We start from the raw sequence: 63,131 nt of genomic DNA on the forward strand, positions 1-63,131 counted from the left end.
ACAACCGCAGGCAGCAGTGGGCCCTCAGCAAACCCACTGAGAGGGAAATTGGGGGAGAGCAGCTCTGTGTCTACTTGCAGGCTAATGAGGCTCTCAGTAAGTGGGGAAGGAGTTCTGTGGTGGTCTGTGCTGGTGATGGGAAGGCCAGGGAAGAGGAGGCAGGAATACAAACAGCAGCAGGCAAGCTGACACCACACATGAAAAACCAACAGTTCTGCCTGGTGGTGTTCCCTGACTTTGGCAATAAAACAAGGCCTCTGAGACCATCGGACACACCATTCTGGCCCAGGATTGACTGCACATTAACTCAAGCATGGTCCTTTTGCAAATGAACAACATTGCAGTCATGGATTCCTGGATTTGGCGAATTGGGGGTGACTATATAAACCCTTAAAGAACTATCCACCATGATCTATAGTGTCTGCACCCATTCCACCCCCCTTCAATGGGATATTTAGGAAGCAACAGCTTCAGTAGAGAAGTAGCATTAGGACACACCTGAAGGGGACTCTAGGGGAAACATCACAGTGAAAGGAAGAAATGGATGTGGGATGGAACAGATAGCAGGTGACCAGAAGAAACTGGGGAGAATAGAGCAGGTGTCAGGAGCAAGGGTAGGCCAATCCCTGCTTGGATACACATGGATGACAGAATCAGAACACTTCTGGAGCCCAGGGACTTTATTCGTGATAAGCAGTAGGATCTTTGATAGCCATAAGCCTATGGAATCCATCCACCAACTCAGGAAGCACAAGCATCTCGTACCCTTCAGTGAACATGACAGGCAGGGTTCAAGCCACTGCCTACATACACCACTAACTCTGTGAACATCCATCCTTCTGTTTAAACAGCTTAGCCCCTGAGTTGCTGTGCAGGCTTTCCCTGATGGTCTAGCCTTTCCATTTTATCCATGAATTTTCCACTTCTCGCTTAAAGAAGACATAGTCTTATTTAAAAAGTTCAGTGCAAAAGCAGACATCACATGGCTTTTAAAGAATAAATGCCCATGTTACCCAACTCAATTCTGTTATCAAGGATCTGAAACTTTTCAGCACCTTACCCCCAATTTCATTATGGAGTCAGTCACCCACCACCAAAACCTCTATTAAGCTCTCTCGCTCTCGCTCTCTTGCTCTCTCTCTCTGACACAGGCACTGCTGATATTAAGCAGAGCACCCTGAGTCCTAAGAACCAACCCAGCAAATGCAGAGAGTCATTGTGCAAAGAGCAGCAGAGGCCGTGACAATTGCCTGCCGTGAACCAACAGTTGATAGGGAGCAATATGAGGAAGTACTCAGGATGGCATCTGAAGATGCTGTAACTTGAGCCAGCAGAGTTCCAGCAAGTGACAACAGAGGTCTAACCAACTCTTGCTCCTGAAGCATCAACAACAGAGTTTTCAAACCATGGAGACTGGACACTCGAAAGTCGTTGAAGAGGTTAGAGCCAAAACTACCTCGACAGAGAGAAAAACCACTGCTGAACAGACAAGATGCTGAAAGGAAAGCTCCATGCCATTCCACATCACATGGAAGAGACCAAGCAAAGTGTCTAAACTAACAAAGCGAATGTTGGCACAAAGGCCCTAAGGCCAAGGTGAATTTAATGCCAGCCCTCAAGCCAGTACACACTCCAGCCCTGTCAAAGCCTCTCAAGTCTGTACAGTCCCCTCTATCCCAGGCACACTGACTTCGGAAGCTGGCCATTTCGCTTTGGCCCATGTCAACCAAACCATGCAACTCATCTCAAAAAAGAGAACAAAGTCTCTCTCCCCTCCTTCAGTCTTCTTCTCTCTTCTCTGACAGCTGTTGAGTGTCCCCCGCATAGATGTTCAAGTGCAGAGACAAAGCCTTCCTTAATCTGCCTTAAGCCTCCATATTTTCAAAGCTACTCCATTCTTTCCAATTCAGACCAGAAAGGGCAGTAAGATTATGACTAAAGAGGGCAGAACTGAAGAGGGCAGCCAAAGTTCCACTAGATTAGACAGAGGCCCTGCTGCCAAGGAGTTGGTTCCCAGTGTACACGAAAGCAAAGGCAAGGAACGACTCAGTGGACACTTTGTCTCCTGCACCAGGCAAGAAGGGGCAACTGGACGCATGACTTCTCTACATCTTTCTGTCTAGACACCATCCCTCTCCTGCAGATATAGAGTTGTGCCAGGCAGAGCTTCTCAACCCAAGTCCACCTCCCCACACCCAACTGAGCTTCACAAAATGCTACCTTGCCCAAATTGCTTCATGTTTCTTGTCCCCCCACACCCCAAATCTGAAGAAATTCCCGTGTCTCCTACATCGTTTTGTTGTCATTTGCAGAACTTTCTAGCAATGTTTGCCTTGAAGCTAACACAGTGGTTTGTTGTCTTTGCTTTCTTGTAGACTGGGAGCTAGCCTCCTTGAGTGCATGACTTACGTCTAATCTAGAAGAGTTTCGGTTTCCCTCTTCAGACTCAGTGTTTTGCTGTTTCTTTTTCATGCAGTTGTACCCAGAGCCTCACATATGCTAGGCAAGCACCCTACTACTGAGCCCTAGCCCTAGCCCTTTAGACTCAGCCTTATGTCCCTTTCAGCTTTCCTATATCCAAGCACCCACTGAAGGACCTTTCTCTAGATATCCCCAGCAGTTGAAAGAGGATCTGCCTCAGCAAACACTTAGAAGCACACAAGTTTAACAGACAGCATGTCTGAGTGGATTTCCCAATCATGGACGGCAGGCTTCTCACTAGACTTCCAACAGGAAGTCTTTTTCACTGGCAAGTCTCTTTCCCATCTGCTGTTCCACATCTTTAGTTAGAGCCAGGTGTATTCAGTCTCTTTTTCTGCCAACCTGTTGGTACCAGTGATGTTACCAGATACACAAATATGAGACAGATTTGAGCTTAAGGTCCTAGCTTCTTTGTGTGAGGCTAACAGATGTGAAGCCACAGCTTAACTCCTACAGGTTGCTTTCTAAAGAAACAACTTTAGTTCTTTAAGGGAAGATGGAAGTTCTTCGCAATCTTTTCTTGAAAACACCTTGACGTGTAAGGTGCACACAAAGACAGGACAGCACAGTAAGGTATAATTGAGTCCTCAAAACTGATGACATCCTTACACTTTCAAAGGGAATCTCAGTGGTGTCTGGCCCAAAGTAAGGCAGAAATCACCTTTACTGGAAGGAGAAAGCTTTGGAAGCACCCTCAAGAGCTAGCAAGAGCACCCATTGCCCTGTCTACACACTGGTCAGTGGCATGCACTGTCTGCACCAGGCACTGTTAAGTCGTATGCTTCAGGTCAATGCCAATGGCACTGATTTGAATATTTGTTTTGTGTGTTGTTTCCTATCAAGCCAGACTCAGATGCAAATTCTGAAGATTACTTAATCTTCTGCTTTTCTGCAGCCCAACTTAGGCTGTGATGTGGTAAATATGAGCATCACCATAAACAGGAGGTCAAAGTCCAAGGAAGCTGTTTAACTTTAGCATACTCTAGTCCATGAGTGTGAGTTTGACATAGCTGGTCTCTTCATTAGTATAATGTGAGCTATCACCAACAGAGAAGTGGATGTGATGATCCTTCTAACACTTCACTAGTGAGAAGAACCGGGATGGGTCATTACTGCAAGATTTGAAAGAAGACGACAGTGAGACCTCTTCCAGGACACTCTTTGCGCCTTCGTTTACAACACATGTAGTGTTCACTTGTTAATATTAATGAGTCAATCAAACCATCTAAGGATCACTTAACTGTGTAAAACACACATACCAGATGCCAGAAATAGCATGAATGTGTGAAGGTCGGTGTGTGTGCTTTCTTGGAGCCCATACTTCTGTCAAGGAAAAGAAACAGTCATCAAGAAGTGTTCTCCGTGATGCATGTTATTAAGACTGCCCGACCTGGGTGGCCTGCAACAGAGCTGTGTTTGTTTGCCTTTATGAAGAGGCAACATTTGAACCAAGGTCTCAATGTAGAAAAACATTCTGCCCAAAGGTCAGAGGAGAGAACATTCCCAACAGAAGAAAATAGCTAGGCAAAGTTAATTCCCTAGGAGACAATGATTGTGGTGTTTTGGGAGGCTGGAGGCAGGAAAGCAGGCACACAGTGGAGGCAGAGAGATAGGCTGGGTGTGTGAACCAGTCTTGAGGCTGTGACAAAGAACCTGGATTTTACTCCAAGCCCAGAGGATTACCAAAAAAAAAAAAATAATAAACAAAAAAATAAATAAATAAAAAACTCTTGGAAGGCAAAAACCGAAATGAATTGGATTTATATTTTAAAAGATGGCTCTGGAATAAAATGGACAGCCTTGCTCCATAACAGGGCAGATTTTGAGAAACAGAAAAATACCAGATGGCTGAGTTTTTTCTCTGTTCTACTTCTTGGGACTTTGCTGACTAAATTATAACGCCTAGGTAGTGAATGATTTAACTCTAGATACTGTCAAAGACATTGATGACTTATTGCAAGTCTGAAGAAGGGCAAGCAGTGTTAGAAGTCAAACACACCCAGTGGGGACAGTGAGGTGGTTATCAGAGGGTCCAAGGAGAGTTCCAGTCACTACAGGAGCTGCTGGCTTGCTTTGTGTATTTATATGTTATACAGAGAGGAGATTTTATCGAGGTAACTGAAGACTGTACTAGAACTCAAAGAGCCTAGTTATAAGGAAGCTAGGTTTTAGTTCAGTAAAAGACAACATGACACCAAGAACTCTCAATGACAAATGTCCTGCTTTTGATGGTCTGCTCCCTGCCAGAAGGTAGTATAAAAGTCCCAGTAGGCAGCGAGCTTGGACACCAGCCAGCCAGACTATCCAGTGCAGCTGGACCAAGTCAGCTCTGCTGGGGCTTCCGCTGGGGCACAGGAAACATGGGTCCCAGCCTGTGGGCCCTGGGCATTGTTTCCAACAGTCATTTCCATAACAACCAGTTTCGATAGGTGAAGTTGTGCTCTTTAGTCTGCCCCCTATTTGTAGAACCAGAGTCTCACTCTGCACCCCACTGTCTGCAAGCAGGCCTTCAGGGCCAACCTCCAAGAGTAAGGATCCCCAACCCACAGGTATCAAACAAATGCCAGCCTGGATCGACATCAAAGGGATGCCAAACTGGATCACTGCTAGACTTGTCCACTAATTTTAAAACAATTTGACAAAACACCCTGTCATCAACTCTTGATGAGTTAAGTTTTAAGTCATGTCCTACATATCACTGAGGACACGCACACAATGTAAAAGAGAAACCCTGACCACCAAAGAGCTTTCAGTTAGGCAGAAGTCCTCATGTCAGTACAGCACCTGGAGTGTGCGGATGAGAAATCAGAATACAAAGTGCTGCAGGGGCACAGAGGAGACAGGTCTCAGCCCAACTTTCTGCCTTCTGGGGAACATGAGGCTAAGGCACTTGAGCTGGGTTTTGAAGGATGAGTAGAATTTGGTCACTTGTAAAATGAGAGGGAGAGAGAGTCATGGAAAGCATATATTTTATATTATATTATATTATACTATATTATATTATAAATCAGTAATAGGCACTTGACTCTAGCACATGGATGGGAAACTGGGATGAACTGTTACAATTTGAATACAGGTGGCCACTTGCTGGCATCTCTCCCACCCACTAGGTGACATGGTAGGGCCCACTGCTGCTGTCAAAGCAAAGGCAAGGCAGTAGGCCCCAAATGAATTCTAAGTGTTGTATGTTCTGAGATTACACCCTTGGAAGTTGAATTCTATGCCTGCTTCTCCAGGCCAGTCTCAATAGTCTGGCTCACAAGAATCACGTTTGAGGTTATATCGTTTCTATTTGTGCAGAGTCCAATTTTTTATCTTTTGTAAAATGATAATAACTGAACATCACATTTAGACATGCATGGAATGTTCTAGTCTAAAAGAAGAAGAAAAAAGTAACCCTCCCAAAATTTGAAAACAGACTTTTCACTGTTTGTGAACCCAATATGCCAGGAAAGCAGACCTTTGAAGGACCTCCAACACTTAGTTCCAAAGAATGAGGACCCTCATTGTAGACTGTTCTTCGGAGATCAAATCAAGAACCTAGTGGCTGGCTCCCCTTCTCCAGCCACTGTGGTTGGTGGCCGTGTCACAACAATGCACTACTCGTTCTAGTGGATGCACAGTGACTGCAAATGGTGACTTCCTGACACATTTGGGGGCCTCCTAATAACATCAGCATGTGACGTATCTGCGCTCAGCAAAACGGTCAATCAGGAAGAGATTCTACAAGTTGAATCCCACTGGAACTCCCAAGAGCCTGCTGGCTTTTATTTGGGGTGGAACACTTCCACAGGTGCACTGTTCTGATGTCCTCCTCACCAGAGGCTGCCCTCCTTGAGGCCTCCTGTTCCAGCACCACCTGGGAGGGTCATCCTCTCCTTCGTTCTCCTGTGTCCTAGCAATGGTGATCTCAGATCATGCTGTGTTCTGGTGCAGCCTCTCCTCCTTGCCAGATCTACCACCCACAGGAAAGACTTAAGAACTTTCTGAGGAAGAAGTATGCATGGGTTCTAAAGTGGCAGAGCCATCGCCTTAGGCTGCCACAGTCTTGTAGTACCCTTTACCTGTCCCATTTTCCGCCTCATTTTTCCCCAGTCCCTTTCCCACATCCATCCCATCCCCACTCTGAAGAGTGCTCACTCTGCTGCTCTCTGTGGGTCATCTCCTGCTCAACCTTCTACAGTTATGGTCCTTTTTTTCCTCTATTGAAGCCAACTTTGTGTATTTACCCACATGGAAATTCAACAAATAATTTCGTTCCATACAATGAATCCCTATTTATTGAGTTCTTACTGTGTGCTAGCTGGAAGAGTCTGCTCCATGTACTCAGGAAATAAACCACCTTCCACCTAGCGGTGACTCAAAGGTTCTCTCCATCTTCCGGCCCTCCCTGCCCACACAAGCCTGAGCTCCACAGGTGAGGAGCCTGGTGAGCAAGGCTCTTTGCCAAAAGGGCCCAGGAACCTGGCTAAAAGGCTGCTCTGCATAACTTCCTCTTCTATGGTTACTCTGAACTGTTGAAAGGCTTTCAGGCCCTGGAGAGGCAACTTTGTATTGGAAGCTCTTTGGAGGGGTTGCTGGTCTGGGAGGGACTGGAACCACTCAGCCCCAGGCTGGGCCTTTCCATGATTGGTTCGATTTCTCTGTCTCCTTCAGCTCGTCCCATTTTGTCCCCCTCGGGAAGAAAAAGATTATTGAAAAGTGTGAAGAAAGAAAGCAGGCAGGGGAGGAAGGACACCGTGCAACACCTTGGCCATCAGACCCTTTCATCTCCAGTCCCTGCTTCTCGACCTCGCTGCAAAAGAGGCCATCCCCAGGCCTAAAAATCCTGCATAGGTAACTGCAGTAGAATGACTCCACCCCATCCCTGCCATCCAGTCTTCCGCAGTGCCCTTGTTCAGGAGACCTCCCTTAACTAGTCTAAGGGCCTGGCATACCCTAGAAAGCAACCTTCCATTCTGCCTGTCGGAGAAAGATTAGCCACTCTTCCTCCAGCCGTCCTCCAACACAGTTGCTGTTTTCTACCAGCGGAATTTAGGTAAACGGGAGCAGGATCAGAAAAGTCATACCCTAAAAAAGCTCTTTACTGCCAAGGGAAAGCCCCCCTTTGTGTCCCTGCACTCCCCCCACTTTTCGCTACCACTCTGCCTTTGTTTTGCCAAACTCCCCAGTTCTGACATCAGTCATCTGAAGATCTAGCTACAAAGAGAAAAGCAGGCTGGATGGCACAGAGCTTCAAAAGGAGGCATGGTCACCGCAACCTTTCAAAGAGGAGCAAACCAGAACATACTGTATTCTGCACACTGGTTGCCTCAGCCCCTTAGGGTTAGGGTATCTGTTTCAGCAGCGAAGGCATGAGTCCCGACAGGTCCTATCTAGATCTAGATCCGGGGGCCCCGTGAAGATGCCACATACAAAGGATGGGCTTTAAGTGACAAAGTGTCGCTTGCCTTCCTGCCCTAGTCCACACTTGCCTCCTCTGGTATCTGAGTAGATCAGACTGTTTCCTGTCATCCTATTCTTTTTCAGCCCCTGCCCTCACGCCTCCTCTCACCCCAGCCCCCTGTCTTGTGTGGCCCTCTCTCCTGGATCACCCAGGGGAAAACTGTTCCTCTGTTATGTGGCACACCATGAAGAGGAAAAGAAGGTATCTGGCAGGAACTCTTCACACCCACTGAGCCTCCACATTCCCTGAGTGGATCAGAAACCAGATTTAAGGTACCTGCCTGAGCTCATACCTGCTTCTGTGCAGGTGAGGACTCTCTCCAAGCTCGGGAGGGTCATCTGACATGCACAGCACCAATAGGAGGTTTTCCCTAGAACACCGAGTACTGGGGCTTACCCAAATTGTGTCTAACGACACACCAGAGCAAAAGGTCACCTTTTATGTCTGCCTCTGTTCCTCTCTCTACAAACCTATCTCTCACACTTGCTGTCTCTTCCCTCAGACAGACGTGTCTCCACACCTCCCCACCCTCAGGGAATCTTGGAGAATCCAGAAAAGGAAAATGACACTGGGATTCTGAAGAGCCATATCGACCCCTTAGCCCAAGTGGCCTTGGCAGACCCTACAAACGGTCCGTCAACAAGGCAATCCCTAGTACTTCCTACCACTGCATTGATCCACCCACTGGGTGCTTCCCTACCCATTGGCCATAGGGAGACCACATATACCACTCAGAGCCATGCCAGAAAATGCCCTGACTGGCCTTTGTACACGAATCCTTCAACCGCTCTCCTGACCAGCTCAAAAGACCTGCTGGATCCTGAGCCAGCAGCAAAGCACCTGTATTTTAGGCTCCAGCCGCTCTGCTCTAGCAAGGCTTCCATCTGCTCTCCCAGACTCAACATTTTCTTCTAGTCCTTCTCCTGAAAGCAAGCTTGGCCTCACCATCATCCCTTCACCTAATTGTCAGAGAAACTGGGATAGGAAGGGAAAGCTGGGCACTCTGGAAAACCAGGAATGAGATACAGGAGGCACCTCCTTTCTCTGGCCTTCCAAGGAATCAGGCAGTGGGTTTTCTCATTTGCGCCAAGTTACGAGTATGAGGAACTCGATGCATTACTTTAGAAAAAGAATCCAACCCTCCACTCTGACTCCCATCCCCTGACTCTCATGGACTCCAGGAGAGACCTTCTTGGCCTGCCACCTCACCTGTACTCCAACAGTGGCCCTGCTATGATCCCAGAACTCCAACCCCAGGATTCCTGCCACCAGCTTGGCACAAACAAGCCACTTCCAAAGACAGGTACATCCTCCTCCAGCCTTCCTCCTCTTTGCTCTTTTTGAAACACACTCCCAGCTGAGGCAGGCCCTCAGTGTCTCTGAAGCCTCCCTCAACTGACTGACACTCGGTCCCCATGCAGCTTGCCCTGGAGTGCCACAGAGCATGTGCTCTCCACATTCTTCACCTACTGTGGTATAAACACATCCTTGAGCCAAGACGCCAGGATCCCCAGAGACACCCTGCCCGCCAGACCACTGAGCCCTGAGCTTGCTGAGAGCACTTCACCCAGGCCCACCTGGCTGTCACTCCAGCACAGGCCTAAACAGCAGCTGTTTTTAAGTTGCTGGTTGAGAGTTCAAGGTCTAAGCTTTCGGTTCTGTAAAGAGATAATCTTTTCCTTGGGAAAAAGGTTCATTTCACAGTATTCAACATTAATTTTGGAAAACGGTGACGACAGTATTCTGTAACCATGAAGACAGGGATGAAGGGGGCGGTTTTAGAAGTCTTCAAAAAGGGCACCCAACAAGCCTTGGGCAGGACTCTTTCCTTTCCTAACAGTGACCTTGCTGTTCTGCCATCCATGATTGCAGCTTATAATGCCTCTCTATAGTCCTCAGCGGCTTGCATCCAAGTGAGAGCTAGCAAGCCACATGGCTCCCATTGCCTCAGTCAACCCAGTGAAGAGGCCTACAGGAGCACGCATGTGGCCAGGAGGTGAGAAGGACAGAGAGGAGGAACTTAACAACAGATTGCAGTAGACTCCCTGTTCCCTCACCAGGAGGACATGTCCCAGGAGGAATCCAATTTAGCACAAGACCAGGATGGCCCCAGCACGCTGATGAGGCAGAAACTGCCAATGAGATAGTGAGATAAAAACTTGTATTCGCCTATCTTGCACATATTCTTAAAAACAAGCTTGCTTTCAATAAAGGTGCTGTTTGAGTGGCTCTCGCCTGGCCACGAGCGCTGTGGTTAAAGGGGGTGCACTATACATTATCAACCAATGACAGCAGTGAATACTGGCACACAACTGTGCAGCGCCCCAAGTGGGGCTTCTCGGCTTCTCCTAAGAGGGTTTGCAAGAGGAGCACTGAGCTGGGAAGAGCAAGGATCAGTGCCATCTAAGAAGGAGGCGGTCTGTTTTCTTTGAGTCTTATGACAATGTCATTTTTTTCCTCTTTGAGAATCAAACAATTCACCTGAAACATCACTATTCTATGTAACAACAGTTCAATAGAACTGAAGTGCAGATAATTCCCGGAGTAGGAAAATATGCCCAAGGGTACTCAGACGGAGACCAGAAATCTCGACTCTTCCACAGAGCTCCTGGAGGACCCAAGCCACGGGCAGCTCCCCAACTTTGCCTTATGTCAAAGGGCAGGAGACTCTCGTCACCTCCTCTCTCTCAACCAGACCATTTCAGACCTAAGTGACTCACTCCTTCCCGCCTCCATAGAGGCCAGGCCACTGTCTTTTCCACCTTTGTGTTTAACTTGGCCATCATGGACCCCTAGTAGCCCATGTGGAAAGGAAGTGAACAACTGTTGGGCTTGTCTCCCAAGAGTGCCCTGCCTTGTTTAGGAACGAGTGCACTGTCTGTCACTTCAGCTCAGCCTCGGCTGAGGAACCTGGCTTTAGCAAGTAGGGCCACCAGTGTAAGTTGAGCAAAATCAGCTCAGCAAGTCAGGTGACTGGACTAGAGGGCTCTAAATCCTTTATGGAACCGGTAAATGGTCCTGAGGGCGAGCGGAACCAGAGATTATGACAAGATGCAGAAGACAGAGTTAGGTAGGGTCACCTCTGCAGAGGTCCTGTCTTTGCATCTTTGTATTTGACCTTGCCTTGGCTCAAGCATCCCCCACACCCCTGGTTCTCCTGCCTTTACCTCCCCTCCTCACTCTGCTAATAAGACAGATGCTACTAACCACAGAGAACTAAGAAAGGCAAGATCAAGTCTCACAGGACACGGCCTAGGAGAGACAGAAGGATTTGTGTGCCACTTGGTCCTCTACCACAGGCAGGGCATCTCCCTTCAGAGTAAGTTCCCTTTGCCTCCCTTGCTCGCTTACTCTTGGCTCCTCAAAACCTCATGGCTATTGGATGCTATCACTACTTCCCACTGTGAGATGGAAGAAATTGGCTTAGCAGGTTATCCAACGAATTCTGAAAAAGAGTCGTCTGGGCTGGCTTCAAGAATCGGCTTGCTGACCATCTTGCTCACCTCTCCCCCCAGTCCATTTCCTCTTCTCCAGCTCTGGCCCTGCCCAAGCATTTATCTGGCCTGTTCAATCTCCCTCTCGGTGAGATGCAAATCCGCTCTTTCTAGTAACATTTGGCTTCCGGGCCCTGTTCAGTAGCTGTGTCCCTCTTAGCCAGCCCTCCTCCCCTTGCCTTTCGTTTCCTGGGGAAAATGTTTAGTCACCAACTTTGAGTAAAATCAGCAGTTCAGCATCATTCTAAACCAGGCTTCATGGAGGGCCACTCTTCAGCTCGCCCCCCCCCCACTTTCTTGACCACCACACTCACCACTGTGAGGCCAACATCCTCAAATATAGCACTTCCCATTGACCAGAAGAAACGAGTAGGTGGGTTCCTGCCCACACCGCAGCAACTACAACAGCTAGTTCTGTATAGGTTGACGTGGCTCTGCCTGCACCAGCCCATGTCCCACCCCATTCCCCAGTTCTGCAAGGAAACTTCCTCCTCTTCTTTCACCTCACTGCTAACAGGCCCTGTTCGGAAGGGCAGTCATCAGCCCCCATTTGTGCTGCTCGGCCATGAGCTTCTAACCCCAACATACGCCAGTGTCTTCCCCCTCATTCCCAGTGGGGATATCCTCTTCAATTCTAACAAGCCCAGGGAGAGACAAAAAGGCAACTGTAATGGCCTGTTTTCCTGACTCCTCTTTTAACGTCTCCACTCAGTTCCTATTTTTCATCTGAACTACTAGATATGAGTAGACCCTCTGCCACCCCTCCAAGAGGGGTAATAATAGCTAACAGTTACTGAGTGACAGCTAGGTGCCAAGCATGTGTTTGTCCAGGGCTTCTGGAAAGCCCAGCTCTGAACTCCTATTGTAGCCAGCCCTTCCTAACTTTCCATGGCTTCCCTCTCCGTCTCCTCTCTTCATCTCTAGTTCCAGCTTCTAAAATAAATGTGTACTGGTCCTCTGCTATTCTTCCGAAGGCCACATCTTCCATAGCTAGACCATTCGAAGACTGGGGACACTCCACCTCTGTCCACCCATGTCGTGTGCCATGTCTCCTCTTTTCTCCCTAAGCCTGCTCTTCCAAGATTCCCTTGTAATGAGGCCACGGGCAGGGACACCCCACCACTATCCTGCTCAGTATCAATTCAGCGCTTGATCACCATGGTGCTCAAAGTCCCAGCAGTGAGGTCATCAGGTTTTTCCCTCCAGCTCAAGACCTCTCAGACCCCAAGAATTACTGTCTTCAAAGGCTGTGGTGAGCACCTTCGACTCCAGCCTGGTGAATGCCACTCATGGTCACCAAACACTTTACATCCTCATTCGGCCTTCTAGTATCTTAGCACAGCAGCACCCTCTTTGTGGAGTGGCTCATTCGATCTAGCATCCTATATTCTTTTGGAAAGTTCATTTGTACTTTTAAGCTACCAAGGATTCCCTTTGCGGGAGACTAAAGTACCTTCCACTCTTTACTAAAGATAACTGGGTTTTGACTTTTGAAAACCTCGTGGTAAGAACATCAGCCGGTAACTGCCACGGGGCGGGAGCCGGTGCTTCTAAGAGTCATCATTCATTGGGCTATTCACCTGTCAATCACTTCCTCTGGGCCAATGAGGACAACAGAACCCTCACTAGCACTAGAAGATGGGACTACCAGACCAGTGGTTTGGAGCGGTTATTTTTACAGTTGGAACTTGTGAGGTGGCCTGGGCAAGAGGATGAAGGGAGGTACAATCAGCTAGATTCTCGTGCAGCTAAGGGACTCGGTGAGGGGATGGAGGAGAAATCGTCATATGCCATAATAACGTTATAAAGGATGACCGGGCTAGATTCCATTCACACCCTTCACAGTGGTCCCCTGCTGTGGGACCCTCCTGGAGCCTTTTTCTCAACCTGGAGCTCAGTTGATTTTTCCAACAAACAGGGTTCCTTCCCCACAACTTCTCAAATCTCTCTGTTATTTTGTAAGACATGGCTCAAACTGGCACTCCACTTAACCACATACTAGTTAACTGCCGGCACAAACAGGCCTCGTGGAGAAACTGCCCTGGGATACAGGGTCAAGACGACGTTCACAGGCAGCAAAGAAGGGAGGTCTTCTGCCTTGCGGACAGTTGTGTCAGGGAGTGGGAATCCTCACCAGAAGGATTCAAAAACAGCCAGAGGAAGCATTTGGGCCCAGGTTCTACCACCTGCATTAAGGAACTAAAAATGAATGTATAAATCTTGAGTCTCTAACCTCAGTTATAAGCTGTATTGTCACTGTCTATCAAATTGAGAGTTTTTAAATTTATTCTTCAGATCAGATCTTATTTCGTAGCCCTGGCTAGCCTCCCTCAAACTTAGAGCTCCACCTGCCTCTGACTCCTGAGTGTATCAGCATCAGCGGCTGTGTGTAGAGTCTGCCCTGACACTATTTAAGTGCCTACCCAGACGTATCAAGGTCTCAAATCATAGTCTGCCCTTGCTGCCCCCATCTACTGTCTGTTTCACTCCCTGTCTCCTGTGTCTTTCTCTGCATAGCTTTATCTTTTTCCTTTGTATGTGTGTATACAGGTGTGTACTCATGCATGTAGACTAGTGGCTAGTGTTAGGTGTCTTCAATCGTCTCACTGCCTTGTTGTTTGATTTCGGTTTGGTTTATTTGTTGTTGGTTTTGCTTTTAGTTTTGTTTTTGACTTGAGACACAGTCTCTCACTGAAGCTGGAGCTCACAGATTAGCTGAGAATGGCTGGCCATCAAACCTCGGAATCTTTCTTCTTTGCCAGTAGTAAGATTACTCCTGTTTGGTTTTGTTTTTTAATAGTGGTATTTATTCTTTGCAGATTTTATGCATGTATATGAAGTATTTTGGATACTCCCTCTTAGCCCTTCCCCCAGGACCTTGAACACATTTTATTCCCAATTCCATGGTTTCTATTTACAATTACTAAATCGCTGATTTCAACTGGTCCTGTGCTTGAGTCACATGCTAAGGTATGGGTTACCTACCAGCAGCCACACCCCTGAAGAAAGGGACTCATTTAGCTACTTTTTCCTCCCAGTAACTAGATAGAAATTAGACAATTAAAAAAACAACTTCAAGTTTTACAGAATGTTGGTCATTCTGTAAATAAAATTATAGGCAAAAAAGATTTTAAAATAAGAAATGATAACAAAATAACTAAAGCTTTCAATCCAAAACAAAAGACAAATACCTTTAGCCACTTGCAGAAGATGAAGTCAACAAGATCAACAAACAGTCTAGCAGGCACTAACTACACAGAAGGGTACAAGACATGCAAGAACACATACATAGAGACATGGAAGGCAGGAGGGGACCCCCAGAGGAGTGGAGAGTGAGAAGAAGATGGGGTGGGTGTGATCAAGGCACACTGTATATGTGTATGAAATTGTTAAAGTACAAAAAGGAATTGAAACAACCAAAAACCCCTTCGATTATGTTCAAGGTCATGTTTCTCTGACTTCTCTGGCTCCATTTTTAATTTTTATTTTTGTACAGTATGTTCTGGTCCCAGTTTCCCTTATCTCCTCTGAAGATCATCCCCACCTCCCCACTCATCCTACCCTATGCCGCCTTTTTTTCTCTCTTTAGAAAAAAACAGGTCAATAAAAAAAAACAATAAAACAAAGCATATAGAGAAAAAGGTACAAGCAACACAGATACACACATGCACACAGAGTCCTTAAAACACAAAATTAGAAACCATAATAAAAGAGAAGATTTTTTTAAAAAGATCCCAAATAAAGCATTAATACAAAGTATCTTCAAAAACAGCATTGAGTTCATTTTGTGTTGGCCATCTACTGCTGAGAATGGGTCCTACCACTTAGCATTCTTTGTATGCCATGTGACTCCATTGGAGAAAATCCATTTTTTCTTTGCAAGTGGTTTTCTCTGGGAGACAGTTTGAGTTAGGGATAGTGGCTCATCTCCTCACCCCCCTCAGTGCTTGGATTCCTTCTGGCTTGAGCTGTGTAAGCCAGGTGCGCGGTATCACAGTGGCAGTCCTATTGTCGAGACGGCCATGCTTCCATGGTGCCCTCCATCCCCTCTGGCTCTGAAACTTTTTCTACCTCCTCTTCCTCATATCTCCCTTAACCCTCAGGGAAGGAATTTGATGATGACATTCATTTAGGACTGAGTGTTTCAAGATGTCTCCCTTTCTGCACTTTGTCCTGATACAGAGCTGTGGGTCTCTGTATTAATTCCCATCTCCTGATGTAGGAAAGAAGCTTCTCTGAAGCTGGCTGAGCAAGACACTGATCTATGGGTCTTTATTTCTTTTCTTTTTCTCTCGAGACAGGGTTTCTCAGTAGCTTTGGAGCCTGTCCTGGAACTAGCTCTTGTAGACCAGGCTGGCCTCAAACTCAGAGATCCGCCTGTCTCTGCCTCCCGAGTGCTGGGATTAAAGGTGTGTGCCACCACCACCCGGCTAAGGTCTATATCTCTTGAGCAGAATAGTAGTACTGGGTTTCCCCTAGGTCCATGGGCTGTCTGTTTCAGGTTCTTGGCCACCAACCAGTGTCAGGCATGAGTTCCATCTCATAGAGTAGCCTTAAATCCAATCAGCTGGTGGTTGGTCCCACAACTTTTGTGCCATGACTTCATTCAGAAGGTCACCTTCGTAGGTTGAAGGGTTTGTACCTGAGTCATGTTTAGCTCTTTCCTCTGTTAGTACGCAGAGTAATTTCCAGTACAATGAACACTCACTCGTGAGTACGGCTGAAGGCTCTAGTTAGACACTCGACTTCTCTGCGTTCAGTGAGATATGTAGGTGTCTTCAGAATTAGAGCCTTGCAATCAGTTCGCGGAACACAATCAATAGCCTTGACAATAGCCTGAGTTGTTTGGGCATTTCTTTGAAGACCTTTGGCCCACAGCTCAATTAGATGTAACCCATTCCTGGCACTGGAGATTTAACTTGGTGTCTGTAGTTCGGTCTTTGTCTCCCCTGTTATTTGGTGATTCCAATTATATTTCTTTCATATATACATATGTTTTAAGACACTTCTACTATAGTAGGTTTCTGTATGACCCCTCAAAGGGCTTTTAGTGTTAACTGTCCATCCCTGATTCCTCCCTTAACCCTTCTCCTTTTTCTCATCTTTGTTTATGCTTAATTCTCCCATTCCAGCTTCATCTCCCAAATTCTCTATAACTGTTACCTTAAGAGTTTGTTCCTTCCCACCTAGTATATTACTCTAAACCTAACCTCTGATTATACAGATAGTAGCTTTCCTAACAAGGGCTTCAAAACTGACATCACATATAAGAGAATACAGACCATAGTTGGGTCTGGGTTACCTCAGTTGAGTTAAATTTTTAACTCCAAATATCTTCAAATTCCATAGTTTTTTAACATCTGAATAATATTCCATTATATAGATATACAAAATTTTCATTATCTATCTGTTAATGGATAGCTAGACTGTTTTCAAGTTTTGGTTAGAATAGTTTGAATAGAGTCATGGTGAATTGTGGGACAATTCTATATTCTGTCAATTATGTTTTAAATAAACACTGATTGGCCAGTAGCCAGGCAGGAAGTATAGGCGGGACAACCAGACAGGAAGTATAGGCGGGGCAATGAGAACAGGAGTATTCTGCAAGAAGGAAGCTCTTTCCGCAGTCCTGCCCAGACACCGAAGGAAGTTGTGACCTGCCCCACTGAAAAAGGTACTGAGCCATGTGGCTAACATAGATAAGAATAATGGGTTAATATAAGTTATAAGAGTTAATAAGAAGCCTGAGCTAATGGGCCAATAGTTTATAACTTACGGAGACCTCTGTGTGATTTTCTTTGGGGCTTAACGGCTGTGGGAACTGGGCAGGACAGAAACCCCAACAAGCAGGTCCTCATGTTACAGTGAACATGATTAAATAGGTGTCTCTATAAGACATGGAGTTCTTTGGTATATGCCTAAGAGTGGTATAGCTAGATCTTGAGGTAGATCAATTTCTATCTTCCTAAGGAAATGCCCCACTGATTTACATGGTGACTATATTTCCACCAGCAATGGATAAGTGTTCCCCTTACTCCACATTCTGTCAGCATGAGCTAGAATTTGTTTTATTGATATTAACTATTCAGTTACTGATATAACATGAAATCTCAAGCTGATTTGATTTGCATTTCCCTGATAACTAAAAATGTTGAGCATTTGTTTTCTCGGTCACTTTTTATCTTTTGAGAACTCTCCAACTTCATAATCCACTTTTAATTGGGCTATGTGTTTTCTTGATATACATTTTTTATATATTTCAAGTATTAGTCCTCTTTCAAATTTGTAGTTGAGATCTTTTCCCATTCTGTAGGCTGTCAATTTGTCCAAATAAAGTTATCCTTTGCCATACAGAAGCTTTGCAGTTCTGTGAACACTTAATAATCGCTAGCAGCTGTGCTACCAATGCTCTCTGCTCAGAAAGTTTTTTTCTTGCGACAATTCAAGGCTATCACTCATTTTTTTCTGTCAAACTCAGACTGACTGGCCTTATGTTATTTGGAGTTGATTTTTGTTCAAAGCGATAAATATGGAGCTATCAGGATTCCTCCACATGCAGCCTTCCAGTTTGACTAGCACCATTTGTTGAAGATGCTGTCTTTTTCCATTGCCTTTTTCTTTATCAAAAGCAAGGGTTCATAGATATGTGGAATTATGTTTGAGTCTTGAACTCAATTCCATCGACTAATGTATCTGTTTTTATGCCAACACCATGACGTCTTCATTACTACAGCGCTTTAGTATACATTTTGAGTTTGAGGATGGTGATATCTCCAGTAGCTCCTTTGTGATTGTATTCTTTTCCGCAATTTTGTTTGTGTGTATATATCCATATAAACTGAAAATTGCATATAATCTGTAGATTGCTTTTGGTGAGATGGCCATTTTCACTATATTCTACTGATCTACAACCAAGGGAGATCTTTCTAGCCTCTGATGTCATCTTCAATTTCCTCAGTGTCTTAGTTTTAGTATATAAATATTTCACTTGCTTGGTTAGAATTACCACAAAATATTTTGAGACTATTTCAAAAGGCATTGCTTTTCTAATTTTTTAAATCTATAATTTGTATATAGGAGCCCTACTGATTTTTGTGTGTTAATTTTGTATCCTGCAAAAAAACAAAAAAACAAAAAAACAAAAAAAAAAAAATCTTGTATCCTGCAACTTTACTGAACGTGTTTATCAGCTGTAGAAGTTCTCTGGTGAAATTTTTAGGATTATTTTTGTAAAAAATATCTGCAAATAAAGATACTTTGACTCTGTGTCCCTTTGATCTCCTTGACTTGTTTTATTGCCTCCAGCTAAGACATCAAGTACTGTACAGTATGGGAATAGAGATTGGACACCCAATCCTGTTCCTGATTTGAATGGAAATACTTCTCTGTTTAGGCTGATGTTGGCTGTGGGCTTGCTGTAAATCACCCTTGCTATGTAGAGGTGTGTCCTTTGTACCCCCACTTTTCCCAGGACTTTTATCATGAAGGGGTGTTGGATTTTGTCAAAGGTCTTTTCTGTATCTAATCAGATGATCATGTGGGTTTTGTCTTTTAGTTTATTTACATGGTGGATCACATTTGTTGAGTTAGTATGTTGACCCATCCCTGCATCTCTGGGATGAGGTGTCTTGGTCATAATGGATGACCTTTTTAATGTGTTCTTGGATTCAGTTTGCAGGTATTTTACAGATGTTTGCATCTGTGTTCATAAAGGATGCTGGGCTGTAATTCTCTTCCTTTGTTGGATCTCTATGTGATTAGAATATCAGGGTAACTGAGGTATCATAAAAGGTTAGGCAATGTCCCATCTGTTTCTATTTTGTGGTATAATTTGAGGAGTATTGTCATTCTTTGAAGGTCTGTTAAAATTCTTCACTGAATCTATCTGGCCTAGAAGAACTTATTTTTGTTCTTTTAATTACAACCTCTATTTCAACCCTAAGTGTTGTGGGTCTGTTTAAATTACTTATCTAATCTTAATTTAACTTTGATAGGTCATGTAGGTCAAGAAATTCATTCCTTCATTTCTTTTTGATTTTCCAGTTTAGTGAAGTACAAAGTTTTAAAAGCACATCTCTATGATTCTCTAGGTCCCTCTGTCTGCCATGACTCCCACCTCTGCATCTCTATTTTACTATAAATCTTCCTCTGGATCTTTTAATTTGGCCAAGAGTTTGCCAATCTTACTGATTTTCTCAAAAAAAAAAAAAACAAAAAAAAAAAAAACAAGTCCTCATTTCACTAATTCTTTGAATTTTGTGTGAGAGTCAATGTGATTTTAGTCAAAGTGGTCACTGGGTTCCCAGGTAGAAAGAGTTACTAGGTCTAAAAGGCTGAGTGGGAGATGGGCGAGGGGGAAAGATAGGCTCAAAGCGAGGCTTAGTGGTGTCCCTAAGGAGTGGGATTGTACATAGGCTCTGCAGATCAAACTCAGGTCCTCCTGCTTGCACTATGAACACTTTACTATTTAGTGGGGGGTGGGGAGGCTTCACCCCAGCCCCCGGGCTGCTATGAACATAGTTGAGCACATGTCCTTGTGGCACGATTAAGCATCCTTTGGATATATACCCATAAGTGGTATTGCTGGGTCTGTAGGAAGGTTGTTTCCTAATTTTCTGAGAAATCGCCACACTGACATCCAAAGTGGTTGTACCAGCTTGCATTCCCACCAGCAATGCAGGGGTGGTCCCTTTTCCCCACAACCTCTCCAGCATAAATTGTCATCAGTGTCTTTGATTTTGGTCATTCTTACAGGTGTAAGATGGAACCTCAGCATTGTTTTGATTTGCATTTCTCTGATGACTAAGGATGTTGAGCATTTCCGTAAGTGTCTTTCAGCCATTTTAGATGCCTCTGTTGAGAGTTCTTTGTTTAGGTCTGTACTCCATTTTTTATTGGATTATTTGTTCTTTTGATGACCAATTTCATGAGTTCTTTGTATATGGAGATCAGCCCTCTGTCTGATATAGGGTTGGTGAAGATCCTTTCCCATGCTGTAGGCTGTCGTTTTGTCTTGGTGACCGGCAAAGCACGCATCTTTTGCAGAGCATCTGTGACCTCTTCCACAAAAAAAATGGATTCTATAAACTTGGAAAAATGCTCAGCATCTAGGAAGGAAAGGTTCGTAATAATGGTATAGCTCTTTTGCAAAGTACATGAGACCTCTTTCATAAGGATGGCTCCTATTGACTGAAAGCAATGCTCAGGATAAGGGGATTCTGGTGAGGTCTGGCTTTACAATAGCAAAGATCATCAGCTTATTAAATAACATCCACTCCAGCCTCATGGGTAGCTATGTCAACCTCTTCCAATGATGGAAAGAATCCTGTATGGTTAACAATTCTGGTTTCTGTGATCATGAGGACCTCGTTCCTCCCACAGTGACCCGAGAACCTCCCACTCAACTCTTCTCACGTCAGTCACTGAGGCAAAAATCTCCAACACATGGACCCTAGGGGAAGACACTATCCAAGCCACTGCAAAGGTAAAACTGGGCAAAAGGTGGCATTGGCTAATCCTCAGCGTGACACTGAGCTATGTGGTGTGCTCATGAGCAACATTTGGGAACCCAAATGTCACGTCCCCTAGCTAAGAAGCTGGTGTCCCTGGGGACAGAACACACACTGGAGGAAACACTGGAAGCTAGACATAGAAAATTCTGTGTGGTTATGATAATAAAAAGCCTAAAATGTCTGCATTTGGGTGAACCATCATGCAGCTGTTAAAACACACTTGCGAGCTGGGTGTGGTGATGCATGCCTTAAGTCCAAGCACTTGGGAGGCAGAGGCAGGCAGATCTCTGAATTTGCAGCCAGCCTGGTCTGTAGAAAAAGTTCTAGGTCAGCCAGGACTGTTGTACACAGAGAAACCCTGTCTCAAACAAACAAACAAACAAACAAAAACCCTCACATCTGAAAGGCTAGAGAGGTGCCTCAGCCGTCAGGAGTGTTTCTTGCTTTTCTAAAGGACCTAAGTTCAGTTTCCAGCATCCAAATCTGATGGCTCACAACCACCTGTAACTCCAGATCTAGGGGATCTGGCGCCCTCTGCTGGCCTCCGAAGGTGCCTGCACACATATGGCATACAGAGAGAGAGAGAGAGAGAGAGAGAGAGAGAGAGAGAGAGAGAGCGCAACACTTGAGAATTATGTGTATGTATGCATGTGTGTGCATGTCCATGTGTGCACAGTGTCCTTATTGGAGCTGTGCGTGCCCATGTGTTACACAGTCTTCAGGTACCTTCTGTCTTTTTTTTTTTAATTTAAGGCTCTCTCACTTGTCTGGAACTTGCCAAGTCCAAGTTTGCTCCTTAGTACAACAGGGTAGAAGGAGAGAACAGATTACCACAGGGATCTCACACACATACCATGACACATGCATGTGCATGCGTGCATGAGTACACACACACACACAGTTTTAAAATGGTTGTTTCCTCACTAGAGGAGAATGAAGAAGAAAAGGAACCTCATCCGTGGGGAAGCAGCTGTGAGCAGTGCCCTGGGACACTGACATGGTCGCAATGAGTCCGAAGGGCCTCCTGGGAACCGATCTTAGAGTTCAGCCATTTATCAGAAAGAGACAAATTCTAATTTACCTGGGGCTTTGCCTGAGAAGACTAGTCAGTCCAGGCCTCCCTCCCCTCATCCCAACACACCTCCTCCTATCCCTTCCCTAACCCTCACTCTAAAGATGAGGATCTGGGTTCAAATCCTAGCCCAAGGTAGTTGAATGGCCGACTGAGTCCTGGTTCTTTCTGTAACCTGCAGGACGAAGCTAGTGTGAGAAGCTTGCACCTAAAAACCCACTTTCCAAGATGGCAGTCCTGTGGTTGGGTCCTCCTGACCCTTGGGTCACAACTCAAAAGGGTACCTCCTCACCAAGCTCCTCTCTCCTCTCCATGTCCCTCCCCACCTTGTGTTGGCAAAGCACTCTCACCTCATTAAAGCAGCACTGCACCTGCCTGATCCTGCAACCTAGAACCTAGCCTTGGTGAGTTGCAGTGATCTTGTGACTCATGCACCATTGCCAGCTGCTATTAGTGAGTCAGGCATGCTCCCACTGGCACATGCGCGCTGTGCTGTCTGCCCTAAGAAGTCCATATGCTCTGCAAAGGAAGCAAAGGTTGATAGTAGATTAGTAGGACAGTCAGAAAGAAAACTAATTCCAAACCACTCTCCACGTATACACCCTCACTCCTGATGCAGAGGGCAAGGGGGCATGTTTGAGGGGGATGAATAGTGAGGGGCAGGAGGGCAGACCTTAAGGACCAACGTGTAGGGCAAAATACAGAAGAATAATGAGACAAAATTAGGTATGGGAAGGAAAGGGGCCAGGGGAGCAGACGAGTGGTTGCAATTCTAAATCTTGAGACCATTAATTTTAAATAAAATTCTTTGGAGTGTGCAGTGTGCATGCCATGGGTTGACATGTGGGAGTCAGAGGACAGACAACTGAAAGGAGTCCTGTTTTCTCCTCCTACCATGTGGGCTCCAGACCTCCAACTCAGGAGGTGAGACTTAGCAGGCAACCAGCTGAGTCATATCACTGCTCTTGAGGCCATTTTCTTAGCAACGCACTGTCATTTTTATTCATTCCACAAATAGAAGTTGAATACCTCCTGTGGGGTTTGGGTGACTCAGAACAAGCCTGGCTTGGGCAGTGCTGTCTGTCTGGTCAACACCGCGCGCGTGTGTGTGTGTGTGTGCGCGCGCATGTGTGCGTGTGTGTGTGTGTGTGCGTGTGTGCGCGCGCGTGTGTGCGTGTGTGTGTGCGTGTGTGCGCGCGCGTGTGTGTGTGCGTGTGTGTGTGTGCGCGTGCGTGTGTGTGTGTGTGTGTGTGCGTGCGCATGTGTGTGTGTGTGTGTTCTAGGTGGGTCAGGACTCATCCGGCCTGGCAGAGTCTCTGGCATCCTTGTCTCTCTGTGTCTGGATAGCAGGGGTTACCTGCCCAGAGCAAAGACAGATAGGAAATTGCTGTCGTCATTAAGGTTTATTGACCAGCGTGGCTGGAATTTTCCAGAGAGAGGAATTAATCTCGCTGCCAACTGAGAGCAGACATCCTGTTGGGAGTAGTTACATAAATTCTGTTGCTCAAATTAATTAGAATTGTGATTCATTTGTTTAGTGAAGAATCTGATGGCGAGAGGAAAGGCAATCTTGACTTGCCGAGCTCAGCCAATCCCGGGTGACAGTGCGGCATATGGGGTGGGACCAGGCCTGGAGCTGGCAGGTAAAGGCAGTCAATGAATGCGGAGATGGAGGAGAAGCCGGTGGGAGCCGCTGCGGTCCCCAAAAGCTGGTGGCTGAGAGGACTCAGGTCTGGGAGGACTTTCTCAGCTTCGCCCAGAGGCTTCCGGCCTCCTGCTTCCTCTGTACGGAACAACTGCAAACAGCTGAACGCGCCTCATTAGCACTCCCGATCGATCCACCCATTTTCTCCTGCCACCCACAAAAGACAGACTCTTAAGATTCTTGCAACAACACAAAGTAGGAAGAGATAGAGTGCGCCCGCTAATTCCCACATGCTTAAGAAAAGACCCCTCCCCTTTACCCAGAATTCCCACCCTAACTGTGGAAGGGCAGCTCACCCCAAAGTCGCCTCTGGGAGCACCTTCTGTCTGTGAGCCTGGCTCTCAGCAGCAGCTAGAGGTAAGAGACAGGGAGGTGGCCAGAGGAGAGAGCCCTGGATGAGGATGGAGAGAAGCCAGTAGTGCCCAACTCTAGGGGATTATCAGTGACTGACTGATAGTCTGTGTGGGTAACACTCTTTGGGATAAGATAGAAAAGTTGCTTCCTTGCGTCCCTAGAGAAAAGAGATCCCGGTCAAGGTGTTTTGAGTGAGTTCAAAGAATTTGTTGATGGAGTGGATCCTGGGGAAGAAGAAGCAAGAGAATCAGGTAAGTTTGGGGACTTTTATCCATTCATGCCACACCTGCAGGAGATGTTTTCTATGTCCCCGCTTATTAGGACTGACCGGTAAAGCCATGAGTTGGACCAAACTTTTCATGCATTAGGAATATTACAAGGACATGTGACCTGCTGTCTTAGCCCACGCTTCTAGAAGCCTCTTCTGGAACTCAGACCTCATTTAAAAAGAAGCACTGATCGGGAGCCAGAATCTAAGATGGAATGAACTATGATACAAATGCTTGGCCTGCTAGGCCTTAGATTCCCTGGCTTCAGAAGGTGCCTGCTGTCCTGCCTGACTCCTCAGTGGCAGGGGCAATGGTAAGTGTGACTGTTCTTGTCACTGGTATGCTTTATCTCTGAAAGACTTCCCAGCACATACAGAATTTCAAACATCAGCGAAACCATCCAACCTGAGATTGGGGGATCTGACACACCCCCTCTAGTTACACAACAGGCCCCTTGCTGGTTGCCCTCTGCCTACCGTAGTGTTCCTTTCCTCTGTAAAGTGGTCCAGCCCTGTTCTAAAGCCCTGGGCACTGACTACTTGACTTTCCTGTGTAGTGATATTTTGTGTTTTAACAAAGACTGCCTGAAGATCAGAGTGCAGAGCTAAGCCACTTGAGGCCAGGGAATGGTGAGGCACACTTTTACTCCCAGGACTCAGGAGACAGAGGCAGAGGAGTCTCTGTTAGTTCAAGGCCACCCTGGGCTACACAAGATTGAATCTGTCTGAAAGAGAAACAGAGCTCACACAAAGGTGATCCCAACACTTGAGATCACACACCTTTAATTCTAGCACTAGGAAGATAGAGACAGGAATGATATGGCTGAGTGGAGAGAGGAATATAAGGTGAAGGAGACAGGAGCTCAGAGCAGTCTGAGGTTTGGTGGAAACAGATGGGGTCTGGAGATGCCGTCTGAACGCTGGTAGAGGTAGAATTCTCTGGTGTTCTGCTTCTCTGATCTTCAGCATTAAATTCTACATCTGAATCAGGATTTTTATTGTTGAGTCCAACTCAGATCTGTGCTCCATCCCTGTGCTGCAGCTGGAATGTAGATGCACTACAGAGGTCTGACTGCTGGAGACAGTGTTGAACTGGTGGGACCTTTAAGAAATGAGGCCTGTGTGGGTCCTGGGGTTGCCAAGGGATAAGACAGTTGCCATGTAATCCTGAGGTGGTTCTTAGGAGAGGTAGCTAGGAAAAAGCCTGGCTGCTGTGTCATCTGCCTCATACACATTCCGACCACTGAGATGCCGTCTTAGTCTTCACCAGAGCCAGCCTGATGTTGGTGTCCTGCCCTTGAACCTTCAGAACTGTGGGCTACACAAAAAGTTACCCAGCGCCAAGTATTTCATTACAGTGCTATAAAGTGAACCAATGCCACATACAATATTAGTGGCTAGGGGTACAGAGATGAAAGGCAGATACCAACATCAACGTTGGCCAAAGAGTTCACTAAGCAAGGCTTTTGAGCAGAAGTGACAGGTTCAGATCTGAGATGATGAATTTCCATGGAGCACGGAGCTAGAGACAATTAAAGCTGCTAGAACACTCCAGTAGGTGGCGTCTTAGATATAACAAAATATTACCTCAGAAATACAAATTAAGAACTCTGCTTTCAAAATGTCACCTTGTGTCCTTCAGAGAGGACAAACATCCTCACCTGACAAAACACCTCTCTGAAGTGTGTGTGCCTTGTCACCAAACACCGTGGCAGTTATCCCGACACCAGAATAGGAAACAGGCCTCAGGCGTGCCTTGGGGGAGTGTCTTAGCTGAGCTAACTGGAATGAGAAGCCCTGCTCCTCGTAGGTGGGCTGGGCTCTATAGACCTAGACTATCTAAAGGGTGTGAACTGAGTAAAATTCTCACTCCTGCCTGTGTGGCTTCTCCACCACGATAGTTTCAGTGAGCCAAAATGAACCTTTAAGATGCTTTTATTAGGGAACCTGAGCAACAGAAAAGTAGTTAAGACAACTAGAGATCTTAGTTAAAGGCATGAAACTTGAGAGGATGGGGGAACAAACAAGGGGTTGGGGTCCATGCACGGAAACCATCTGTCACAGGATAGCCAGCCTTGGATCCTGAGGAGTGGTCAGCTCCTTGCACCTGCCCCTCCAGAATGTAAATGCTTTTCAGCATTGGAAAGGACCTCCAGTTGCCCAGTCACCAGTATCTCAGCAGGAAGCAGGACTCTGCTCCAATAGGTCAACTGAAGACTAATGAACTATTTACAGAAAGCTGCGCAGGATGAAAGTTGCCATGGAGGATGCTGGGAAAGCTGGAGACTGCAAGCTGCTAAAACAACCAAGGCCTATAGGAGTGTGGCTGGCAATGGCCGGAAGAGCTGTTTACAGGAACTTAAGCTAAATACAGGGCCAAAGAGTATTCCGGTCTCTTCTCCTTCCCTCCAGCCTCCTGCCAGTGCCTTCCATTGGCCAAACCACATGGAGCCAACAAACAGGGACCTCTTGATTATTCTACAAGGTCAGCTTTCTGAGGGACAGGGCGGGAAAGGGAGAGCTCAGCCTGCAGAAGACAGAAAACAGGCTGCAGGATCTCAGTGTCTGGCCTGGCGCTTTTCCTGAGGAAATCTGAGAATAGAGGCAACTTGCCTCTTGTGGGGCAAATAAGAAAAAGGCCCTCTTCCTTGGGTCAAGTTTCCTAGAATCCGGGATGTGGCCTGGAAGCACTGCTGCAGACTAATGCAGGCAGAGGGAGAGAGCAGAGCGAAGACAGTGGAGGCAACACCCAAGAGCATGCATCCGAGGGCTGCATCAAGAAGGTGGTGGGTGTTTCTTCCCTGTCTCTTCAGGATCTCCTTGATACCTGCTTCTGCCCTATTTCCCTAGGCATGGAAACAAGAACGCAATCCTGAGGCTGGCAGGGACAAGAGGAGACTCTGTCTGCCTGGTGGCTAGTCCCCCCCCCCGCCCCCTCATCAATTACCTGGGGCTGCTTACTGATCCAGCACAAGATGGTTTAATTGAAGTCCTTACAATAAATGGTGCAGAAAAGCAACACCCTGAGTCTTCCAGGAGCATCAAAGAAACAGAGGGAGCTGGGAAACCCTGTGAGAGAAAGCGAGTGCAGTCGGATGACAGCTCTAGGAAAGGGGGTTCAGGCAATTCTGCCTTTGTGTGCTGTTGTGTCCTTGTCAAGACCTGGGAAGAGCCTACACGGCTACATCTCCCACCCTACTCCAGAGCGCCACTCTCCGTTTCCGCTGCAGCTGCAGGCGGTACTTCCAGGCCACATGGCAACTCACACTTCATGCATGCTGCTCTCTCTTCACCCCACCCTTCATTGTTCCTAACCCCCTTTGAGCTCCTCTTTCGAGAAGACTTCCCCGGCCCAGCCTCCCTCCCATAAGTGTCCCATTGTGATGGCCACCTGATCCCCTTCTTTCACTCTCCTGCCGGACAGTCTCCCTTTCTCCCTAGCTGAGCGTCTATTGTAGAAACAAGGCAGGAACTGCATCCCCTCCTCACAGGCCTCACTGTGATCTGGTTACTAGAGGAAGCAACAGGTGGAGAGGGGAAACTTGGGCCCAGAGGTGGGCACAGCAGTCACTGATAAGATACCAGCTCCCGTGTGACTTCGCGCTCCCACCCATTGGGATGATGTATCTGTCATGCACGAGCATCTTTAGCGTGGAACTCGGTCTCTGCTCAGACTCATGAACTTGTAGCTGACTCAGTAGCAGAGGACAAAGGGACCGTGCTGTGAAATAAATAGCATGAGAAGGAACCTTGTCCATGCTCCCTCCCGGTCCAAGACATGAGACTCTGTGCAGCTTCTGTATCTTGGCATGTTCATCTCAGAACCCAAGTGTCACATGATGAGAAACTGTGTGTAGGTCCTGGGGGTGATAGCACCAGCTGCCAGCCATCTCATGCAAAGAGAGAGCATCTTGGACAACCAGCCAGTGAAGCCTTCAGAAGCCTCCAGACCCATCCACCTCCTGGCACAACCACGCAAAGACCCTTCTAGCTAAGTTCAGCCAACCCATGAACTGTACAGGGTATTTGACACTGCTAGAAACTCTTGCACAAAGATACCACTTTACAGGTGAGCAGCTGCCTGGAACTGTGGCCTTGAGGCAATTAGAGGCAGAGTCAGGTGCCTGTCACCTTACCCCACCACTGAGAAGTGAGCTCTTCAGAGCAGAACAGAAGAAGGGAAGATGAATTTTGTAGAAAACATCCGAAATTAATCCTACTTAAGAAGAAAGCTGTTCTCTGTGATTTGTTTTCAGTCCTCCAAACAGTGTCTTGGGGTTATAGAGTCAACTGTCCTTATTTCAGCCCTGGCTTGATTCTCCTCTCTCTCCTCCTCTCCTCCCCCTCACACACACCTTGAGATAATTAGCAGCAAACATACCTAGTCACAATTTTTAGGGAGACAATGGCCTTCCTAAAGAGAAGTTCACTATGGGAAGCCCCCAAAGAAGGCCAAGTGACAAACTAAGCCTCCAGAGAAATATATTTTCTGAACTATCCATGAAAATAGCATATAGCTGTGGGGGCAGGGTAAGCTAAAGAGTGACAGAGCCGTCCACTGCACCCAACAGTGCTGAGAAAACCTTGATCAGAATTGAGCCCAGACCCAAGGCAAAAGCAGATGCCCTTTTCCAATTGAATACAGGGAGTTCAGCTGAACCACACACTTAAAGGGAAAGTTCTAGATTTGTCAGGTTTTTCCAGGCCCTTAAACAAAAGTACCATGAATTTTTCAAGGCCTGATCTGCTCAGTAGGCAGCAATGGGGAATTCAGGAAAACAGTGTACATGTTGAGCTGGAGGCCAAGCTGGCCTTGGATTTCACCTTGAGCTGATGCAAAAGGCATCAACTAACATTTTTTTATCTGGTTTTTATCTGGGGCCCAGGTCCCCTCTGTGTCATGGACCACTGAAGAAGTTGATATCTTCTCGACACGCCCCAGGAACTCTACTTGGTTTGGGTTCTTCCAGTGACCCTCAGGGAATTAATAGTTCTTTTTGGATAAAATCCAGAGCCCTGGTTCCCTGGAAGCACTCATGACCCATACATTCGGATTGTCAGCAGAGTGGTTCTACTGATCACAGTTGGGCTCATTGGCCATCTGCTGGTCCAGGCTGGCCTCAGCTCCCCCACATGGCTCCTCCTCCATTAGGCCAGACCAAGTGTATGCTCGTGAAGGGTACACGAGAGAAAGCAAGCACACTGATTTCACGTGTCTTTGTTGTTGCAGTTCAAGCTCTTGCTTACAAAGTCAAAGCCAGAACACGTTGACTGCCAAAGGTGACAATGTGTGACAGGGCCAGGTGGGGTTTGGTGATTGGCCACCTACTTTGCACGTGCAAGGCCTGGATTCAATTCATGTCAATATGCACTGACATGCATATATTGAGACCATTTTTGCCATCTTCTGCTTCACCTAGGCAATTTCAGTCACCTCCCAGAACCACTGCTCCTGTGTCCTCTTATCCATGACTGTATCTACCCTGGAAGGTGGCTGAGCTGATTGCTAAGTGTGCTTTCTGCAAGTGTACTGTACAAGCCCAGGGTGTCTCCACACACTAGCTGAAGAAATGCATGGTGAGCTCGGATCCTAGTTCCAGAGTCCTGAAAATTTCATACAAGCCCTCGGAGGTGAACCAGCCCAGTCACTGACACGATAAACAAATTGTAGGAAGAGAATAACTGAGGGCCGAAAACAATGAGTCCATGACGTAATTAAAGTGACTGTGAAGGAAGCTCTGGAGGGGAGTGAGTCAGCCTCACAGTGAGCCGTGAATCAGGGACTGTTGCCTTGTAGGATTCCTGGCTATTTCCGGAAAGCTTGCTGTCCCAGTTAAAAGAGCACCTTGAGCTTGATGCTCAGCATCTGGAAGGCACCACTCCTGTCATTCCAGTGCCTCTTCCGTGGCTGCCACGGGGAATAGGTAGAAGACAGTCTGCACTGAAATCTCCCAAGGGAGAAAGGGATAGATAAAGCATTGCTCAAAAGTGCTCAAGGGGATTTTAGTTTCAAGGAGTGAATTTGAACTATTATTTCTAAGATACAAGATAACTGAAAATATAACCACCGTAAACATACATAGACCAAAAGACAGATATTCAAGCCACAAGTTCTGTGTGAAATTAGATAAGGGTGTGCATATACACATGCATGTGGAAGAGTGCAGCCTCAGGGTGCTCTTAGGTCATTGCTCAGGTACCATCGAGGTTTTTTGTTAAGATTTATTTTTCATTTGTACTTGTAAATACCTGAATGTATGTATGTGTGTTACATATTCCTGCTGCCTATGAAATCCAGAAGAGGACATCAGATGCCCTGGAACTGGAGTTATAGTTACAAGCTGCCATGTGGGTGCTGGGAACCAAACCTGTGACCTTTGCAAAAGCAGCAAGTGCTCTTAACTACTGAAGCATCGCTACAACCCCATCTACATTTAATTAAGAAAGGAAGGAAGAAAAAAGAAAGCCTGGAGCTCACTAAGATAGGCTGGCTGGATACAGAACCCCCAAGATACCTATGGCATTTACCTGGCACTGGAATCCCAAGGATATGTCATTATACTTGGTTAGTTTTTTGTTTTGTTTTTAGATTCCATGAATTGAACTCAAGTCATAATGCTGGCAATGTAAGGGAGAGATAGCTCCTCGGGGTCAGTACAGTACATACCCAGACACCAAATTCTTAGCACATGAGAGATTTATTACCCTGGAAAGTCAAGTGGAGTGGGGTGGGGGCTGCCTCTGGATGGGGCAGAGGCAGAGCAGCAGTGGGAGCAGGTGGTTCTTGCAGGAGTGAGGAGTTTTCAGGAGACAAAGCGAGTGTGCACCAGGGTGAGCTGCTAAGTCCTAATTGCGCAGGTTAGCCAAATAATGAATTCTGGTTGCTGGACCTTGGTGTTTTGTCTCAGGAATGAATGAGTGACCAAATAAGGGGACTAGTTTTAGGAATGTAATCTAATGGTTCTTAGCAATGGAGAAGAAAGGGTAAAGGGCAAAACCAGTTGGCGCCATGTTTGCTATGCCCAGGCCTGTTGGAGAGCCCTTCAGGCGGGGTTAGCACTGTACGGACTGAGAATTCAGGTAAGTTTATGAACTAAAAGCAAGAATGCCTTGAAATGTAAGCTCATTAGAATAGAATAGATTCCAAGTGAGAGTCACAAACCTAAAAGATGGATGCCTGAAAGATTCAGAGACTTCCTTACAGGCTGGAAGGGAAATTGACCCACCCTGCACAGAGGCAGGGTTTGGTTGGACAACGTACCTGAAGTCATGGGAAAAGAGCATCAGTGGGAGACAAGAACTAATATCAGGAGGTACCAGAGACTCGGACACAGGTCAGGAAGGACCCTCCTCATGCCCAGGTCCTATCCCTGGCTTTATTGAAGTATCATTAATAAGCTATGCAATGAAACTCGTGTACATACTGTACATTTGCCAGACTCAACAGAGTTATAATCCAGCATTAAAGCTGCAAAACAATCCCGCACCAGTTAAGAATTGTGGATAATCAAAAGGGTTATTTATTTGAGGGGAAAACTTACAGATCACCGTCCCAAACAACAGTCCTCTAGTTGCAAACAGGAAACAGAGAGTCTAGCAGCCGGAAAGGGAGCTGGAAGCAAGAGAAAGACCATGCACATGGTTTCCTCTGCTTTTTAAAGTATAAGAGACCACACCCCAGTGGGCTGGTATCTTAAAGGCTATTGGCTGAAGGAGCAGAATGTGCTCCCGCAGCACCTCCCCTTTTTGTTTAAATAAAAGAGATCCAAACCCAATACAAAACAATATACACTAGGAACAGATATCAAATATAATTAGAATTACAGTCAGCATAAACAATGTTAAGCAAGGAACATATGCTAAATGTTTTAATAAACATTCTACCCAATGGAATCGAAGTCTTGTATAGGAAATGGCTTGGCTAGATCATAAGAGGACAGTAACTATGTCTATATAATCTTCAACCCCATCAAAGGCCTGAGAAGGGAGATAATATTACATGAGCAGACAGGAAGTACTATCAAGTAGCTTCCAAAGCAAGCAATATATGACGGAGACAATTAGCTAGCTGAGCAATCACCCAAAGTCTCATTTTGCAATGCTGAAGCAACCAGCTTTGGCTAAGGCCTAATGTAACTGACAAACCATTTTCGGAGGCAGGAAATTTTTCAAAATCAGTTTACCCTATCTTGGCAAGATTTGACGGTACTGCTTATCCATTTTCAGATATCATGTAACTTGTCAGTGGTTGAGGCATTGTCAGTTCCTTGCCCAAAGGCCAGTTTTGCCAAGAAGAAAACAAGCTTCAAGTGGAGTGTCTTCAGTGCTCAGCATTCTCTCGGGAATAGATTGATGCTGTCAGAAGCAATCATGTCTCATGTCAACAGAACCCTGAGTTACATAATGCCATGTTCCACAGATCCTTGAAGTGGTTGAATACCTATCTAGTCAGAATACAATCTTTATGTATCTAAAGCACCTAATTGATCTAACTGTATGTACAACAAACATGAACAACTATTGACCTATAATAATATTAAAATATACCCTAAAAGCTGTATCAACATACAAAATGTCCTAAACCGAGGTAGAAACAAGCATATATACAATCTGGCAAAATAACTTTGTATATATGTACAAATAATGCAAACAAAAGTAAAAAATATAATTTGAACTTGTAGCAATATACAAAAACCATACCAATGTAAATTATCCATGAATAATAGCTCACAAGTATTCACTCTATTACCCACTATTACTATCCCCTTTTTTTTGAGCAAACAAAGTTTTCTCCCCAACCCTCTATCTAGTACAAGTAATAATCAACAACCCCTAAGCAGTGTTCCCAACCCACTGGACAAACTTTTTTGGGATGGGGACTTCTTCTAGAATTGCTTTCCGCTGTAATGGGGGTGATGTCCTCTTAATGGAATCCTGCAAAAATTAAGTGGTGGTAAGTTCCAAAATTACTGTCTAGTATAGTTGCAAACAATTTCCAATCAGTCAATAGGGTTTTTTTTCAAAGTTCTCATTTGGAGTTCTGGCCAGAATATGAAAAGGTATACAATTTCAGCAGCTGGTACCCAAAACGATCTTATAGTAGCGCTGTCTACATCACAATGTCATCTCAACTAGGTGGAGTGGTTGCTGTGGGCCCCATCTTCTTCCTGGAAACTTCAAAGATTACTGCAAGAAAAGGATCTGTAGGAAAATCTATTGTTCATCATGGAAAACTTAAACATCATTCATATGAACATATACAATGAAGAATATGATATAGACAAAATGGGAATGAAGAAAGTAAATTTTTTCCTAAAGTCTTCCTTCTGTCCCATACCAGATGACCCCTGATATGAGACAGAAACTCTGAATGTTCCTTTTAACAACACACTTGGATTTAGAGAAGTACAGAACCATTGTCCAACTCCTAAACTAGCTAAATATATTAATATAGATAGATAGATGGATGGATAGATAGATAAATAGATAGATGTGTGTGCATGTGCTGTGTATAAATTTAAGTGTAACCAGTACCTTTATACATAATCCATATTCTGTTTTCTAGATGATCCTTAGTGAATAGTTATTTTTTGTTCTGTCAGCATTCAAACATCCAGGGTCACTTGAATTTTTGATGACATGTAATTTTCCTGCAAAGATAAGAGCAGAACCCTGCCCCAACCCTATATGGCTTTCCTTACCCAACCTGTATGGTTGCCACCATTGTGGATGAGCTGTCATTTCTCTGTTTCAATATGTTTCTCCTTTTCAAAACGAACCTTTATTAATTTTGATGGTATCCATAATTTTTTTTCTCCTGTGGAAACAAGAGCAAAACCCCTTTCCCAATGTAACACATCTCCTGGTTTCCATTGTGAGGTCAACAAATCCTTGAAATAAACCAGTTGATTTAATTCAGAAGACTTTTCTATTATCCATTGTCTCTCTGCTGCTGTTGTTCCTTTCTCATTAGCATTAAGAAAATTCAAGGTTAATAAAGCATTATGCAATCTATTTCTGGGAATATTTTCCATCCCTTTCTGTTTGTTCAACATCTCCTTTATAGTACAATTTGACCTTTCTATAACTGCCTGACCTGTAGGATTACTTGGTATACCTGTAATGTGCTTTATATTATAATAAGCAAAAAAAAACATTTCATTTTCTTATATACATATGCTGGACCATTGTTTGTCTTTATTTGTGCAGGTATACCCATGATGGCCATAACTTTCAATAAATGTGTGATTACTAAATCAACCTTTTTTGAGCTCAAGGCAGTTACCCATTGAAAACCTAAATAGTGTCTATGGTGTGGTGTACATATTTTAATTTACCAAATTCCATAAAGTGGAACACATCCATCTGCCAGATTTCATTCTTTTGAGTACCCTTAGGGTTACTCCCTGCAGGCAATGGTGTTTGATTATAGAAAAAGCAAGTAGGGAACCTCTTTATAATCTCCTTAGCTTGTTGCCATGTAATAGAAAACTCCTTCTTTAAACCTTTGCTATTGATATGATTTTTTTTGTGAAATTCAGAGGCCTTCAACACACTTCCAATCAATAATTGGTCAATTTCTGTATTACCTTATGCTAAAGGACCTGGCAAACCCGAATGGGTTTCCTGATTGTGTCTTGCACCTGGATGAACAATGAAGTCAAATCCGTATCATCTGATATAAATTCAGCAGTTTCAATATGTAAGACAACTCTTTCTGCATATTGTGACTATACTGTGACGATAGATAGATAGATAGATAGATAGATAGATAGATAGATAGATAGAGCTATATATATATATATACAGCAATATATATACATATATATATACAGCGATATATATACATATATATAGCTATAGCTATATTAAAATCCCTTAGTACCATAAGAATGGCATATAATTCTGCCTTCTAGACAGAATTATAAGGGCTTTGTTCCACCTTACTTAATTCTTCTGATTTGTAACCTGCCTTCCCTGTTTTATTTGCATCAGTATAAAATGTACGGGCTTCTGTTATTGGTACATCACATACAATTCAGGGAAGAATCCAAGAAGTTCTCTATATAATTTTAAGTCTATCGCTTTTGGGATAATTGCTATTAATTTCTCCCAAAAACTTAGCACAAGCTCTTTGCCAGGGTTCATTGTCTTACCATAACTTTTTTATTTCATCAGCAGTAAAAGACACTATAATCTCTGCTGGGTCTATACCTGCTAATTGATAAAGTCTCAATTTACCTTTTATAATTAATTCAGAGACTTTACAGATAAGTTTTTAATTTTTTACTTGGTTTATGTGGTAAAAGATCCATTCTAAGATAATATTGTCCCTCTGCCTTAAAATTCCTGTAGGAGAAATTCTGGAAGGCAATATGACTAGAATACAATTAAGATTTGGATTCACCTTATCCACATGTGTCTCCTGTAATTTCTTCTCAACAACTGCCAATTTCTTTTCTGCTTCAGCTGTTAATTCTCTGGTACTATTCAAGTCTTTATCACCATCTAAGGTTTTATTTAAATGAATTATAAGATCAGGTGTTATCCCAACAACTGGTCATAGACTGGAAATGTCTCCCAATAATCTTTGAAAGTCATTAAGAGTCCGTAACCGGTCTCTCCTAATTTGTGCCTTTTGTGTTCTAATTTTCTGTAAGCCTATTCTGTAGGTAATTAACAGAATCTCCTCTTTAAATCTTTTCAGGAGCAATTTGTAATCCCCATTTAGGCAAGACTTTCTTTACTTCTTCAAACGTTCTTTCGAAAGTATCTGTATTTGAATCAGATAACAAAATGTCATCCATGTAATGGTAGATTACAGACCTAGGAAATTGCTTATATATTATTTCCAATAGCTGGCTGACAAAATATTGGCACAGGGTGGGGCTATTGTGCATTCCCTGTGGGAAGATAGTCCATTGACATCTTCTAGTAGGCTGAGAATTATTATAAGTAAGCACTGTGAAGGCAAACTTTTCTCTTTCCTTTTCTTGTAAAGGTATAGTGAAGAAACAATCCTTTAAATCAATAACTATGAGAGACCATCCCTTTGGTAACAGAGAAGGCAGAGGAATTCCAGACTGTAGAGGGCCCATAGGTTGAATAACCTTGTTGATAGCACTTAGATCTGTCACCATTCTCCATTTTCCAGATTTCAAGGGCTGGTAGATTCTTCTATATGTCGAGCATCTAATTGCTCTTGTACCAGCTATTCTAAAGTCTGCAACTTTTCCTCAGCTAGAGGCCACTGCTTAATCCATATTGGTTTCTGAGTTAACCATTTTAAAGGTAGGACCTCTGAAGATTATCAGTTGCTTTGTGTTCTTGTACAGCCCGAATGTCTGGTGTCCTTTGTCTGTAATATATTCTAATATTTTCCTCAGAAACATAAGTTTTGGGAGCTTCAGGAATGTTAATCTGGGTATTCCGTTGCTGCAATAGGTCACAACCCCACAAAATTCACTACAATATTGGCTATACATGGCCTTATCTTCCTATTTGTCCTTCTGGCCCTATGCATGCAACCCATCTCGTGCTTTGTTTTACCCAAGATAGGGTTCCAATTCCCAAGAACTGACATCTACCTCTTGAAGAGACCAATTCAGATGCCAAGATTCTGGAGTAATGATACTTACATCCACACCTGTGTCTAATAAGCCTTCAATAAAAATGTCATTTATATAAACTCTTAGCTTTGGTCTTTGATCATTTATAGAAATCTGCCAAAATAAACGTTTCCTCTGTCCCACTGGAGTTTTTGACTCATCCTCCACAGTTAACCCATCATTCAGACTCTAAAAAGACTGCTTTTTAGAGCAGGCATTGGATTTTTTAATTTTCCTGGCAAGACACGTTCTCCACAGTAACTGGGAATGACTGAACCACATTTGTCATGGGGGCCTGCGAGAGGCCCCCCCACAGTGTTTCCTGATGGTATCAGGTTGCCTTGTCTATCTGTCGTTGACCTACACTCATTGGTCCAATGTTGACCTTTGCCACACCTCCTTCATACACCTGAAGGCTGAGTCCTATTTCTGCCATTCCCGGAGGAGGCATTAGTCCTAAGAATCTGTTGTCTACAATCCCTTCTCAGATGTCCCATTCTACAGTTAAAACATTTGGTATTCTGATGTCTTCTCTTACCATTGGAAATTGCTTCTTCTACCCACGCTTCACTACCATAGTCAAATGTCTCAACATTCATTGTATGCAAGACCCATTCATCCATGGGTGCTGATCTGATCTTTAAAGGCCCAAGGATCTGTTTGCGCTCAATGTTGGCATTCTCATAAGCCAAAGATTCACTTATTAAATGTCAGGCTTATTCACTTATTAAACTTATTCACTTATTAAATGTCAGTTACCCCTATTTGTACAGCCCTAGTTAGTCTTTGCAAAAAGTCACTGAAAGATTCTCTCTGAACCTGTTTAACCCTAAGATACGATTCAACTCTCTTTCCTAGTTCCTGAATCCTGTCCCAAGCTTTTCAAGCTGCTGTGGTACATAGGGATAAGGTGTGGTCATCATAAAGAGCTTGATCCTGAGGATCAGAGTAAAGTTCTTTGCCTAGAATTTGATCCTGGGAAATCTCAAGTCCTTTTGCTTTTTCTTGTTGCTCTAAAATTCTTGCTTCCTCTTTTAAAAAGCACCTCCAAAGCAATTGTGGTCCACTTTCTAGGACTGCTGAGATTAACTGAGCCCAATCTTGAGCGTGGCTTTGCTACTGAAAGCCCACATTTTGACCATTTCCCTAACAAAAGACGAACGTAGTCCATAAGCTACAATTGCTTGTTTAATTTCTTTTAGATCAGTCATACGCATGGACTCCCATGTATATTCCTTGACAACCTTAGGGTAGTTGGAACCAGATACTTTTTCTGATGTTATTACTGGAAAGGCAGGCAGAACTCTGGGGAAGCCATCCCAGAGATTTTTACATACCAACGAGGTTAAATGTTGCCTTTGTACCTTTTGTTCCTAGTCATCAAATTCAATAATTTCCTTAATCTTTGCAAATCTGTTTACCACTGCCTTTTGTAATGTCTGGATCTCCTGTCCAGTGTTCTGTTCTAATGCCCTTACTGAAAATTCCAAGGTATGAAGTCTGTCCAGTAGAGATAATGTCTCATCTTTGGACATAATCTTTATAGCATGTATATTACCTTCCTGAAGAGATGTTCTATCAATCAGTCTGTCAATCTCCCTTGACAGAGTACAATCAAGACATTCAACAATGTGAATTCTCTCAAATAATGTTTCAACACCATTTATGTGCCAAATTGGCTGTTTCCTTCTCTAGAGTGCTGAATCCTCCTTTAAATAAATAACTATCAGTCTGTACCATTTCCAAAAGTATCTCAGTTGACTGAGTTTTGTTAGTTGAATTGGCTGTATCCTTCTTCAGATTTCCAACCTCTTTCCTGAGAAGTGTGGTTTCAGTCTGAAAAAGCTGTACCATTTCTAAAAATGCCTCATTCCTAGCCCTATCGTCAAACCATTTTTTAAAGAAAAAATAGTGAGTAGAAGACTAATCCCCAGAAACAAAAATAGTGATGTATAAGGGACATCTTATAAGTCTTGTAAAACCTCGCTCATGGTGTAAGTAAAGAGGCTATTGAAACCTTGGATGGTTGGATTGTCTGACATATTGTCCTTTTAAATTATCAATTTATGCTCTATATTTAGAATATTAAATCTTACCTGTGGTTCAATCAGCGGGATTAGGTACAATAACCATAACCTGCCAGTAGGTGTCACAGGCCACCTACAAAACTAATCCAGCGGGGTGGGGCATAGTGGTGTGCGGTGAATTCAATTGTGGCCAGTCTGAAATCTGATTTTAGAGCAGACTGCGAAAAGATAAATCACAGACTGTGTGCTCTGCGGATGTCTAGAGCAATGAAATAGGCAAATGCAAACAAACCGCTAGAACACCACAGAACAGCTGGCTCAGACAGGGGAAAACCGCACTGCATCTCACAGAAATATCTGCAGTGCGCCCTGGTGGGAGACAAATGATAGGGTACATGGGTACTTGAAGCCAACCCAAGGCATGTAAAGAGAAAAGAACTGCAGCTGATCCTTAGAAAAGCCAAAGCCACTGCGCACAGGCTGCAGCCTGTTGAGGGAGGGCTCACGTTGAGCCGGGTGCACTCTGAGCTGGCAGCAGGCAGTAGAGTTGGAGGTTCTAAAATCAAATGTTGAGTGCCAGATGAAGCTGCAAAACAATCTCACACCAGTTAAGAATTATGGATAATAAAAAGGGTTATTTATTTGAGGGGAAAACTTACAGATCACCGTCCCAAACAACAGTCCTCGAGTCACAAACAGGAAACAGAGAGTCTGGCAGCCGGAGTGGGAGCCGGAAACGAGAGAGCAAGCACAGTTCCTGCTTCTTTCTAAAGTATCAGAGACCCAGTGGGCTGGTATCTTAAAGGCTATTGGCTGAAGGAGCAGAATGTGCTCCCGCAGCACAGCACCTCACATTTTCCCATGTTTCCTGTGTGTGTGGTGTGTATAAGAGTGTATATGTTTTCTAACATAAGTGAGCACATATGCATGCAGAAGCCCAAGACTGATATCAGGAACCATCCATATCCATTAAGGTCTCTCAATCAAACTAGAGTGCACTGATAGGACTAGGCTCTGTAGCCAGCCTGCTCTGGGGATCTTGTCTCCACCTTCTGACCTAGAATTACAAGCAGGCCGCCAAGGCCTCTCTGCATTTACTGAGTTTCTGGAATCCCAACTTCACTCCTTACGCCCTCAAAAGAAGTGCTTTAGCTGCTGAGCTGTCTCCCCAACCCATCTCATGCTTTCACTTGTTTTAAAGATTTCATTTTATTTACATACGTACGTACATGTGTGTGTGTGCGTGTGTGTGTGTGCATGCGTGTATGTGTGTGTGTGTGTGAATGCCATGTTGAATGCCATGTTGAATGCCATGAAAGCCAGAAGAGGGTGTCAAATCCCTTAGAGCTAGGGATTACTGGCAATTGCGAACCATTAGATATTGGTGCAGAACCCCTTGGTGCTCGTTTTCAAATCGACAGAGAACCATATTCCTATTATTGGTAAATGCATTAAAATTTTTAAATATGGCCAGCTGGGGGTAGTACCACCAGCTACTATCCCAGCATTTGGTAGGCAGAGGCAGGCAGATCTCTGTCTGGACAGCCTGGTCCACAGAGCTAGTTCCAGGACAGCCAGGGCTGATACCCAGAGAAACCCTGTCTCAAAAAAAAAAAGCCCATAAAAAATGGCACTGGACATTTATTGAGAGGGAATGATAGTTTGAATGTAATTGGCCCCCATAATCTCACAGGGAGTGGCACTATTAGGAAGTATGACTTTGTTGGAGTGGGTTTGGCCTTGTTGGAGGAAGTGTGTCACGGGAGGGGGGGGCAAGCTTTGAGGTTTCCTATGCTCAGGATACTGCCCAGTGTTTCAGTGGACTTCCTCTGGCTTACCAGCACGACCTCTGCCTGCATGCCACCATGCTCCCTGCCACAGTGATAATGAACTGAAGCTCTGAAACTGTAAGCGAGCCACCCAATTAAATGTTTTCCTTTATAAGAGTTGCTGTGGTCATGGTGTCTCTCCACAGCAATAGAAACCCTAAGACAGAGGCTGTATGTTTTAGGTATCTCTTTTACAGCCTTGACCAACAACTCAAAAGAGAACTTCTTATAGCTGGCATTGAGATTTTTGTTAGGTAGCTCTTGGAGGGAGAATCATCAGCCAAGATGAGAAAAGTTCGTTAAAACTGTATGTGTATATATACACAGAATTGTGTGTGGTATAGGTTTTTTTTAGATAAACAGTAGTATTCCTTGTGGCTTTTTCAGATACCCTTATTGTCCTTTTACCTGTCCTTCCTCCTTCTGTATTTACCTCTTCTCCCCCCTTCTTCCATTTTCCTAATCCTGTACCTTGCTAGTAGCCCCCTCTCTATTGCTCCTCCAAATTCCTCAAAAGAATGTTGAAGAACTAGGCTAGGGATGTGGCTCAGTTGACAGAGCACCTGCCTGGCATGTATGAAGCCTTGGGTTTGATTCCCAGAATTGCATAAGCCAGGTTTTAGACCCTTGTAACCAAGAGGTTACACCCTCCTAATTTAAGAAGTAAAAATAGGGAGATTGGTATTTCAGTCTCAGGTCATCAGCTCCATCATGTTCTACACCAACCCGAGATACATGAGGCCTGTCCAAAGGAGGGGTAGGGGCAGGGACTGGAGAGATGGCTCAGTGGCTAAGAGCTTATCTTGCTCTCCCACAGAACTATGGTTTGGTTTGGGCTCCCATGTCAGGCAGCTCCCGGAGAGCTGATACTCTCTTCTGGACTCCACCTGCACCCACAAGGGCACAAATCCACAAGTAGACACATAATTTTACAATGATTTTTTTCTGGCGGGAGAAAGGGAAGAAAATTGTAAGCACCACAGAACATTTAATTCTTGCCCACGCTCAGATTACCAGCTCCCTCCACTTTATAGAGAGGGGAAAATACCTGCTGAGAATCTCATGGACTGCACATGGTGAGTGAGGCTTCACACTCCAGAGTGCATCATGTGCCAAATGCCACTCAGTATTGGGGACGGACTTGCCCCCCCCCCCGTGACCCCGATCTGCCGTTATTCACGGCGTGCTCTGACCGTGTCCCATACTCCACTCTGCCGCCTGCCACCTCTAACTGACACATGCAAGGCTGAGGAGAGAGGATTTGTTGGTTCAGGGAAGTTGAGCTATGACCCTGAGCTGCTGACAGAACGTCTGATATTTATAACAACCGCAGTTGAGTGTCAGGGAAAGTGTGTTTTAGGCTGTTGCCAGTGTCCTCTGGGGAAAGAAAAACATCTCTGTGAAAAATCATGTGAGATGCTGAACTGATGGTGTATCAGATGGGAATGGAGGGAAGCACAATGGTCTTCCTGCCCACCAGGCTCTGCAGATAGCAGTCTTCAGATGCTTTGGCTGTGACGATTTGAGAGGCCCCGCCACTAGATGAATTCAGAAGCCGTTGCCTTACACTCAAACTTCATTTATGCATTTATCTATTGATTTATGTCTGTCTTACTTCACCAAGAATTTGAAGCTGATCCTTTAATTGTGAAGCTGATGGAAGGTTGATTACATTAGTGGCCACATTTTTTTTTATGCCTCCCTGTGTACTTGTCCTTGGGCAGTGTCCTCCAACACTGGCTCTGGGCTGGATACGCTGACTTACTTTGGCCAGTAGGACAGCAATCAACTTGAAGCAAACACAACTTGAAAAAAATCACACAGTAGGGAGGCACATTGCCCTAGCCAAGGCTGATAGAGATCAACCAGACTCTGGTCACCCTGCCAGGGACCACAAGACCCCATTGAAGCAATAGGATCTGATCCAGATCAGCAGGACCACCCATGGACACGTGCGAAATAGTGAATTGTTCTTCAAACATTGTGTTTGTATGTGTGTGTGTGCTCATGCACATGTGTGTTCTTGAGTATATGCCTGGTGGGCACATGTGGGAGTACATGTGTATAAGGGTGCATGTGTGCATATTGACAGATCAACTGTCAGGTATCTTTATCAGTCTCCAACTTATTCTTTTAAGATAGAGTTTCTCACTAAAACTGGAGCTCACTACTAAGCTAATTAATCCAAGGATTCCACCTCCCCAGCACTGAAATGACATGCACCTGCTACTCCCTAGCTATTGCATGAATACTAGGCATCTTAACTAGAATCCTTTTGCTTACACAGGAAGTACTATACCCACTGAGCCATCTCCCTACCCCCAAGAGACTCAAATCCTAGAAACACAGTCAACAGGTGTCTATAGAGTGTGAGTTCTGGGAAGAAAACCACATCTTAACATGTGCCCCCTGCCCACCCACTCAGAGACAGTTACAGATGTTCCCTGACTTACAGTGGGCTTATATAGCCACACACACTCAACATAAGCTGAACATATCCTAAGTCCAATGTGCCTACACTGACAAACACGTCGCTTAGCCTAGTCTCCCGGAACATGCACCCAATACTCAAATGAGTTAGGCAATGCCATCTGATGGAAAGCCAGTTTCACGGTGGTATTGCCTATCACATGTGAGTTATCAAATACTGTACTGCAAGTAAAAACAACGGTTGTGTAGGTGGATTTTCACACCATGGGAAGTTGAAAAACTAAGGTAAATCTCTGGTGATTCATATCTGTGACAGGATAAAGTAAAAATTCTATCAAAGACCTGAGCCACGTGGAAATTATTCCCAGCCTCCTCTGACGCAGAGCTCAAATGCCCTCTTCCTCTCAGTTCCCTCCCTCTCTGCTCTGCCATCCTTCCCCCTCGGAATGCCTGAGACCTGTGTGGAAAGATCTCCCATTGTGCCTTTGGTGTTGTGCTTGGGGTTGTGGCTGAATGGAAGGAAGCCTGTCTCCTCCACTGATGGTGCCACTCCTTGCTCAGCCTTGTGTGGGCCTCCATACCCAGCAGAATGACCTGCACAGTATGAGAAGCGTGTGTCTAAGCATGTGTGAGCTGAACATGAAGAAAGCACAAAAATCTGTGAGAGAGGCCAAGGGAGGGGGAGAGAGAGAGAGAGAGAGAGAGAGAGAGAGAGAGAGAGAGCGCGCATCTCAGAGAATCCAGGTGCTGGGGAGAAGTTTCCGCCGAGACTGAAGCCTTGTATCTTGGATGGAATCTTACTAAGATGTGGAATGTTTACCAGGAGGGGTGAAACAACAAGCGGGGGGGGGGGGTGACATTCCATCCTGCAGAGAAGCCCATTAAGCAAAGAAAATGAACAACTCAAAGACTTCAGGAAGTCTCCGAAACTGATCAAATCCACTAGGCCCTCCCCTCCCTTAGTAGATTTAAACTTAAGAACTATTAAAAGGCACTCTTAGATGTAATACCACATGTACACATACACACACACTCACACACACCATACAAAATCTCTTATGGAGAAGATGGATTTTTTTAGCTCCGGATTTGTATTTATAGTGCACAGTCCCTGGTCCCACTAACTCAGAGCCTATGGGGAGGCAGAGTAGTGTGTAGGTGGGAGCCTGTGAAGAAGGTGCTCACTCATGGCAGACAACGAGGCGAGAGACAGAGAAGAGCCAGGAGCCAGATTCAGTCTCCAAGTATGTTACATGATGTAACAGCTTTGGAGGCCATGAAATCTGGCCCTACCTCCTGTTTCCTAGATGACGTTGGGAAGGTGAATATCAGCCCTCCCACACCTTAGGATTTAAATTGCAGTATTGAAAGGTGGAAAAGAGCCATAGAAATGGTTCAGCGGGTAAAGGATCTGAGTTTAATTCCTAGGTCCAGCTTCGTGGAAGGAAGAACTGTCCTCTAACTCGTCATTTGCTCCACGGCACATGTGCCCACACACACACACACACACACACACACACACACGCACACACACACACACTCACACACACTCACACACACACACACACACACACAACTGCAATTTAAAAAAAAATTTAAGTGGATGTGTTTGGGCTTTGGGGGGACCTTTAAGATAAAGCTACTTTTGCCTGTTCAAGAGAAGAGATTATAAATTCTACCTTTATCCCTGGGTAGAGGCCTGATATGATCTCCTTGCTGGTGTCACATGGCTTTACAGAGTGAGTTCCAGGACAGCCAGGGCTACACAGAGAAACCCTGTCTCAGAAAAGAAAAAGAAAAAAAGAAAACATTAAAAATTAAGTTAATACCACTGTGCCTGTCAATCATATGAGCAGGGATCCTCCCCCAATCCCAGGAAAGCCGGCTCACTGGAAGCCATGCTGCGATGGGAGAAACAATCTCCTTACTGCGACCAACTCTCCTCTCCAGTCTGGGTAGAGACTTCCGCAGCGCACCGCAGAGCCTGCCAGCTTTTCTGAGTTTCCCGGAAGAGTCTTGCTTTCCTTTTTACTTTTGGATGCTGACAAAAACCTGAGTATACTTTCCTGATACTCGGGGCTTTCTCCCTCGTTCTCAGAAGCTCTCACCATCCCCATTTCTGTCATGTGGCTACATGCTGATCCCCGCTCCCACCACGCCCCACAGTTTAACTCAAACAATATGGCTATCTCTCCTCCTCTTCCCCACCTTCTCCTAGCAGTGGCCGAAAATACAAAAATGTTCCCTGCCCAGCTGTTTTTCTCTCAACAAACTGTCATTATTTCTCTAATAAAATTGTCCTTTGGGCTTCCTTGCAAGTCTGTTCTAAATTCTTTTATTAATGAGACTACAATTTCAAAAGGGAACCTCAATTTCCCTGGGAATATGGGCATGCCCTAGTGACTTACCTCCTCCAACTGAGTTTCCAGAACCTCCCAAGACTGACCACCAACTGAGACCAGGAGCCTGTAGGGAGACAATCTAGTTTCAAACAATAACACCATCCGTGATAACTATTAGCTTCAAACCACAGATTACAATATTACATGTACTCTTCTTCCACAGGTCACACTGCAGGTGTCTCAAACGCCACGTCGCCTCTTCTGTGCTTAGAAAGATGAATAGTCTCCCAATACCACAAACATGGCTTTCTGATTTTAATACTTCACAATCCTAAGTATTTTGTGTTATTGTTTTAAAATCTTTTCTGTTTGTTTGTTTTGGGGTTTTGTTTATTTTGTTTTAAGGAGAGTATCTTTCAGCTTCATCAGACCACTGAATACTTTCATGGCTCAAAAATAGTTAAGATCTCTTCCCGCCTTGGAGAACAGTCAGGCTGTTAGGACACGGCTACCACAGACGGGAGAGGAGAGGGGTGCACATGTACCCTGACCTGCCCTTGAGCAGAGTCTTCTCGGTGGAGTTGAGCAAGGCAGTGTGACCCCGTTAGTACATAAGACACCAGGGAGCACAGTGTCCCTGTGTCCTGGACCTGCTCAGAGAACTAGGGTCTCTGTCCTCCAGGTCTCACCCCTCTCCCCACCTCTCCCTGCTGGGTGGATCCAGAACGCTAAATGGAGGGCTGAACCTGAAAACCTTACGAGACAGATGGACGTGTCCTCTAGAGACGCAGCGATGAGACCATCCAGTCTGTTGCAGCTGCACTTTGGAGGCCAAACAAAGTTCTGCTCGGTTTTAGGTTCTCAGGAAGTATCTAACTGGTTTACCCAAAGTCTCTTTGTTGTTATTTTTTGCTTTATTTTTGTTTTTCTAAGGCGGGATCTGATGTAATCCAAACTGACTTCAAACTTACTAAGTAGCTACATCTAACCTGGAACTTCTGACCATCCTGCCTCCAACTCTCTCTGAAATAAGCTTTTGTGGTCAGGTTGTTAAGGGCAACAACCCATTGTTTCAGCCCCTTCTCCAGGTCGTTATGTTCCAGGGACACATGACATTGTGCTTGGAAGTGAACTGCCCAAGCAGGGCTCGCTCTCAGTGATCAGAGTCTCATGACTGCTCTTTGCTCCCAAGTGCCCTGTGCACCGACCTCTGGTTAACGCTAAGATGCTCTTTTAGAAAAATATGACGGTGACAATGGATCCTCCCAAACATTCTAAGAACAACAGGGGAGTGACCACATACCCGGGGACAACGGAGGCCACACTGATGAGATCAGAGGGCGCGGGGTGGTTCTAATAAAACTGAAGTGTGGTGAGGAGATGGCAATGGAGGAGAGAGGCGCAGGGAAGTCCAGCATGTTGGGTTCGCTGTCAAGATGAAGAGTGAGAAGACAGTCCAGAAGACAGGTGGTGAAGGCAAGACAGCTCAGGGAACACAGTCTGTCTCATCCCCTGGAGACTCAAGAGACCTCCAAGAGGATACAGAGATGGGATTTAGAGATGGACACAGAGAGAGAGTAATCCACACAAGTGGTTGGTTATACAGGGCCACAGAAAGCCATTCGAGATCACAGAAGAAGGAGCAGGGAGATGGACAGATGGCTCAGCTGGTAAAGGTGCTTGCTGCCAAGCCCAGGACCTGAATTTGATTTCAAGACTCATGGTAGAAGGAGAGAACTGACGCTTGCAAGCTGCCCTCTGACCTCACGCGCTCCGTATCATTTGTGCACCCATGCTTATACATACATACACAATAGAGATAAATAAATGTACAAAATAGTATTTCAAAACAAAGATAATAAAGTAAAAGAAAAGAAGAGAATAAATGAGATCATGAAGGAAATTTGTTGTTTTGTATATATGTGTGTGTGTGTCTTTATGTGTCTGTGTGTATCTGCGTGAATCCATAGATCTGTAGATATATATGCACACACACAAAGTATTAGCATATGTGTAGAGGCCAAAAGTCAACCACAGTGTCATTTGTTCCTCGGGAGCTGTGCACCTTATTCTTTGAGACGGGGTCTCTCGCTGTCCTGAGCCCTCTCAGTTAGTCTAGGCTGCCTGTCCAGTGAGCCCTAGGGTCTTCCTGTCTCTGCCTCCTCAGCAGTGGGGTCCCAAGTGCACACCACCAAGCCAGCCTTTTTTCTGCGTGAGCTGGGGATCAAACGCTGGTCCTCATGCTTGCAAGATAAGCTCTTCACCCACTAAGCCATCTCCCCGGGAAGCAGTTTTGTTTCGTTTTTTAGGAACAATGAAATGGGGCTCCTTTATGTCCCAAAGCCAAGGCAGAGGACATTGCAAGGAGGCTTAAATCTGGCTTGAAGAAGGAAACACCACCAGGCCCCTAGCTGAGGCCTCTGGGGGCTGGTGAATTCTAAGCAAGCAGTTCCCATAAAGGAGTGTGGACAGAGGCCAGATGACGCCTGCTGGGTAGTGAGTGGGCAGGGAAAGCTGGGGCTGAGGGAGGCAGGAAGAGGCAGATTTGCAAGGCAACAGCATTCAATTCAATGTTTTCTTTCCAAGACCATCCAGTTTTGAATTAAAGAGAGAAGGAAACTGCAAATCTGGAGTATTTAAAGGTCGTGTGAAAATCCTGGAACCCTCAAGTTCAATCTGTTCCCACCTAAATAACGTTCGTGTGGAAACCGGGCAAGGCACTAAGCCCCGCTCCGCGCAGACCTCAAAGTGCAGCTGCTCGCACGGCCCTTGAAAATGTGCGGATGCCGCATTCCTTGGGAATCGCCAGCCAGCTGGGGAAGCAGGTAGCTGACTTCAGGTTTTCCGCTCTCCTTCTCTCCAGATCTACAGCCCCAGCCTCATGCCCAGCAATGTGGCACACGCCCTGCTGCAGCTCTCCCCGACCCCACTACCCCTCCCACCGCCGTCACACGATCTCTCCCTCCAAACTTCCTTCCCCCAACTTATCACTTAACCGCAGCCCCCTGCTTCAGCAGGCATCCCCTCAGAAGCCACAGACCACACAACTAGGGAAGCAGGTAACCTAACTACAGACCTCCACCTCCCTCTCCTCTCCTTGAAATCCAGCGGCACCCCCAGCCTGAAGACCATGTGCTATGGCCTCCCCTTCCTGTCTGCCCCCTTTTCCAATGGGGCACACAGATCCTGCCCTCCAGCCTTCCTTCTCTCTCATCCTGTTATACCAATCTCCAATTCCAGCAGACATTCCCTGGGAAGCTACCAGAAAAGCTACCAGAAAAGCAAGTGGGCCAGCAAAGCACACAGGAGAGCCTGAGGTCTCCACTCTCCTTCCTTCCTCCACATCCAATCCCCAGTCTCATCCCTAGCTCTGTAGCAGACACCTGTTATGGCTCTCCTCACTCTCTGCCCCCATTCCCAAGGGACTGCTCAGCTCTTGGTGGAACACCGTGATTTCTTCCCTTCTGTGGTCCCCCTCAGCAGCACCCCTTAAGTGTCAGTTCCTAAAACCTAGAAATACATTTTACCTGGAACACCCAGTGGCCACAGCTAGCAGAATCCCACAAAAATTCCCAGCCTGGCAACACACAGCCACCACACCCACCTAAGAACCAGAGACAACAGAAACCAAGAAACAAGACACCCACCTAACAAAGACAAGACCAGATACTAGAACTTAGAACTGTAGTCTTCCAAACCCAGATGCCTAGACATCAGACAAAAACACAATCAGAAACAACCATAACAATGTGTCTCCACTAGAGCCCAGCAACCCTGCCACAGTAGGCCATGAGTCCTGCAATGCAGCCGAGCACAGACAGAGGTCTGAGTCCTGCAAAGCAGCCCAGCAACCCTGCCACAGTAGGCCATGAGTCCTGCAATGCAGCCGAGCACAGACAGAGGTCCTAACACAGCCTTCACGGATGTGATAGAGGCCCGTAAGGAGGAAACTAGTAAATCCCTTAGAGAAATACATGAAAACACAAGCAAACCCTGGAAGAAAATTAATAAAAGAGTTTAAGACTTAAAGTAGAAATAGAATTAATAAATAAAACCCAAACTGGGGGAGATCTGGAAATGAGAAACTTAGGAACTCTAACAGGAATCTCAGAGCAAGCCTCACCAACAGAAGAGAAAAATGGAAGGGAGAATCTCAGGCATTGAAGACATGACAGAAGAAAAGGTCAAAGAAAATTTAAATCTTAAAAAACTCCTAGCACGTGATCTTGTCTGTTCCCCCTTCCAGGGGATCTATGTATGTTTTTCCTAGGGTTCACTTTGTTACTTAGTTTCTCTAGGATCATGGACTATAGGCTCAATGTCCTTTGCTTTAAAGCTAGTACCCACTTGTGAGTGAGTATATGCCATGTTCATCTTTCTGGGTCTAGGCTACCCCACTCAGGATAGTGCTTTCTAATTCTATCCATTTGCATGCACATTTTAAGATGTCACCATTTTTTCCTGCTGAGTCGTACTCTACTCAATGTCCCACATTTTCTTTATCCGTTCTTCAGCTGAGGCACATCTAGGATGTTTCCAGGTTCTTCCTGACAAAATTGGGAGCATGGGGGTGGGAGGAGTAGGGAGGGTAGAAGGGAAAGACGAGGCTAGAAGGGAAGGAAGAGGAGAACTTGCGGGAACCGATAGTCGAGATGGAGGAAGGATGGAGATAAGAGCAAGGAAAGAGATATTTGATTGAGGAAGCCATTATGGGGCTAGCAAGAAACCTGGCTCTAGAGAAATTCCCAGGAATCCACAAGAATAACCCTTGCTAAGACCCTAAGCAATGTAGTCAGACTGATGAATATCTTAAATATCACCATAGAACCTTCATCTAGCAACTGATGGAAACAGAGGCAGAGACCCACATCGGAGCACTGAACTGAGCACCCAAAGAACAGTTGAAGAGAGGGAGGAGTGAGAATATGAGCAAAGAGGTCAAGACCATGATGGGTTCACCCACTGAAACAGTTTACCTGAGTTAATGGGAGCTCACCAACTCCAGCTGGACAGGGAAGGAACCAGCATAAGTCCAAACTAGTCCCTCTGAATGTAGGTGACAGTTATATGACTGGGGCAGACTGCAGGGCCACTGACAATGGTATCAGGATTTATCCCTACTGCTTGTACTGGCTTTTTTGGAACCTATTCTCTTTGGATGGATACCTTGCTCAGCCTAGATATAGTAGGGAGGGCCTTGGACCTTCCACAAAGCAATGTGCCTTACCCTCTGTGAGGAGTGGGTGGAATGGGGTGGGGAGGTTACATGGAGGGAAGGGGAGGAGGGGAGTCAGTGGGAACTTGGATTGGTATGTAAAATGAAAAAAGATTGTTTTCTTTTTAAATGAATAAATAAAATCCTAGCACAAAACATCCAGGAAATATGGGGCACTATGAAAAGACCAAATCTATCCTGTACAATAAAAGAAATTCTGGAGGCATCGCAATCCCTGACTTCAAACTCTACTACAGAGCTACAGTACTGAAAACAGCCTGGTATTGGCATAAAAACAGACAGAAGGACCAATAGAACTGAATAGAAGGCCCAGATATCAATTCACACAACTTTGAACACCTGATCTTTGATAAAGAAGCAAAAAATATCAAATGGAAAAAAGAAAGCATATTTAACAAATGGTGCTGGCATAATTGAATATCAACATGTAGAAGAATGAAAATAGACCCATATCCATCACCATGCACAAAACTCAAGTCCAAATGGATCAAAGACCTCAACATAAAGCCAGCCACACTGAACCTTATAGAAGACAAAGTAGGAAGTACACTTGAACACATTGGCACAGGGAACCACTTCCTAAATAGAACCCCAGCAGCACAGACACTGAGAGAAATAATTAATAAATGGGACCTCCTGAAATTGAAAATCTTCTGTAAAGCAACGGACACGGCCAACAAGACAAAACGACAGCCTATAGAATGGGAAAAGATCTTCACTAACCCCACATCAGACAGAGGTCTGATCTCCAAAATATACAAAGAATTCAAGAAATTGGACACCAAAAGATCACATAATCCAATTTAAAAAATGGAGTACAGACCTAAACAGAGAACTCTCAACAGAGGAATCTAAAATGGCTGAAAGACACTTAAGGAAATGTGTCTTAGTCATCAGAGAAATGCAAATCAAAACAAATCTGAGATTCCATGTTACACCTGTAAAAATGGCCAAGATCAAAATCACTGATGACAACTTATGCTGGAGAGGTTGTGGGGAAAAGGGAACACTTCTGCATTGCTGGTGGGAATGCAAGCTGATACAGCCCCTTTTGATGTCAGTGTGGCGATTTCTCAAAAAATTAGGAAACAACCTTTCCTAATACCACTTATGGGTATATATCCAAAGGATGGAATTGTGTCACAAGGACATGTGCTCAGCTTTGTTCATAGCAGCATTGTTTGTCATAGCCAGAACCTGGAAACAACCTAAATGCCCCCATCAAAGAATGGATAAGAAAAAATGTGGTACATTTACATAATGGAGTACTACACTGCAGAAAAAAATAACGACATCTTGAATTTTGCAGGAAAATAGATGGAGCTAGAAAACATTATTTTGAGTGAGGTAACCCAAACAGTGAAAGAAAATTATCACATGTATTCACCCATAGGTGGTTTTTAAACAAAGCAAAAAAAGAGAGCCTACAAACCACAACCCCAGAGAACTTTGACAACAATGAGGACACTAAGAGAGACTTACATAGATCTAATCTACATGGGAAGTAGAAAGTAGAAAAAGACAAAATCTCCTGAGTAAATTGGGAGCATGGGGACCTTGGGGGAATATTAAAGTGGGAAGGGGAGAGGCAGGGAGGGGAGCAGGGAAAAATGTAGAGCTCAACAAATATCAACAAAAAATGTATTAAAAACTCAAAATAAACAAAGAAACAAACAAAAAAGAAGAGACCAAATCTAAACATAATAGGAATACAGGAAGGAGAAGAGACCCCGGTCAAGGCACAGAATATTTTCAGCAAAAGCATAGAAGAAACTTTTTCTAACCTAAAGAAGTAGATGCGTACCAAGGCACAAAGAGCTCACAGAGCACCCCGTAGATGGGAGCAGAAATACGTTCCTTTTGGCATGTAATAACCAAAACACTGAACAACTGTAGAAAAATAAAGAATATTTAAAAGTTTCAAGGGGAAAAGACCAAGAGACATAGAAAAGCAGGCCTAGTAAAAGACCTGACTTCTTGATGGAAAGTCTAAATGTCAGGAGGGCAGAGAGATGTTCTACAGACTCTGAGAGACCTCAAATGCCAGCCAGGACCATGATACACAGAAAAAAATAAGACATTTCATGACAAAAATCAAAGTTAAGCAATATCTACCTACAAATACAGCTCTGCAGGAAGCATTAGAAGGAAAAGTCCAACCCAAAGAGATTAGCCCCATACAAGAAACCACAAGGAATAAAGAATCCCAGAGCAGTAAATCAAGAGAAACACACACACATATGCACACACCACAGCAAAATACAGAAATAAATGAATATTAGTCATTGATATCACTCAACATTAGTAGTCTCAATTCTCCCAATAAATAGACAAACACAACAGAATGGATGTGAAAACAGGATCCATCTTTCTACTGCACCCAAGGAACACACCTTAGCACCAAGGACAGGCATCACCTCAGGGTAAAAGATGGAAAAGATATTCCAAGCAGATGGACCTAAAAAAGCAAGTTGGTATAGCCATTTTAGTATCTGACAAAAATAGACCTCAAAGCAATACTAATGGGAAGAGGATAGGAAAGGACACCACATACTCATCAAAGGAAAGATCCACCAAGAGGACGTTGTAGTTCTTAACATCTATGCCCCAAACACAAAGGCACTGGAGTTCATAAGAGGCAGATTCTCAGTGCTAAGGCCTACATAAAACACTGAAGGTACTTCATGATAGTAACTTTCAGCACATGTGAAATCTCTAGAACAAAAAGAAGAAATCACACTCAAAAGGAGTAGATAACAAGAAAAAATCAAACAGAGCTGAAATCAATAAAATAAAGAATAAGATAAGAAAAAATCAATGAAACAAAGAATTGGTTCTTTGAGAAAATCAAAAAGATTGATAAACCCTTGTCCAAATTATCTAAAAGGCAGAAAGAGAATGTTCAAATTAACAAAGTTAGGAAACCCAGAGAATTACAATGCTATCCTTTAAAAATCTGTACTCCACTAAATTGGACAACACATATCACTTGCCAAAGTTATACCAAGATCAGATAAGCAATTTAAGCAGCCCTATTAGCCCTAGTTAAATAGAAGCAATGATTAAAAGTCTACCAACCAACTGGGCGGTAGCGGTGCATGCCTTTAATCTCAATACTTGGGAGGCAGAGGCAGGCAGATCTCTGTGAGTTCGAGACCAACCTGGTCTACAAGAGCTAGTTCCAGGACAGACACCAAAGTTACACAGAGAAACACTGTCTAAACAAAACAAAACAAAACAAAAAAGGCTACCAACCAAAAAACCCAGGGTTATGTGGTTTTAGTGCAGAATTCCCCAGAATTTCAAAGAATTAATACCAATAATCCTCAAATTCCTCCACAGAATAAAAACAGAAGGAACATTGCTTAATTTGTTTTCCAGGGCCAGGCTCACCCTGATACCCATATCACATAAAGGTCCAACAAAGAAAGAGAATTACATAACAATTGCCTTTGTGAGCATAGTTCAGAAATCATCCACAAAACACTTGCAAAACAAATTCAGTAACACATCAAAAAGATTATCCACCATGATCAAGTAGGCATCATTCTAGAATTGAAAGGATGGGTCAACATACATAAATCAATAAATGTATTCTACCAAAGAAAAAATGAAAGAAAAATGACCATTTCATTTGATGCAAAAAAAAGGCCTATGACAAAATTCAACACCTTTCATGAAAAAGTTCTTAAGAATCTAGGGATACAAGGAACATACCTCTACATTACAAGGGCATTTTACAGCAAACCCATAGCCAACATCAGCTTAAGTGGAGAGAAATCAAATCAGCTCCACTCAAACCAGGAACAAGACAAGGTTGCCCACTCTGCCCACACCTATTCACTATAGTACTCAAAGTCTGAGATAGAGCAATAAGACGACTGAAGATCGGGGATACGAACGAACAGAAGACATCAAAATACCTTTGTTTGCAGATGATGTGATAATATACATAAGTGACCCCAAAAATCCAACCATAAAACTCCTACAGCTGATAAACACCTTCAGCAAAGTGGCAGGATATTGAAATTAACTCACAAAAGTCAGTAACCAGCCTATATACATGGCAGACTGAGAAAGAAATCAGGGAAATTACACCTTTCACAATAGCCTCAAATAAAATAAAATATTTTGGGGTAACTCTAATCAAGCAAGTATAAGACTTGTATGCTTTTTTTTTAAAAAAAAAGTAAGAGATTGATGAAAGAGATTGAAGAAGATAACAGAAGATGGAAAGCCCGCTAATGCTCAGAGTTGGGAGGATCAACACAGCGAGAATGGCCATCCTACAAAAAGCATCTACAGATTCAAAGCAATCCCCATCAAAATTCCTTCACAATTCCTTATAGATTTTGAAATGACAATATTCACCTACATATGGAAGCAAACAAGAGAAAGAAAGAAAAGAAGGAAGGAGGGAGGGAGAGAGGAAGGAAGGGAGGGAGGGAGGGAGGAAGGGAGAGAGGAAAAGAGAGACAAAGAAAACCCAGGACTCCCGAAACAATCCTGAACTATAAAGGACTGCTAGAGGTCTGACCACCCCAGCCTCACGACTGTAGCAATAAAAACAGCATGGCATTGGCACAAGACCAGAAATGTCAATCAATTAAATCAAACTGAAGTCCCAGGTATAAATCCACACACCTTTGGATACCTGATTTTTTATAAAGAAGTCAGAAATACACACTGGAAAAAAAGAAAGCATCTTCTACAAATGGTGCTGGTCAAATTGGACGGCTATGTGTAGAATATTATCTTGTATTTATCACCTTGCACAAAACTCAACTTCAAACGGATCAAAGACCTCAACATAAAAACAGATACACTGGACCTGATAGAAGAGAAAGTGGGTAATAGACCTGAGCTCGCTGGCACAGGAAAAGACTTTTTAAGCAGAACACCATTAGCACAGTCACTAAGATTAAGAAGTAATAAATTGGACCTCATGAAGTTGAAAAGCTTCACACACAAAGGACATCATCATTGGGACAAAGCAACAATCTAGAGAACAGGAAAAGATTTTTACCAACTACACAGCCAAAAAAAAAGGCTAATATCCAAAATACATAAAATCTCAAAAAGTTCTGTATCAAGAAAACAAATAACCCAGTTTAAAGTGAGGTATAAATATAAACAGAAAACCATAGAGGTTGGGTGGAGCAAGGATGGAGCTGGGGGACACAGATGGATCCCCCCCAGGAAAGGGAAATAGACCAGATAGTTACAAATGGTACAGGGACCAGAATGAGAAGATCAAGAGGAGGGAAAGGGGATGTGGGGAAAGACAGGTCAAATTAAGGACCATTTGAGGGGTAGTCTGGAAACCTAATAGAGCAGAAGCTTTGTAAAATATTTTCATGTCTGAAGGTGATCTAAATTAAATCTCCAAATAACACCCCAACTGGCCATCTTTTGTCACCAAATGAAGCTTCCAGTACCATGATTGGGTTACATCTAAGTGAGTTTTTGGCCAAAGAGGTCCTACGGGAGCCTCTTAACAAGCCAGGCTGTTGCCAGGACTATAGGTTGTTCTCCACAAACTGACAGTGAGACCCCATTATTAAAGACAACACCTTCACAGCTCATTGAACATGGAGAAGACAGGCTGGTGCCTACATATAGCTTTCACCCCGTGTGTACAAGAAGGCACTCTGCATGCCACTGAAGGAGAAACCAAACCAGTCAAAAAACTTTGATCTACAATAGTGCCTGCAAGATCTGCTGGTGCAGTGGCGACACAGCGCTTGTGGGAGCAACCAGGCACTGTCTGATTTGACTTAAAGCCCACTCCTCAAGATGGAGCCCAAACTTGAGACTAGATGGCGTAGGGACCCAGGGTGAAACCAAATACAACTGTTCTTTAAAAAAAATATAGCAATGAAATGGCTCCTAATGGCATTCTGCTATCCTCATAGATTAGTGCCTTGCTCAGCCCTCAGCAGAGAAACTCCTCTTGCAGCAGATGGGAATAAACAGACTTACAGGCAGACATCATGCAGTGAGTGAGAGACCCTGAAACACTCAGTCTTAACGGGATGTTCCCTTCAAATCCCTCCCCTCTGAGCTCAGGGAATCCTGCAGAAGAGCTTGAAAGTGTCCTCTGTGTGAATATTATGACTTCCAGTTTAGTGTTTTTATGAATTCCTGAGTGTGAGATCAAGCAGGTCTCTTTATCTGTTTCTTGTATCTTTTCTTGGGCTTAATTCTTTGTTTGTCCTATTCTGCTGTGTTAGTTTTTATTTTATCTTTTAAATTTTATTTTGTTTTATTATTATCCCATAAAAGCCTGTTTGTTTTCTAAAGAGAGACAGGGAGTGGCTCTGGATGGGAGAGGAGGTGGGGAGGAACTTGGAAAAGTAGAGGGAGGGGACATATTATGTGAGGGAAAAAGTATTTTCAAGGAAAAACAAATTACAAGCAGATGCAGCAGACCTCATGCCCACACACACCAAGTGCCCAGAGGCATCTCAGGATGAGACCTTGGCTTCCCAGAAGGTCCTCAGAAGGGAAGCAAAGGATTGGAAGTCAGAAAGTGGAGCAGACGGAAGAGGAGCTCTTCTGAATCTCCTGTGGCCCAATGGAGACCTCCCTGTTCACAAGCACCCGCTGCATGCCCTGCCAAGCCCATGGCTACACACTTGCCATCCTGAGACCAGCATGGGCAGGCAGTGCTTTCTGCCCTCCCTTCCTCACTGCACAGGCAAGTGAGCCATCTCTAAGTTCCACCCTGTCCCCACAGCCAGTGACCTCAAGCAAACCCACCAACCTTCAACTCCAAAATGTTACTACTGCCTTCCACAGCCTGTGAAGGGCAAATATCCTTTTGTGTTACCCTGACTTTATCAGTTTGGCCAATTTAAGAGTACTTTGTCTTGATTTTTGAGATGGGGTCTCATGTAACAGAGGCTAGCCTCAAACTTACTGCATAGCTGATGCTAACCTTGAACTCTTAGTCCCCTTGCCTCCACTTTCCATGTGCCAGAATTACAGGCTTGCACCACCACACCTGGCTAAGTTTTTTCTCTTTTGATACTTTTAAATTTAATCAACTCTACTCACTCACCCCACAGTCACATGAGAAGAATGTCTCTGTGTCCTTGTTGGGGACATGGCTTCAGTGGCTCACAAAGGTTTTGCTCCTAGCAGTCATTGAGAAGTACTCACAGAGAGAAGTACTCACAGTGCACACATGGAAGTCAATAGACAGCTCGTGGGAATCGGTTCTCTCCTCTCACCATATGGGTCGGGGGAATGGAATTCCTATAGTCAGGCACCCACTAAGTCACCTCACCACTTTCCCAATCTACTTTTCACAAATGAGTTTTGTTTTCACCGAGGGTTACCTGGAACCCATCTGGCAGTGACAGTCACTATTGTTCTTTAAAAAACAGGCGGGTGTGTTCCCTGGCAGGCTCGCAGAGCAGCCGCTAGTCCGACAAGGATGGCTGTGGGTCCCTGCAAGATCTCCAGGGTGGCAGTGCCATGCGAGTCAGGCGAGCGGGTATGGCGGATAAAAGGTTCACAGGACATAGTAAATAAACATAAGGGCAAACATTTATTACTTCAAAAGAAACAGAGAGACAGAGATAGACAAACATAAAGACATAAAAACATAGAGACAGAGAAAAACACGTGTGCACACGCCAAGAGAGAAAGACCAAAGAGAGAGAGTTAAGATGGCGGCGAGGGACGTCAGAAGTGGCTGGGGAGTGGGCGTGGTTAGCTCTTAAAGGGATCAGACCCAAAGGAATAACAGTCACCCCTCAGTACCCTTCCCTGAGCGCCAAAGTCCTTGCCGACCCCTGATCCCAGGATCTGCCTTCTTCCAGCAACAGTGTCGCGTTTGCATCTAGCCTTCAACCTCTCGTGCTTTAAATCATTTCAAAATTACTTATCAGATGTAATACAATGTAAATGCTATGCAAATAATTCCTATATTGTATTTTTTAAAGAATGATAAGTTTTTTTTAAGCCTGTCCATGTTCAATGCTTACACTCCTTTTCTCTCTCCTACATTTCCTACCTGCGTTTGCGAGACTCCAGGACGGCAGAGGAGCTTGTGGCTGGAAATAGCAGGCCCAGGCACCGTCTCCCCGCCCCCCCCCCCCCCCCCCCCGTTTCCTTCACCTTGTGCTTCAGCTAGCTCACCCCAGGCTCTGAGAGACTCCTGTGTTCTGAGGCCCTCCCACGCCTTCTCTTAACCTTGAGACAGGCCTCTTCTCCCATCCCTTGCTGCTCTCCCCACAGGCTCCCCGAAATGACCCGCTTCTCAGCTTTCTAAACCCTTCCTGTGCCTGCGCCTTTCGCTCTCGTCACAACCTAAATGTGGTTTATTCCCGGGCCGCGTGCTAGGTCACTGTTTCTTTTTTGTTTGTCTTGTAAATTATTACTGTCAGTTTTTTCATCAGCTTGGGTTTGTTCGCTTTTTTTTTTTTTTAGACAATTGACAACATCCTTCCATCCTTCCAAGCCCTCAGTATAATTTTCCACATGACCAAACCTGTCCTGTAATTTGCCAAGCCCATTTATTTTCCTGGGAACAAATTCCCTGGCCCTTAGGGCCTCTGGCTTCCAGCTGCCCTGGGCAAAGGACCCTGCTGTCTCCCTGAGCCATTATTTAAGGAATTCTTTGCCTTCTTTTGTCTGTTTGATCCCCTATTTCTGGCCCAACTTCTTTTTGTCTCCGTGTGTGTGTGTGTGTGTGTGTGTGTGTGTGTGTGTGTGTGTGTCTGTATTCATGCATGTGCACACACACGCACGGACATGGAGGTGGAAGCCAGAGACAACTTCAAATGTCATTCTCAGGAATACCAGCCATCTCCTCTGAGGCCTGGAGCTCATCAATCAGGCTAAGTGGACTGGCCAGCAAGACTCAAAGACCTTCCACCTTCCCAGTGCTGGGGCTATAAGCATCAGTTATGACACCTGGCTTTTTAGGAGGTGCACAGATCCAGTTGGGTCCTCATTCTTGCTGTGCAAGCACTTCCCTGAGCTACATCCACAGACCCAAGCCCAGTACTGCAGCTGTACCACGCCAGCTCACCTCCTAGTTCCAGGCTCAATGAATCTTATCACTGGACAGTTTTTCTATTCTGTTTTTCATTTGTAATTTTTATTTATTATTTCTAGGTTTTTATAATCTTCTTAAAGATTTATTTATTTATCATCCACACAGTATTCTATCTGCATGCATGCCTGCAGGCCAGAAGAGGGCACAAGATATCATTATAAATGGTTGTGAGCCACCATGTGTTTGCTGGGAACGGAACTCAGGACCTCAGAGTTCAACAGCCAGTGCTCATAACCTCTGAACCATCTCTCCAGCCCCTTTTATAATCATTTTAAAGATTTTCATGCTCCATTAAAATTTGGACATAGGCAAATGACTCCTTCACCTCATCCATGTCCCATTTCATTCATCCCAGAAACCACAGAACCATTCATGACCCTACTACTGAAGTGTCGCCGCAATGACCTTGGGTATGGCTGCTCTTTTCCTTGATTGAGTTGGAAACTCAGTGAACTTGCCATCAGGAACCCCTGTCCTTTAATTCTGGAAAGTTTTCTTGCATTGCTTCTTTGACAACTTCATGCTCTCCTCTCCCTGTTTCTGGAACTTTTATTAGCCGAATCAAAGTTCTTGAATTTCATATGCTTTTGTCTCATTTCTTTTATCTCCCTGACCACGTCTCTCTCTCTCTCTCTCTCTCTCTCTCTCTCTCTCTCTCTCTCTCACACACACACACACACACACACACACACACACACCCTGACCACACATACCCTGACCAGGTTCCCTAGAGTTGTCAGGACTGGGTGCTAGGAGTCTCATTGTGTATTTACAGCCTTAATCCATTAGCTGCAACAGGTAATGTAACTTGCTCTTTGTCCAGGTCTTTTCCTTTAGGCCCCATCTGAGTTCACTGCCTGTGGCTTCCAGGGCCTCTGACCCCTAACTTGCAGAGGATTCTTGGTTGTTCAGCTCTCTTCAGTGCCTCCCGACCATACATGCAGAGGTCTGAGTTCCCTCCTCTCCATGGTGCCCCTTACTAATCCAGAGGCTTCCCCACTTGGTTGAGATTTAGGGGTAGAGAGGTCTGTGAGTTTCAACAAAGATGCTATTGAGATTCTTGGTGTTCCCCACACAGTTTGCAGAAGAACCAAGTGGAAACTCCTGTCTTCTACCAGCGTGGAAGGTCAAGAGTGAAAGTTGAAAAGGACAGGAATAGACCTAGATGATGAGGCTGGGAAGTCATACTTTGGCAGAAGGACCAGAGTGAATGAAATAGGCAAAGCAAAAATGACCAAACCACTTAGTTTTCCATGGCTGGAAGCCTGATCCCAAAACCGGCGGGGAAGTTGAGGGGCAGTGACCAGAGTCACCTGTCTACAGCCACAGCAGACTTTCCTGGAGCAGGGGGCGCCTGAAAGAAACACCACTCCCAGAGGGGAATGACATTGGTCTCCAAGTGAGAGGTGGCTGGGGTAAACTGAACAGACGATTGGAATGCAAATGGACACCCAGGTGAAAGGTCAGAGGTGGGAGCAACAGGATTTATGATTAGCAGGTTTACAGGGCCTGAGGGGAAAAGGAGGCGCCTAGCCTGAACCTCTGGTGCAGAAAACAAGCAAGAGTTGAGGAGGTCCACTGAGGTGGGGCAAATCATGTTTGCATTTATGTAGCTCATCATTTCTTCCTGTTACTGTGGTAAAACCAGGGCAGCTTAATAGAAGCTTATTTGGCCTATGGTTCCAGAGCATTGGAGTCCCTCATAGTGGCGAGAGGGAGCATGGCAGGGAGCAGCAGGCACGGCCTCAGGAGCAGGAAGCTGACGGCTCACATCCTGAACCACAAGCAGCAAAGAGAACAAACCAGAAATGTTTCAAGTCTCTAAACTCTCGGATCCCACCCCCAATGACATACTTACTCCAGTAAGGTCACACCTCTTAAACTGCCCCCAACAATGCCACCAACTGGGACCGAGTAGTTGTCTGCCTGAGACTGTGGGGGACATTTCTCACAGAGCCACACTGCTCTTGGCTCAGGCCTCTGCTTCCTCCAAGCTGTTTGTTTCTAGGGGCCGGGTCAGAACCTGCTCTACCACCTAAAATGGGTGTGCTGAGGAAGAATGCTTAGCTACATCGCCCCTCTATATTATGGACACACCCCAACTCTCCCTGAACCCTGAGAATTTTCTTCACCTGCTGGTTACCACGTAGCAATGACTCTTTGGGGCTTAGAAAGAGCATGGCCTGGCCTCTTTTGACTGGGTCTCCTCCCCTTCACACAGTTGGGAAAAGAAGAGTGAACTCATTGGTTGATATGGCAACAAGGGCTCCCAAGATGGAAGGAAAGGAAGGCCTTGCTCTAGTGTTGCTATAGCAACCTGGATCCTCAAGGCCAGCTTTGAAGACAAAAACCATACACGCGTGCGCGCGCGTGTGTGCGCGCGCACGCGCACACACACACCTCAATTTAACAAAGAAATTGTCCAGACTTTCAGGTTTCCTCATGGCCCAGAGAACAACAGAGCCCGGGAAGCATCTCATGCCAAGGTCTTACAATGGACTTCAGACTTTTAGAGGCAAGGGCTATTCTGCTTTTCTGAGAAAACAGCCAGGGTTTTACAGGTCAAAGACATACTAAGCAAGCGCTTTACTGAGCCTACTATGTGTGTAGAACACGATGGTAAGACTTCTGTCATATTCCCAAGTTGGGCAGGACAGCCGGGAGGTGGAAACAGTCCAGTGCTTCCTAAGTACCGTCTGGCTATGAGCGATAAGGCAGCAATCTCATTCCTCAGACCCCACCTGTAGCAGCGCCCCCAGGACTGGGGTCCTCACTGTGCGCCTGCACCTGCGCTCCCAGGACTGGGGTCCTCACTGTGCGCCTGTAGCAGCGCCCCCAGGACTGGGGTCCTCACTGTGCGCCTGCACCTGCGCTCCCAGGGTTGGGGTCCTCACTGTGCACCTGCACCTGAGCTTCCAGGGCTGGGGTCCTCACTGTGCACCTGCACCTGCGCTCCCAGGGCTGGGGTCCTCCCTGTGCGCCTGCACCTGCGCTCCCAGGGCTGGGGTCCTCACTGTACACCTGCACCTGCGCTCCCAGGGCTGGGGTCCTCACTGTACACCTGCACCTGCTCTTTCAGGACTGAGGTCCTCACTGTGCACCTGCAGCAGCACTCCCAGGGCTGGGGTCCTCCCTGTGCTATTTACTGCAGTAAAGGATGAGATAAAGCTTACATTCCAGGCCTGGTGAGATGGTTCTGTGGGTGAGGGTGATTGCTGGGCAAAAATGAGGGACTGAATTCAAATCCTCAACACTCA

The 63,131-nt window shown here is 45.0% G+C and overlaps 1 long non-coding RNA gene across 1 annotated transcript; it reads right to left on the reverse strand.

The window, feature by feature from the left end:
- Positions 1-31,512: 31,512 nt before the first annotated feature.
- Positions 31,513-58,898, reverse strand: LOC146892629 (uncharacterized). The gene is made up of 4 exons (XR_015004122.2): positions 58,828-58,898; positions 45,635-45,692; positions 44,906-45,002; positions 31,513-34,149 (listed from the first exon to the last, which is right to left on the reverse strand). It is a non-coding gene; the product is annotated as an uncharacterized LOC146892629 (long non-coding RNA).
- Positions 58,899-63,131: the final 4,233 nt, after the last annotated feature.

Source organism: Myodes glareolus, chromosome 10, assembly GCF_982192425.1.
Source record: "Myodes glareolus chromosome 10, mMyoGla1.1, whole genome shotgun sequence".
In the NCBI taxonomy this organism is placed as follows: Eukaryota; Metazoa; Chordata; class Mammalia; order Rodentia; family Cricetidae; genus Myodes; species Myodes glareolus.